Genomic DNA, 72,089 nt, shown 5'->3' on the forward strand with positions numbered 1-72,089 from the left:
CCAACCCCTTCTAGCATTTTGAAACCTGAGACCCTTGTGCCGAACTCTTCAATGCAACTTTTCCCTGTATATCCATAATTCATATATCGAGGATGATGACACAAATTCTCAATCATCCACATTTGTAGTAGCAAATTGCACCCTTCAAAAAAATCTGCTCCGGCTTTGCAGGCCATGAGAGCTCAGAATATATCAGATACTATCATAGGGGCGAGGGTGCTCTTGGAATTGGTAATCAAAACATTGATGACTCAAGCTACCTTAGTACTCCCAGCATAATCCGCTCTCTCTTCCAAAGTAGGTGTGAGTTCAAAGTCCGAGAAATGCAGAACGTTGTGATGCAAACAAATTGTCACTAGTGCTTTTATTATATCTCCTCTAGGCCTGATCTTTAGTAATCCAGTGAGCATCCCAAGTAAAGGTTGACCATGTCTCGTCCTGGATTACCCATCTTCCCACCACATGTGCAGTTCCAACGGAATCTTGGACATGACCTTTATTGGTAAATTTTGCCTCGTGCTCATTATGCACATTTAGATTACGGTGATGGGTTTAAAACAAAGTGAGTTTTTATTCAAAAGCTGAGAAAAAGGAAAGGTTCACTTTGCAAAAACTCAAATAAATCAAGGCTACTTTTGCAAATACGGCCCTTCAGCACTTCGAAAGGGAAGATTTTAGGGTTGTGTTTGCTAAGTGGCTAAAAATTGTCAAAGACAACATCGATGACTATTATTGCAAAAAGGGCCTTCGGGCATCCCGGTGGGACACTTGGCTATTCAGACAAAAAATGGCATCACCCATTTTATTTATGACAAAAATGATGACACTTCACATTTTTTCAAAATTTTCAAAAGCGGGGCTGGACCTGATGAGAGTTGCCTACGTATCCCACATCCGGTGAGAATCAAACCAGCATAGTTCGTCCAGTTTGGACACGAGGAGAAAAACATAAACCATTTTGGACTAACCCTTTGTTTTCTTTTTCAAAAATCTCTTTTTCTCTTTTTTTCTTTTCTTTTTTCAAAATTTTGGCAGAGTTTCGGGATATTTTGAACACCAGTTTTTTTTCAAAGGCAGATAATTTCCTCTCTCCTACCTCGATCTTGGTTTTTCTTTGATTTTTCTTACCTAATCTAGAAGCCGGTCAACATGCAAGCCAAAACAAATGAATGCACAGGTAGCACGTAAAAATGCATTAGGTTGGTCTTTTTATTTTCGGGTACACGTGTCCAAGATGGACCCAACCCCTGTGATGAGTCCCCAAAGTCAAATGCACATGATGCAAACAAATGTTTCTACTACAGATCTGGCATGAGACTGTGTTATTCTAAGTCTAAAACCTGGTTGTATTGTTCTAGACCTGGCTTACCCGAGTGGACAACTCGAGCCGAGGGCAGCGTACCGGTAACCAAAAGATCATTCGGCTTTGAAACTTGTCCGAAACTCGTTCTAAATTAGGGTATGATACTAACAGAAAAGAAGTCACGCCAGCGTGTACTTCCCAGAAGATTAGAAGGGAGGGGTTTTGTAGTAGTTTATATACAGTTTAGATAATATCAAAGCGATAAAAAGCGGCATTTAGCACATTATGCCCAAGCATGCACTAAAAATAAGATAATAAATAAAATCCAAATATACAATTATTCTAAGCTCAAATTCTTGAACCCTGAACCAATGATTCTAGGTTCTTATATCCAGCAGAGTCGCCAGAGCTGTCACACCTCCTTTTTCTACCCGAAAAGGGTATATAAGGGAGTTATTCCAATTAAAGTGACAATAATCGAAACGGGATTATTTATTCAAATTTAGAGTCGCCACTTGTGATAATTTATGGTGTCCCAAGTCACTGGTTTAAAATCCCGAATCGAGGAAGTTTGACTCTATTTTACAGTTCGCGAAACACAGAAATCTGAGTAAGGAATTCTGTTAACCCGAGAGAAGGTGTTAGGCATTCCCGGGTTCCAAGGTTTCAGCATGGTCGCTCAACTATTATTATTGGCCTAATTATCTAATTAATTACATATTTTATACCTATGGTGCATTTTTAACCTTTGACCACTTTTAATTATTTATGGAATTGTTCTGGAACAAGTTACGATTGTCGTACACTTGTTTGTTTGGTACACATTATGAACCGTATCACGAGAACCGCACCCATGATCTTTAACTCATTTAATTTATTAAAGTTATTAGAAGTTGTGGCCGGGTCACATAAATGTACCTCCGAATTTGGAAATTAGGTTTCATAACTACGTCACGAAAACTGTACCCGTAGCTATGATGATTTTTATTATAAACACACCTAAAGCAAACTATGAATGTTCAAAATATTCTCTACACTAAGTTATATTATCAATATGAGGGTCATGGATTAGGTGATTCGGGTGCGAATTACACGCCTCGATTTATTTTAAAAGATTTGTATTTCATTATGTATCACAACTACGCCACGGGAAACGTGCCCTTAGTTGTGATGATTTAATTACGTGCCTAAAGCAAACTACAAAAATTCATATTTACTTCCTAAATTAATTCGAGGTTTATTGACATGCCATAGATTATAGCTAAGGCATTAGAAGTTGATGCACGCTTTTAACCATTGAAATATTGGTCCATCTGGAGGCCTATTGTCTAAGGAGAATCTTTGCAGGAGATACGATTGTGGACTGGGCTTGAAATCGAGCCCAAGGTTGAAGGTGAAGGCCTCGAGCTTGCCTGATTTTGGATGGGCAACTTTGATTGGGCCAAACCAGGCCTAGCTTTCGATGAAAGGCTCTCAACGTTAGAACCTTTTTTTATTGAATAAGAAAGACTTAATGACTAAAAGAATGCTGGAGACAATTTTGTTTGGAAATTAAACCCAAAAGTTGAAGAAATCAAGAACCAAAACCCATTGAGCCTGGTTCCAAACACTGTTTCATCTGGGCCAGAAACGGGCCCAATTGTTCCCAGCATGAGAGCCTTCGATATTAAGGACCACTAGAAACTTAACCTCCTCTAAATCACATGTACACAAAATAATACAAAATTTCTGGGAAGATTGAAGGCAGATATAACCATATCATGAGTTTAACCTATTGACATGCCATTAACAATGAAAGCTTAAACCATAAACTTATTCATGAATCAACTTAAACATACAAACACTTGAACAATGTTAGAATGTGCAATATTTCAACTAAGTACACCTATTAATCAGACATGGCCTACTTTGAATATATCCAGTAAATATACAGCATTCTCAGATAATGTACAAATGAACTGAGAGGCTATTAACCATTTTTGAGACTGTCAAACCTCATATAGAACAACTATACTCATCTAAATATCTATACAAATGGATAAGTCATACACTAGCACCTCAGATTTATAATATTTAAACACTAAAATAGAAATGATGAACTTGATGACTTGCAAATAGCATACATGAAGACAAAACTGGGATTTCAACATTTGAACATCCAACTTTATTACATTAAAGACTAATATATGTCTTAAGCTTCACCTTGCCATTCAAAGTTCATAGAGGTACGTGGATACAAGGAACAAAATAAGGTAGTGAGCTGAAATGGACAGTGAAGCAGCCAAACAAAAGATGCAGTCAGCAGCAGAGACACAACAGGTAACACAACTTTAAATTAAACCATGTTTGGACCTTGGACAACTAGAAATTCCCAGAGAAAAATTTGTTCTATCTCCCTTTTTGAAATCATAATTTTAGTCGAAACTCCAATTGAACAGTAGCACTCAACTTTTCTGTATTTTTTAGGATTTGAAAATATGTATCAACATCTAAAATAAATGAAGAGAGGGTCCTCTTTATAGGCCTAAATGCCATGTGCTAGAAAAACTATTTTGGGAAATATTCCCTATCAGCCTGAAAAGGCATCTTGTAACAGCCTGGGATAACTTGCTGTCCTTTACTGGTCCTGCATTTTGTGCTAACCAAATAGGGACAGCTGCCCCCTATTCTAGAACATTCTTAAAGTAGCCTTATCCTATTTCATACTTACCCACCCTTCAAACAACCCCCTTAATTTTTTTTGTTCAAATAAGCCCTTACAAGCTATAATGATGCCCAGACCAAACAAACATGGACTTGGCTGATAATTAACAAAACAATGATCAAAACAATAACCAAGCAATAAAGAAAAATGCAATTGAGTTCTACAACAGAAAACCTAGACTAAACTAATCAGTAAATAAAAGTTTTTATCTAATTGAACCTAAACAAAACTAGATTTAAATGACTAAAGCATCTACACAGTAATCAAACCAAAATTATCAGAAAACCGCAAAGAAATCCTAGAAATTGAACTACTCAGTTTATAAATCAAAACAACTTAATTAACTTAATTTATATTTGGAAATCTACTTGTAGAATACATGAGAGGAACAATCAAACATACAATGGAAGCAAAAACAGAAGAATCGATTTATCAAAAAAAAAAACCTAATTAGGCTAACCTATGCAAAATTGAAATTAACTTCGGATGAATAAATTCCAACATGATTTGATTAGTCTAATGAACAAAATGTAAGCAAACAACTAATGTTTAAAAAAAGAAGAGAAAAACCCTAAATCATGTGGCTAAACACGAAACAGGACCATAAAGAGGGAAAAGAAAATCAAAGCAAAAAATAACAGAAAAGTAAGAGGAAATACCTATGCTCGTTACAAGAATGGACTAGCTATGAATCTGACCAAATCTAACGGGGGAAAGTAGACTTGGACGACCATTAATCAACTATTCTTAACAAGAATCAGTTGACTAATGAAAGTTTTAGGTTCACAAATCCCAGAAACTAGCCGAAAAAATCAAAAGGGGAAATATGAGGTTTTCTCTGAAACTTAGATCTAAGATTCGAGGAGATTGAGAAAGATTTAGGGAAAACGGTTTGGATATTTGGAAAGGGGATGGGAAGGTAATTGTATGGTGTTATTTTGGTAGGTTTTGGAGCACCAGAGCCGCTGTGATGCGATATTCGATGGGTGGTCAACGGCGCAGGCATCGTGGGAATAGAGGCGACTAGGGTTTGGCTTATTCAGATGCGGGAGATGAAATGAGGGGTGTATGGGGGGTTTAGCTCTCGTTCAAACACTTTTATCGTAAATAGATGGCCAGTTCGGGGTCGTTGGATCAAACGAATCCAACGGCTGAGATGAGGGATGGGGTAAACCAGGTCGTTTTGGTTTTATCAGGGGTGGACCGGGTAGGCTGGGTTTTGGGCATGGGTTTGGGGACGGACATGGGTATAAAAATCAGCCCAAGTTCAAATTAAAACCTTTTGTTCAATTCCCTTTTTTTATTTCCTTTTTCTTTTTTTTCTTTTTTTCTTTTTTTAGTTAAAAATCCTAAATTAATATGAATTGTAAAATTAAGCTAATTATATAATTATAACAGTTATAACAATTAGTTTATCCTAAATTTAAAGAGAAAAATCACTAGTCTAAAATTAAAAACTAAAATGTAAAAATGAGCCATTTTTTGTGATTTTCATTTTAATAAAATAATTAATTAACTAATGAATCCTAAAAATCTAAAAACAAAATATAAATGCAATGCATAGTATTTTTGACATTTTTGGGGCATTTCCATTATTTTTTATAAAAATTAAACATACACAAATGCAACCAATTAAAAAAATCCTACAAAAATCCTATAAAATGCCAAATAATTGGAAAAAATCTATTTCTTTGACTTTATAAGAGTTTTTTTTAATAGGAAAAAAGTCACATGCTCAAACTTCTATTATTCTATTCTCTCACAGATGGTGAGGACACGTGCTACCGGTCATGATGGACGACCACCAGTACCACCATCTCTGGGCCACTAGAGGCCGAGGACACGGTCGAGGTTGTGGTAGGGGCAGGCGTGTAGCCCGCACATCAGCTAGGGCAGCTCCTGCAGATCCACTAGCCGCCCCAGTTCAGGATTAGGATCTAGTTATGGACGCTCCAGCAGCACCAGCTCAGGCACTAGTTGTGCCCATTGTAATTTCGGGTCTTCAGGAGGCCCTGGCTCAGATTCTATCAGTATGCACTGGCCTAGCTCAGGCAGTCTCAGTTACTATAGCCGCAGCCTTCTGAGGCCAGGGGAGGAACTCAGACTCCCGCCGCTCGCACACCTGAGCAGGTCGTGCAGGGACTTCAGACACCGGGGGACTTCGCACACTCAAACTCAGTCAGTTGCAGTTGTTCAGGACTATTTAGCTCCTGCTATGATAGAGGACGAGCAGCGCAGATTGGTGAGGTTTGGTAGACTTCAGCCTCCGACTTTCGGTGGTGCAGAGGGCAAGGATGCCTAGGGTTTTTTGGACAAGTGTCAGAGGATTCTTTGTACAACGGGTATTTTGGAGACCAGCATGGTCACTTTCATTACTTTTCAGTTTTCTAGAGGTTCCTTCACTTGGTGGGAGGCTTATGAGAGGCACAAGCCTATTGGTGCGGCACCTCTTACCTGGCAGCAGTTCTCCATTCTCTTTTAGGAGAAGTATGTATCATAGTCTCACAGGGAGGAGCTACGCATGCAGTTTGGGTGGTTGCGTCAATGAGATATGACTATGACGCAGTATGAGATAAGGTTCTCAGAGTTAGCTCGTCATGTTGTTTTGTTGGTTTCTATGGAGAGAGAAAGGATTAGGAGGTTCGTTGATGTCCTCGTGTATTAGCTTCGTATTCTCATGACCAGGGAGAGGGTGTCTGGTGCTACTTTTGAGGAGGTTGTTGACATTGCTCGCGAGATTAAGTCAGTTCTTCGCTAGGAGCGAGATTTGAGGGAGGCCAAGAGGCCTCGAGGATCTGGTAGTTATGGTGGTGCTCGTTCGAGAGGTCAGTTACAGCATGGCAGAGGCCCTTTCATTCAGACATGCTCAGTCAGCTTGCCCAGGTTATCGTGGGGCATCACTGGGTCATGGTTCTCACAGTTGTCATCAGGGCTAGTCATCACTCAGTGCCCTTCCAGCCTAGAGTTCATCCCGTGCTACATCAGTTCAGGGATCTTCTATGCCAGGTGCATCTACTAGTCATACCGGTGCTAGGGGTTCCCTTTAGTCCCCGTCTCCAGCACCAGGGAGTTTCTATGAGTGTGGAGAGTTGGATCATATGTCGAGGCAGTGTCCTCGTCCTCTTGGGGGTTCATCTTAGTAGAGGAGTTAGCCATCGGCTTCAGCACCAGTTACTTCGCCACCACCCACCCACCTAGCTAGGGGTGGAGGTCAGTCAGCTAGGGGTTGCCCTAGAGGGGGAGGTCGATCAGGTGGTAGTGAGGCCTATTTCTATGCACACCTAGCTAGACCCGATGCTATTGCTTCAGATGTTGTGATCACAGGTATTGTCCTAGTCTGCCACAGAGATTCCTTTGTATTATTTGATCCCGATTCCACTTATTCTTATATGTCATCATACTTTGCTCATTATTTGGATACACCCCGTGAGTCTCTTGTTACATCTGTTCGTGTATCTACTCCGGTGGGTGATACTATTGTTGTAGACCGTGTGTGCCAGTCATGTGTGGTGACTATTGGGGGTCTAGAGACCCGAGTGGATCTTTTGTTGTAATGTATGGTAGACTTTAATGTTATATTAGGCATGGATTGGCTATCTTCGTGTCGTGCTATTTTGGACTGTCATGCTAAGATAGTGACATTGGCTATGCCGGGTATGCCACATATTGAGTGGCGAGGTTCGACTGATTATGTTCCCAGTAGGGTAAATTCATTCTTGAAGGCCCAGCGTATGGTTGGGAAGGGTGTAAGCACGTGATTTTTGCCCTATATGAGAAATACTCCTAAAAAATGCAAAATAAAATGATTTTTCTTGGTGTGCAATTTTGTGTATTTTTGTGATATTTTTGGATAATTATTTGTATTTGTCGGTGTTTGCTTATTTGTTAAATTAATAAAAAATACAAAAATATGTCGCATTTTGCATGTAGGATTTAATTCTACAATTGTTAGTAATTAAATTAGTTTTACAAAAATTAAAAATTACAAAAATAGGCATTTTTGCATTTTTAGCATTTAATGTCCAAATGAACAATTTTATGCTTAATTATTACTTAATTGTGCGTTAATTGTTATTGGGAGTTAATTTGCGCTTTTATAACTTAATTTAGTTCTTAATAATAATTTAAGTACTTTTATAATTTAGTTTTAGAAAATAAAAGAAGACAAGATAACAAAAATACAAATAAAAATCGGATTGGGCCATTTCTTCAAATTTCAACCTCAGGCCCAAAAATTGCCCAATCTTCTCCATGACCCAGTCCACTACAGATCGGGTCGACCCGGTCTGCCCCATTAACCCAAGACCCACTCTTCATTTTTGTCCTAACACAAAACACAAACAAAAAACCCTAAAGAAAAACCTAAAACTAACATCCGCCCCCCTTCCTTACTTTCATCTTCTCCAAACTCCAAAAACACCCCATCCATGGCTGCCCAAACCAGCTCCCTTCGTCTGCGTCCTCGTCGTCACCCCCCCCCCCCCGACGCCGAAAACCACCAGCCCGTCACCTTCCCCATCACCCTCCCATCGTGAAACCACCATCAAAAACCCATCGCCCCCCACGAACCCGTCACTGCCCTTCATCCAGTCTGGCACCCACTCGTCGACCACCACCAAACACCACCAACAAACAGACCCTTCCACCACCAAACAGGCCCGTCGACCCTACTGTTCCGTCGCCTCCTTCCACTGTTACACCCAGTCGCTTCCATGGCCAAGCTCATCGTCGACCAGCTGCTCATGTTGCTGCGTCCTTCTCCTTCGACGTCCTTAAGCCGAACATACCCATCGAGCTGCTGCTACTGCCCTCATCTTCTTCGCCGGCAAGTCGACGCCACTGTGTCACGCTGCTGCCCGCGTCCAGCTGCGACGAGCGTCCATGGCTACTCCAAGAAGTGCTGCTGCTTCTGTTTCCTTCCAAGATACAGCTTCTGCTCTTTCACGTCCATGGCTGCCCGTCGTTGCTTCTGCTCTCTCACATCTATGGCATCCAAACAGTTGTTGCGTCCAACGCCTTCTTCATCTTCTTCTCGTCGCCTTCAGTCCCAAAACAAGATTCGACCATTTCGTTTGGTCGAGTTTTAGTCGAGGACGTCAAGCGTAGTTTTGAGTTCGTCAAGGAAGGTGAGTTCATCGTTGAGTTCGTCGTTGAGTCCGGACAGATTTATTCCCATTTGAGGTTCGTCGAACCAGTCCATACAATCGAGTTCGTCGTTGTTCATCTCCGGTTAGTAGTTTTTGAGTTTTATTTTGTCCGTATTTTGTTTTGATATTTTCGAATCTAAAATCGGCAAATGTTTGTGTTGTTTATCGTTTGAATTAATTTTTAGTTCATGTTCATGTGTTGTTTGTTGAATTAATTTTCAGATTCCAAATGAAAGATTAATTAATTGTTTTTCATGTTTATTTCATGTTTGTATTGTTGTTTAAGTGAATATTTGTTAGTTTAATGTTGTTAGATTCAAATTGAAATTTAATTAATTATTTCTTCAATTTGTTTCATGTTATTATGAATTTTCCAGAAAATATTAATGTTGTTAGAGTCCGTCATGTTTGTTGCTTAAAAATAGATTTAATTCATGTTCATCTTTGTTTGAAGTTCATGTTTAAATCCAGCGATTTAATGTGAGTTTATGTTTGTTTGTGATTTGCTTGATTTAATTTGAATCATGCATATTGTAGTTTGTATTATTATCTCTTTGTTCATCTATTAATGGTCTAAATTAACCAGGATTGGTTCCCGATATGGTTAATTCATTCCGTTAATTTTGAGTTGTGTTGTTCATCGTGTTCATATGAATTGTTGTTGAAAATTGTTGAGAAATTGGTCATCTTGACTATATTTTGGTTGAGTTATGATTAATTGATTGTTTAGAGCTGAGGGGTAATTTGGTAAATTGCAATCCGTTCAGGGGTAAAATGGTAATTGCAATAAGGTCGGAGGGGTAGTTTGGTAATTGAACATTATTTTAATTCTTTATGTTAAGCATGGGGGACAAATATAATGGGGTGGGATTTTTGATGTACTTGTTTAATGTAATGGGGGACAAGACAAAACATAATGGGGAGGAATCTTGTAGTTTTTTAATATAGGCATGAGGGACAAATTGTAATGGGTTGGAATGTGTTATTTATTTAATGTAGGCATGGGGGACAAAATTTAAAATAAAGAAGACATTTAATAGTGGGACAAAGCATGCCATTGGGGGAATAATTTTGGGGTTGGGAATGGAAGACTTGTCTTGCTATATATAAAGTCATTCTTGACTTGAAAAGGACTAGAACTTGAACCTTGGGAGGATTTTTGGAGGAGAGAAAAAAAGAAGAGAGTTTTTAGAACTTGAATATTATTAAGAGAGACTTGGAGAGTTGACATACTTTGATACTTGAGAGAGTTTGTAATAGTAAAAGAGAAAGACAATTTGAACTTTCACTCGAACAATTCTGTTTGTTTTTCTTCGAGGGTTATTCAAAAATCCGAAGCTACTGCATCTCGTATCTTTTCTCTTCTCTGCTTTGATTGTGATTGCACTTTGGCACTGTTGATTTTTCAATCCGTTGTTGGGTTATTCTACTGGTTGTTACTGGTTTTGCGGTGTTGCTGAACCTGCTGTTGCCGCGTTATTACTGTTGCTGACTCCTACTTCTTTTGTTCTTGTACTGCTGTTTCCAGGTACACATTTGTACACTCTTGGATTGAAGCGAAAAAATGAAATATTAATCAGGCTCCTGTTCCTGTTGAATTCTTTTGTTTGGATCTGTATTTGAATATTAATTTTCCTCTCTTTGTATAAAAATGTAGTCGATTAATTAATGAATAATGAGGCTGCATATGTATGATTTCTTCATCTAATAATGCTAGTTTAAATTATTTGAAGAATAGTTAATCTGCTTTGATATTATTGTGTATCTCTCTCATGTTCTAGCATTAGTAAATAATAGAATATAAAAAAAATGAAAGCAGTTTTTCTTTGTACAAACTCGATCGCAATATTCCAATCGCATTAGCCGTAAACTAATAACTAATAAGTTACGTTTTCAGCATGTAAATAATTAAGAGATTTTCTTTTATTTTAGAGACGAACATAATAGAAAATATAGTCACTATAGGTTCATCCTTTAAAATAAAAATGAGACGAGCCTCGCCAAATAAATCACAAACCGCCGGGGCCCTCAATAAAATACATAACCATTGACTAGACTTTGGATTTGGCTGTTTAATGAACCTTCACGGCCTCTTCCTAAAATAACAATACGTTAGACTCTTTAGGACGCGCCTTAATAAATCTTACCTTCTTAAACTCGGGTGCACATTTATGTGACCCAAATCCAATTCTCAACGGAGTCGAAATGTGTTTCTAATCACGGGTACATTGATTGTGACGTGGTTCGAGATGCGTGTCCATGACGTTGCAAATTCATTTTAAAAAATAAGAATGAGATGAGCCTCGCCAAATAAAATACAAATTGCGGGGCCCTCAGTAAATATTTTCTTTAAAAATTGTTTAGACTTCGGGATGGACCGTTTAGTAAAATTCCACGGTCCTACCCAAAATAAATACGCTAGTCGCTTTAGGCGCACCTTTAATAATTTAATTTCCTTAAACTTGGGTGCACATTGATGTGACCCAAATCCAAATCTCAACGGAGTCAAAGTGTGTCGACGACCACGGGTACATTGATTGTAACGTGGTTCGAGATACATTTTTATAACGTTGCAATTCTTGATAAAAATAACAGTAAATGATAAAAGCGGTTGAAAGATAAAATTTGCACATAAGTTCATATTGTATTTAAAATCAGATAAATAAGCCAAATATAACAGTTGAGCGACTGTGCTAGAACCACGGAACTCGGGAATGCCTAACACCTTCTCCCGGGTTAACAGAATTCCTTATCCGATTTTCTGGTACGCAGATTGTAATATAGAGTCATTCTTTTCCTCGATTCAGGATTAAATTGGTGACTTGGGACACCCTAAATCTCCCAAGTGACGACTCTGAAATAAATAAACCAATCCCGTTTCGATTGTCCTTTAATTGGAAAAAACTCCCTTGCGCCCTCGCGGGTCGGAAAAAGGAGGTGTGACAGCTCTGGCGACTCTGCTGGGGACATGTGACCCAGAACCACTGGTTCAGGGTTAAGAATTCGAGCTTAAAATAATTGTTATTATTTGGCTTTATTTATTATCTGATTTTTTACATGTTTGAGCCTAAGGTGCTAAATGTTGCTTTTACCGCTTTGATATTGTTTGGACTGTATATATAAACTGTGCCGAAACCTCTCTCTTCTCTCTCTTGAGGAGTGCACGCTGGTCGTGGCTTCTTTCTGTTAGTGTCATATACCAAAATAGAACGAGGATTCGGTGGAGTTGCAAAATCGGATGGCCTTTTGGTTACCGGTACACAGCTCCCATCCTCGGCTCGAGTTGTCCGCTCGGGTAAGCCAGGTCTAGAACAAACACCTAGGCTTTAAAAACTTAGTATAACAAAGCCTCATGCCGGATCCCTAGTAGGAACGCTTATTTGCATCATGTGCATTTGACTTAGGGGACTCAACACAGGGGTTGGGTCCGTCTAGGACTAGCAACCTGATATGAAAAGACCATCCTGATGCATCCTATTTGTTTTCCGCGCATTTATTTTGTCTCACTGACCGGTGTATGAATATTATGAATATTGTGAAATTAAAAAAAAAAGAAATAGCGGTTAGGGAATTGATTGTTTATTGTTGAAAAAATCCAATACTCAAATACTGTCAAAACTCTGTCGAAATTTTGAGAAAAAAAAAACGTCTTATTAGTTTGTTTTATTAAAAGCAAAGGAAAAAATAGAAGGAAAAAAATCGTTGTTCTGTCTCGGTTGTTCAAAAAAAAATAGAAAAAATAAATAAAATAGTTTGTTTGCTAAAAAATATTTTGTTTTGAAAGCGGTTTTATTATTAGTTGCAAATATATATATATAAAATCCAAAAGTTTTTCTTTATTTCCAAAAATGTATATATATCTTTATTTGTTGCAAAAATATTTGTCTTGCAAAGTCTAGAAAAGTTCTTTTAGACTCCCAGTTTTCGAAACAAAAATCCAAAAATATTTTCCATTATTGACTTCTTTAGAAAGTTTTTTTGTTTAATTATTAAAAAAAACGTATATATATAATAAAAAAAACCGAAAATATTTTCCCTCTTCTTTAATTATTGAAAATAAAATTCAAAATTCAAAAAAAAATATTTTTTTAGAAAGCATTTCTTTTATTAAAGGTAAAATTTCAAAAAAAAATATTTTCTTTCTTCTTTAGAATAAGAGAAAATCAATCAAAAATCCAAGAAAAATATAATACTTCCTTTATTCTGTTAAAGCAGTTCTTTCACAAATTCAAAAAAATAATAATTAGTTTATTTACTTTATTCTTGATTGGCCCGAACTACGCGGGTTTGATTCTCACCGGATGTGAGATACGTAAGCAACCCTCATCGGGTCCAACCCCACCTTTTGCTAAAAAAGCCAAAAACGAATAAGTAATAAAATAAAAAAACATGTCATAAATAAGTCGGGTGATGTCCAACCCACCTTTTGCTAAAATAGCCAAAAACAAATTAAAAAAAAAACATGTCAAAATTTCAATTCTGTCATAAAGAGTTTGGGTGATGCTATTTTGTCATAAATAGCCGAATGTTCCCGAAAGGGACACCGGAAGGCTGACTTTGCATAAACAGCCACCTTCGGGTCATTTTTTTTAAGATTTGGTCCAGTTGACCCACACAACCTTAAAAAATCTTCGTCCCCGAGATGTTGAAAGGCCGTGTTTGCAATATTGAGTTTTCTAATTTGAAAAACGATAAAAAGAGTCATAAATAAGCCGAGTGATTCTGTTTTGTCATAAATAGCCGAATGTTCCCGAAAGGGACGCCTGAAGGCTGACTTTGCATAAACAGTCACTTTTTGGGTCATGTTTAGGATTTTTGGTCTAGTTGACCCACACAGCCCTATAAATCTTCGTCCTCGAGGCGCTGAAGGGCCGTGTTTGCAACACCAGATTTTATTGTAATTTGAAAAGAAAAAAAAACAAAGAGTCAGCGGTCAAGTGAATACCGTTTGAATTTTAGTCAAAAGAAGCCGAGCCAGCTTCGGCCGCGTCTTAAAACCGTTCTTGCCGAAATAGCCTTAGAGTATCTTTCAGTTGTCGAAAGGTTATTTTCGTAAAAGAACGGACAAGTTTGTAAAAGTGTCATAAAATAATCCTCCTCGGCCTCAAATTCATGTGGAATTTGGAAGGGGCCACGTTTGCAAAAATAACCGTTCGGTTGCATTTGTCAAACGGAGAAATGAAGCTGGTCATTTGCTTTGGAGTTTGTAAATCTTTTTATTAGAATATGGGGGTTGTTTGATTTTCGAGTTCGTAGGTCATCTTCAAACCTTTGAAACCCAATTTGTTTTAATATGGAAATTGTGAAAAAAAATGTTTATTATTGTTTATCTTTTATTGGTCCGAACTACGCAAGGTCTGATTCACGCGGGGACGTGATACGTAGGCAATCCACATAAGATTCGACCGCCATTAATAAAGAAAAAGAAAATACAAAATAGGATAAAATACAGGGGTTCCCAAAGTACTTTAAAGGGGCAAATAAGCAAGTCGGGATGACGCATGTTGTTCGAAGCAAAGCATGTTAGAAATGGTTAACTGCCTAGGAGCATTGCATCCTCAATGTGTTGTTATCAAATCTGTTAAACTCTAACGCTAACAAGTTTGTTGTTTTCCGACATCCAGACAGTTAGTTGTTAAAGAATTCTGGCAACACACCCTTACCAAACTAGATCCAAAGGACCGATAGCAACAAGCATGACTACTTCAGAGAATAGTACCGAGGAAGAAAGGCCGATGAGCCAGTTGTTAAAGGAAGCGATGGAAAAAATAGAAAGGATGGGATTAGAGATGAATGCAATGCAGCTAGCTCTAGCCAAAGCACAAAAGACCCCTGAGCCACTAGGGCATATGCCGGAATACCCTCACTCTGGCCCCTCAACTAGCCTCCCGAATCACTGTTGTCTTCAGGAGAGAAGCCCCCATGATTCCCAAGCTCCACCGCCCCATCAACCTCTCCCAATACCAAATGTTCCCACTTTTATGGGACCCACATCAGCCACCCTGCAAAGATCAAATAGCGAGCCATTGCTTCAGGCTCCCGATACGCAATACTATCCCCCTGAGCCTACATTCCATACCCCCGAACCACATGCCTACAATCCACATTTGGAGGCACCAACAGAAATTGAAAAGCCGGTTAAAGCCCCAGAACAAGATAAGGTATTGAGGAAATTCAAAAGCATGGAGCAGTCCTTCAGGAACCTGCACGGATTGGGCAACCAGGTCAGCATGGCCTACAAAGATCTATGCCCTTTCCCGGATGTCCAACTCCCGGCTGGGTTCAAGATGCCTAAGTTTGATCTATATGAAGGGCACGGCGATCCCATGGCGCATTTGCGGGGATTCTGTAGCAAAATGAGAGGGGCAGGCGGCAAGGATGAGCTGCTGATAGCTTATTTCGGCCAAAGTCTGAGCGGATCGACATTAGAATGGTATACCAGGCAGGATTCCAGCAGATGGTACACTTGGGATGATCTGGCGCAGGCTTTCGCAGGTCATTTCCAATACAATCTCGAGATAGTCCCTGACCATCTCACGTTTTTGAGGACCGGGAAGAAGCCCGGGGAAAGTTTTCGCGAGTACGGGTTCCGCTGGAGAGAGCAAGCGGCCAGAGTCGATCCTCCCATGAGAGAAGGTGAAATGGTGGACTACTTCTTACAAACCTTGGAGCCGACTTACTTTGGTCATCTAGTGACGACAGTTGGTAAATCTTTCAACGAAGTAGTAAAAATGGGCGGTATGATCGAAGAGGGACTCAGGTCCGACAAAATCGTGAGCTAATCGGCAATTAAAGCAACCACTCAAGCCATCCAGAGCGGTACTGAGGGTGTACTTGGGAAGAAGAAGAAAGAAGATGTCATGACTGTTGAGTCTGGAGCCTGGTTCGGATCTAGAGGCCCGTCACCCTACTATAGCCAACCATGACCCTACTACCAAAATTACCCCCGCACTCCATATAGCCCTCCACGACATTATTACTCACTGCCAGATCCCCATTTTTCTGTTCACCATGCACAAACCTATACCCACTCTCCAGCACACGCACAATGGCGTGCGCCGGCTCCCCAAAATACATACCCACCTTCACCAAACATATATCCACTTCCGAGGGCCTATAGAAATCCTCCAGGGTCAGGTTTCCGGGGGAATCAATCTTTTAAGAATGAGAGGAAGCAGAAATATACTCCGCTGGGAGAATCCTATACTACCGTGTTCCACAAATTGAGGCAGTTAGGCCTATTGAATCCTATTGAGCCCAAATTACCAAATCCTCTTCCAGAAAATCTTGACCCTTCAGCAAGTTGTGAATATTGTTCGGGGTCTCCCGGACACGATACTGAGAGATGTTGGAAGTTGAAAAATGCCGTGCAAGAGCTTATTGACACAAATGAGATCGAGGTTCAGGTCCCAAAGCCGCCAAACGTTAATTAGAGTCCGCTACTAGTGCACCATGAGATCCACATGATCGAACTAGGGCACAAGGAGTTTAAGCATCCCTCGCAAACGGTAATGATGATCCCGGCCGATGCTTCTGACCCAAAAGCATGCTCGACCATTGGATGGCTACTCCTCTTCCGATCCGAAGGGAGTCTTGGTAGTGGGCTCTGATTTTTCTTTCTTATTTTGGATTATTGCAGAGTTGTAATCCAGTTTTGTTTTAGTGTGAAACTCTGTTATCCTTTATTTTTATAAAGCGAAAGCTTTTCTCTTCTTATTTTGTTTTTAAGTCTGTTTTCTTCCTTTTCTCTTTCTAAACAATGCTCTTTATACTGATTCCAATGACTTGGCATGCATAACGGATCTTCAACTTAGTCTAAAAATCAATCCGATTCCGAACTGATTATACAAAAGGTCAATCACGATGACGAATCGAGATACGATGATAATAAAGCCTTCAAAGAGACAAACAGAGAGTTAAGCTAGTTGGAAGAGAAATCCAAGCCCAACTTAAATGACGCATAAGACGTCAATTTAGGGGATGCAGACGATATCAGGAAATTTGAAGAGGGACAGCAAGTGTTGAAACGGATCCTCCCACATCAGGCCAAAGCAAAATGGCAAAGTTGTCCCGAATTGGCAGTGGCCGTCTATTGTGACCAAGATGTTATCCAGTTGCGCTTTATGTCAGACAGATGTCGAGGGAAGATGCATCGACATTGCTATTAATTGTTGTTTGTTTGTTTATACTTGACATTCATCGGAGAATGAAATGACGGAGGCAATTTTTTCTTCTATCCAAACATTTTAACCTTTGCTTCCCCTTTTGAGCCTTATTTATTCTTTCATACCCCTCTTTTGGAATCTGTAATGAAAATGAGAAAAAAAAGAGAGAGAAGAAAAATATAATAAAAACAAAAGAAAAGACACAAAAAAAAAAGAAAAAAAAAGAAAAAAAAGAAAAAAGGTAGTTGTGAACTACGTTTGACCTGATTCCTCAAAGAAGGATACGTAGGCGCCTCACGGCTCGGTCATAGTGTAACCAAAGAATAAGAATCCCCAAGCGAGAAACTGGGGCAAAAGTTATGTTTGTAATGTTGGGAAAGAAGTTCGATTCCAAGAGTTGTAATGGTTTTTACCCATCAGAATTATTTTGAACCCTTTTTAATGCCCTCTTTTTCTTTTAGCCATAAACAAAAAACCCATGTTGATGTCCAAAAAGACCTCCCGATCAGAATCCGAGGAAAGCCAAGTCAAGCAAATAAAAGCAGAGAAAGTTGGCAACGAATTGATAACCTAAAGAATCCCCAGCAAAGAGTCATATCGGCACCATAAGGCGACGAGAATTGAGAGAAATGAGAGAGTCTCATAAGTGAAAACCCCTCGAAGGGCACTATGAGGCGACAAGGATATAAAGGGGGCTAGCAAGACAAGATTGGCAAAAATGATTCGCATCCAGCGAAAGTTAGGCTTCTGCGCATCCCCCGCAAAGTAAGGCCGTCGGAAAAATTGATTGATATAAATAGACTGAGTTGGTTAATCCGGAAATGCATGACATGATCATTGGGATTGATTGTACCATTCAGATAAGTTCTTTTCTTTTTCTTTCCCCAACATTTATTCAGAAAGACTTTTCCTTTTATCCTTTTAAAGTCATCACTTTTTATTTTTTGGGATTAAAAAGTGTTTTTCTCCAGTAGTTTGTTTTTAGAAGGATTTTGTTTTTCAGAGCTTACTACTAATTGCCAAAATGCTGCGAAGCAAAAGGCGAACAGGACATGCCAAAGATAATACAATGAAACGGAAAAGACATTTGTTGCAAGACCGAATGATGAGTTGGCCTAAATGTCAAGGGGGTATAGTGAAAAAGGGGTCGAGATGCAAGAGCATCCTTGGCCAATCATCGACCAAATTCCAAAAAAGGTCGGACAATGTGGAGCAAGGAAAGAAGAGAAAAACCACCCCCAACAGGAATGTGTTCACCAACAGGGACGTGATCCCCAACAGTAATATCATCCCCAATAAATAGTATCATCCCCAACAAGTTCTGATAGTGTAATGGAAGACCGAAAAAAGAAAAAAAAAGAAAAAAAGAAAAAAAAGGGAAAGAAAAAAAAAATCTTTCTTTGATTTGAAAGAACCATGTTTTTTTCTTTTAAAAACTAACAAAATCTTTCTTTGATTTGAAGCAGGGAAAAGAAATGTTACAAATGGCGGAAGAACATGCCATAAAGAAGATCATCAAACCGGGGCAGAAAATTTTCTCATCGCGAAAATTTTCTCAAAAGCCAGGCGCCCACCTGAATAACGAGAGGAATACTTTCCAGTCTTAGTTTAAACAGGCGCCCACCTGAATAACGAGAGGAATACTTTTTTGTCTGTTCATTTCAGGCGCCCACCTGTATAACAAGGGAATACATTCCATGCCTTTACCAATAGGAGATACACTTCCTAGGTCTAGTTTTGCCAATAGGAGACGCACTTCCTAAGTTTTACCCATAGGAGACGCATTTCCTCCTAAGTTTAATTTTACCTATAGGAGACGCATTTCCTCCTAAGTTTATGTTTTAACCATAGGAGAGGCATTTCCTCCTAAGTCTAGTTTTACCCGTAGGAGATGCATTTCCTCCTAAGTTTAGTTTTACCCATAGGAGACACATTTCTTCCTAAGTTTACTTTTACCCATAGGAAACGCATTTCCTCCTAAGTCTAGTTTTACCCGTAGGAGATGCATTTCCTCATAAGTTTAGTTTTACCTATAGGAGACGCATTTCCTCCTAAGTTTACTTTTACCCATAGGAGACGCATTTCCTCCTAAGTTTAGTTTTACCCATAGGAGACGCATTTCCTCATAAGTTTAGTTTTACCCAATCCTAAGTTGTTGTTGAAATCAGGAGCCCGCCTGAAGAGAGGAATGGCGTTTATTTTAAAAGTTGAAGTTGGGAGCCCGCCCAGATAACAGAGGCATACATTTCAGTCTTTTCCAGTATTGAAATTGGGAGCCCGCCCATATAACAGAGGAATACATTCAGTCTTTTCATTTCAGGTGTTGAAGTTGGGAGCCCGCCCATAATAACAGAGGCATACATTTCAGTCTTTACATTTCAAGCGTTGAAGTTGGGAGCCCGCCCAGATAACAGAGGCATACATTTCAGTCTTTTCATTTCAAGTGTTGAAGTTGGGAGCCCGCCCATATAACAGAGGAATACATTCAGTCTTTTCATTTCAGGTGTTGAAATTGGGAGGCCGCCCATAATAACAGAGGAATACATTCAGTCTTTTCATTTCAGGTGTTGAAATTGGGAGCCCGCCCAGATAACAGAGGCATACATTTCAGTCTTTATATTTCCAGAGTTGAAGTTGGGAGCCCGCCCATAATAACAGAGGAATACATTCAGTCTTTATTTTTCAAGTGTTGAAGTTGGGAGCCCGCCCATAATAACAGAGGCATACATTTCAGTCTTTACATTTCAAGCGTTGAAGTTGGGAGCCCGCCCAGATAACAGAGGCATACATTTCAGTCTTTATATTTCCAGAGTTGAAGTTGGGAGCCCGCCCATAATAACAGAGGAATACATTCAGTCTTTATATTTCCAGAGTTGAAGTTGGGAGCCCGCCCATAATAACAGAGGAATACATTCAGTCTTTATTTTCGAGCATTGAAGTTGGGAGCTCGCCCATAATAACAGAGGAATACATTTCAGTCTTTTCATTTCAAGCGTTGAAGTTGGGAGCCCGCCCATAATAACAGAGGAATACATTCAGTCTTTATTTTCAAGTGTTGAAGTTGGGAGCCCGCCCATAATAACAGAGGAATACATTCAGTCTTTATATTTCAAGTGTTGAAGTTGGGAGCCCGCCCATAATAACAGAGGAATACATTCAGTCTTTATATTTCAAGTGTTGGAGTTGGAAGCCCGCCCAGATAACAGAGGCATACATTCCAATCTTTATTTTCAAGCATTGAAGTTGGGAGCCCGCCCATACTAACAGAGGCATACATTCAGTTTTTATATTTCAAGAATTGAAGTTGGGAGCCCGCCCAGATAACAGAGGCATACATTTCAGTCTTTAATTTTCAAGTGTTGAAGTTGGGAACCCGCCCATACAACAGAGGCATACGTTTCAAGATCAAGTCAGAGGACAATAAAACAGAGGGTTACAGCAGGAATCCCCTACAGGAAACAATAAAAATCCCCAACACCGGGAAGCAGAAGATTGCAACAAGAGATCCCAGCACAAATTCAGGCGCATGAGTCAAAAGGAAGAAAAGAGGCATCTTGAAAGAAGCAGCTGGTGAACATTAAATCATGCCCAGTATAACAAGTTTGATGAAGAGAGTCGTACCCACCAGAGGAACCGCCAAAAAGCTTGATGAAGAAAGCCATGTCCCTAGCGGACCGAGCAAAATGATGAAAACTGGTATTCAGAAAAGCAAAAGGCCAGTATCATGCCCAAATTCAAGAAAGAAAAGCACCGGAGGAAACGCAAGCCGACAAAAAAGCAAGGCAACAAGAACAAATTTTAGTCTAGCCTAGCTTCTTGTTTTCTTTTAAGCACGGTGTAACAAGGAGATCGGTAAGTAGTGATAACAGCATGCAACAACAGTAACATTGCAGTCCCACGGTAGTCCCAGCTACCAAAGCTTCCCGAACTACATTAACCTGATTCACCTTTAGCCAGGGATATGTAGGAAACCTTTGAAGCAAAGGTTCGGTTAAATCTTTTTCTAAAAATGCTTCACACGGAGTACTCGGATAGGCAAAAATCGCTCGCTTTATCTTTGCACGAAAACCCTTCGTGTCTCCGGGCAAAGAGGGGCAGCTGTAAGCACGTGATTTTTGCCCTATATGAGAAATACTCCTAAAAAATGCAAAATAAAATGATTTTTCTTGGTGTGCAATTTTGTGTATTTTTGTGATATTTTTAGATAATTATTTGTATTTGTCGGTGTTTGCTTATTTGTTAAATTAATAAAAAATACAAAAATATGTCGCATTTTGCATGTAGGATTTAATTCTACAATTGTTAGTAATTAAATTAGTTTTACAAAAATTAAAAATTACAAAAATAGGCATTTTTGCATTTTTAGCATTTAATGTCCAAATGAACAATTTTATGCTTAATTATTACTTAATTGTGCGTTAATTGTTATTGGGAGTTAATTTGCGCTTTTATAACTTAATTTAGTTCTTAATAATAATTTAAGTACTTTTATAATTTAGTTTTAGAAAATAAAAGAAGAAAAGATAACAAAAATACAAATAAAAATCGGATTGGGCCATTTCTTCAAATTTCAACCTCAGGCCCAAAAATTGCCCAATCTTCTCCATGACTCAGTCCACTACAGACCGGGTCGATCCGGTCCGCCCCATTAACCCATTAACCCAAGACCCACTCTTCATTTTTGTCCTAACACAAAACAAAACAAAACACAAACAAAAAACCCTAAAGAAAAACCTAAAACTAACATCTGCCCCCCTTCCTTACTTTCATCTTCTCCAAACTCCAAAAACACCCCATCCATGGCTGCCCAAACCAGCTCCCTTCGTCTGCGTCCTCGTTGTCACCCCCCCCGACGCCGAAAACCACCAGCCCGTCACCTTCCCCATCACCCTCCCATCGTGAAAGCACTATCAAAAACCCATCGTCCCCCACGAACCCGTCACTGCCCTTCGTCCAGTCCGACACCCACTCGTCGACCACCACCAACAAACAGACCCTTCCACCACCAAACAGGCCCGTCGACCTTACTGTTCCGTCGCCTCCTTCCACTGTTACACCCAGTCGCTTCCATGGCCAAGCTCATCGTCGACCAGCTGCTCATGTTGCTGCATCCTTCTCCTTCGACGTCCTTAAGCCGAACATACCCATCGAGCTGCTGCTACTGCCCTCATCTTCTTCGCCGGCAAGTCGACGCCACTGTGTCACGCTGCTGCCCGCGTCCAGCTGCGATGAGCGTCCATGGCTACTCCAAGCAGTGTTGCTGCTTCTGTTTCCTTCCAGGATACAGCTTCTGCTCTTTCACGTCCATGGCTGCCCATCGTTGCTTCTGCTCTCTCACATCTATGGCATCCAAACAGTTGTTGCGTCCAACGCCTTCTTCATCTTCTTCTCGTCGCCTTCAGTCCCAAAACAAGATTCGACCATTTCGTTTGGTCGAGTTTTAGTCGAGGACGTCAAGCGTAGTTTTGAGTTCGTCAAGGAAGGTGAGTTCATCGTTGAGTTCGTCGTTGAGTCCGGACAGATTTATTCCCATTTGAGGTTCGTCGAAACAGTCCATACAATCGAGTTCGTCGTTGTTCATCTCCGGTTAGTAGTTTTTGAGTTTTATTTTGTCCGTATTTTGTTTTGATATTTTCGAATCTAAAATCGGCAAATGTTTGTGTTGTTTATTGTTTGAATTAATTTTTAGTTCATGTTCATGTGTTGTTTGTTGAATTAATTTTCAGATTCCAAATGAAAGATTAATTAATTGTTTTTCATGTTTATTTCATGTTTGTATTGTTGTTTAAGTGAATATTTGTTAGTTTAATGTTGCTAGATTCAAATTGAAATTTAATTAATTATTTCTTCAATTTTTTTCATGTTGTTATGAATTTTCCAGAAAATATTAATGTTGTTAGAGTCCGTCATGTTTGTTGCTTAAAAATAGATTTAATTCATGTTCATCTTTGTTTGAAGTTCATGTTTAAATCCAGCGATTTAATGTGAGTTTATGTTTGTTTGTGATTTGCTTGATTTAATTTGAATCATGCATATTGTTGTTTGTATTATTGTCTCTTTGTTCATCTATAAATGGCCTAAATTAACCAGGATTGGTTCCCGATATGGTTAATTCATTCCGTTAATTTTGAGTTGTGTTGTTCATCGTGTTCATATGAATTGTTGTTGAAGATTGTTGAGAAATTGGTCATCTTGACTATATTTTGGTTGAGTTATGATTAATTGATTGTTTAGAGCTGAGGGGTAATTTGGTAAATTGCAATCCGTTCAGGGGTAAAATGGTAATTGCAATAAGGTCGGAGGGGTAGTTTGGTAATTGAACATTATTTTAATTCTTTATGTTAAGCATGAGGGACAAATATAATGGGGTGGGATTTTTGATGTACTTGTTTAATATAATGGGGGACAAGACAAAACATAATGGGGAGGAATCTTGTACTTTTTTAATATAGGCATGGGGGACAAATTGTAATGGGTTGGGAATGTGTTATTTATTTAATGTAGGCATGGGGGACAAAATTTAAAATAAAGAAGACATTTAATAGTAGGCCAAAGCATGCCATTGGGGGAATAATTTTGGGGTTGGGAATGGAAGACTTGTCTTGCTATATATAAAGTCATTCTTGACTTGAAAAGGACTAGAACTTGAACCTTGGGAGGATTTTTGGAGGAGAGAAAAAAAGAAGAGAGTTTTTAGAACTTGAATATTATTAAGAGAGACTTGGAGAGTTGACATACTTTGATACTTGAGAGAGTTTGTGATAGTAAAAGAGAAAGACAATTTGAACTTTCACTCGAACAATTCTGTTTGTTTTTCTTCGAGGGTTATTCAAAAATCCGAAGCTACTGCATCTCGTATCTTTTCTCTTCTCTGCTTTGATTGTGATTGCACTTTGGCACTGTTGATTTTTCAATCCGTTGCTAGGTTATTCTACTGGTTGTTACTGGTTTTGCGGTGTTGCTGAACCTGCTGTTACCGCGTTATTACTGTTGCTGACTCCTACTTCTTTTGTTCTTGTACTGCTGTTTCCAGGTACACATTTGTACACTCTTGGCTTGAAGCGAAAAAATGAAATATTAATCAGGCTCCTGTTCCTGTTGAATTCTTTTGTTTGGATCTGTGTTTGAATATTAATTTTCCTCTCTTTGTATAAAAATGTAGTCGATTAATTAATGAATAATGAGGCTGCATATGTATGATTTCTTCATCTAATAATGCTAGTTTAAATTATTTGAAGAATAGTTAATCTGCTTTGATATTATTGTGTATCCCTCTCTTGTTCTAGCATTAGTAAATAATAGAATATAAAAAAAATGAAAGCAGTTTTTCTTTGTACAAACTCGATCGCAATATTCCAATCGCATTAGCCGTAAACTAATAACTAATAAGTTACGTTTTCAGCATGTAAATAATTAAGAGATTTTCTTTTATTTTAGAGACGAACATAATAGAAAATATAGTCACTATAGGTTCATCCTTTAAAATAAAAATGAGACGAGCCTCGCCAAATAAATCACAAACCGCCGGGGCCCTCAATAAAATACATAACCATTGACTAGACTTTGGATTTGGCTGTTTAATGAACCTTCACGGCCTCTTCCTAAAATAACAATACGTTAGACTCTTTAGGACGCGCCTTAATAAATCTTACCTTCTTAAACTCGGGTGCACATTTATGTGACCCAAATCCAATTCTCAACGGAGTCGAAATGTGTTTCTAATCACGGGTACATTGATTGTGACGTGGTTCGAGATGCGTGTCCATGACGTTGCAAATTTATTTTAAAAAATAAGAATGAGATGAGCCTCGCCAAATAAAATACAAATTGCGGGGCCCTCAGTAAATATTTTCTTTAAAAATTGTTTAGACTTCGGGATGGACCGTTTAGTAAAATTCCACGGTCCTACCCAAAATAAATACGCTAGTCGCTTTAGGCGCGCCTTTAATAATTTAATTTCCTTAAACTCGGGTGCACATTGATGTGACCCAAATCCAAATCTCAACGGAGTCAAAGTGTGTCGACGACCACGGGTACATTGATTGTAACGTGGTTCGAGATACATTTTTATAACGTTGCAATTCTTGATAAAAATAACAGTAAATGATAAAAGCGGTTGAAAGATAAAATTTGCACATAAGTTCATATTGTATTTAAAATCAGATAAATAAGCCAAATATATCAGTTGAGCGATCGTGCTAGAACCACGGAACTCGGGAATGCCTAACACCTTCTCCCGGGTTAACAGAATTCCTTATCCAGATTTCTGGTACGCAGACTGTAATATAGAGTCATTCTTTTCCTCGATTCGGGATTAAATTGGTGACTTGGGACACCCTAAATCTCCCAAGTGGCGACTCTGAAATAAATAAACCAATCCCGTTTCTATTGTTCTTTAATTGGAAAAAACTCCCTTGCGCCCTCGCGGGTCGAAAAAAGGAGGTGTGAAAAAGGGTTGTCTTTCTTACTTAGCCTTTGTGAGGGATGTCGGTGCAGAGACTCCTAGTATTGATTCTATTCCTGTTGTGAGGGATTTTCCCGATGTGTTTCCTACATACCTATTGGGCATGCCATCGGATAGGGATATTGATTTTGGTATCGATCTGGTGTCGGGCACTCAGCCCATTTATGTTCCACTGTATCGTATGGCACCAGCGGAGTTGAGGAAGTTAAAGGAGCAGCTTCAGGAACTCCTTGATAAGAGGTTTATTAGGCTTAGTGTGTCACCTTGGGGTGCGCCTATTCTATTTGTGAAGAAGAAGGATGACACGATGAGAATGTGCATTGATTACAGGTAGTTGAACAAAGTAACAACCAAGAACAAGTATCACTTGCATCGGATCGATGATTTGTTTGACCAGCTTCAGGGAGAGAGAGTGTTCTCCAAGATTGATCTCTGTTCAGGTTATCACTAGTTGAAGATCAGGGACTCAAATATTCTTAAGACAGCTTTCAGGACCCGATATGGCCATTATGAGTTCTTGGTGATGTCTTTTGGGCTGACCAATGCCCCATTAGCATTCATGCATTTGATGAACAGTGTGTTTCGGCCTTATATTGACTCATTTGTCATTGTTTTCATTGATAATATTGTGGTGTATTGGTGTAGTCAGGAGGAGCACGCAGAGCATTTGAGAGTTGTGTTGGAGAGATTGAGGGAGGATAAGCTTTATGCAAAGTTCTCCAAGTATGAGTTTTGGCTCAGTTCAGTGGCTTTCTTGGGGCACGTGGTGTCTAGTGAAGGTATTCAGGTTGATCCGAAGAATATAGAGGCAGTTCAGAGTTGGCCCAAACCATGCTCAACTACAGAGATTCGCAGCTTTCTTGGTTTTGTGGGTTATTACCGCCAGTTTGTTTAGGGATTCTCATCTATCACATCGCCCTTGACCAAGTTAACTCAAAAGGGTGCTTCATTCCTGTGGTCGGATGAGTGTGAGGAGAGCTTTCAGAAGCTTAAGACTACCTTGACCACAACTACAGTTTTAGTTTTGCCATCAGCTTCAGGTTCATATACCGTGTATTGTGATGTTTCGAGACTTAGTATTGGGTGTGTGTTCATGCAGGAGGGTAGAGTTATTGCTTATGCTTCTCATCAGTTGAAGCCCCATGAGAAGAACTACCATGTTCATGATTTGGAGTTGGCTGCCATTGTTCACGTGTTGAAGATTTGGAGGCATTATTTGTATGGTGTGCCTTGTGAGGTGTTTACTGATCATCGTAGCCTCCAACACTTGTGAAAGCAGAAGGATCTCAATTTGAGGTAGCGGAGATGGTTGGAGTTGCTAAAGGATTATGATATTACTATTCTGTACCATCCGGGGAAGGCCAATGTGGTGGCCGGTGCTTCGAGCTGGAAGGCGGTGAGTATGGGGAGTTTGGCATATATTCCTGTTGGGGAGAGAACTTTTGTAGTTGACGTTCAGGACTTGGCCAATCGGTTTGTGATTGGCTTCGGAGCCTAGTCGGAGCCCAATTGGGTATTGGCTTATGTGATTTCTCGGTATTCCTTATTTGATACTATTAGAGAGCGCCAGTATGATGATCCTCATTTGCTTGTCCTTAAGGACAGAGTTTAGCACGATGATGCCAGAAATGTGACTATTGGTGATGATGGGGTGTTGAGGATGTAGGGCCGGATATGTGTGCCTAATGTAGATAGGCTTCGGGAGTTGATTCTGGAGGAGGGCCATAGATCATGGTATTCCATTCAACCAGGTGCCACGAAGATGTATCAGGATCTGAGACAACATTATTGGTGGAAGAGAATGAAGAAGGACATTGTGGGATTTGTAGCTCGGTGTCTCAATTGTCTGCAGGTGAAGTATGAGAATCAGAGACCAGGTGGCTTGCTTCAGCAGATGGATATTCCAGAGTGGAAGTGGTAGCGGATCACCATGGACTTTGTAGTTGGGCTCCCACAGACTTTGAAGAAGTTCGATGTTATTTGGGTGATTGTAGATCGGCTGACCAAGTCTGCGCACTTCATTCCTGTGTGTACTACTTATTCTTCAGAGCGGTTGGCAGAGATATATATCAGAGAGATTGTTCGTTTGATGGTGTCCCAGTTTCCATCATTTTAGATAGGGGAACTCAGTTTACTTCACAGTTTTAGAGGTCTATACAGCGAGAGTTAGATACTTAGGTTGAGTTGAGAACAACTTTTCACCCTTTGACGGACGGGCAGTCCGAACGCACTATTCAGATATTGGAGGACATGTTGCGCGCTTGTGTCATTGATTTTGAAGGGTCATGGGATCAGTTTCAACCGCTCGCAGAGTTTGCTTATAACAACAGTTACCAGTCGAGTATTCAGATGGCTCCATATGAGGCTTTGTATGGGAGATTGTGTAGATCTCCTGTCGGTTGGTTTGAGTCGAGTGAGGCTAGGCTATTGGGTACAAACTTTGTGCATTATGCTTTAGACAAGGTGAAGGTGATTTAGGAGAGGCTTTGTATAGCGCAGTCGAGACAAAAGAGTTATGCTGACAGGAAGGTTCGGGATGTCTCCTATATGGTTGGTGAGAAGGTTCTATTGAAGGTTTCAGCCATGAAGGGTGTTATGAGATTTGGGAAGAAAGGTAAATTGAGTCCTCAGTTCATTGGGCCTTTTGAGGTACTTCGGAGGATTGGGGAGGTGGCTTATGAGCTTGCTTTGCCACCCAGCTTATCGAGTGTGCATCCGGTATTTCATGTTTCTATGCTCTGGAAGTATATTGGCGATCCGTCTCATGTTTTAGACTTTAGCACGGTTTAGTTAGATGATGATTTGACTTATGATGTGGAGCCAATAGCTATTTTGGAAAGTCAGGTTCAAAGTTAAGGTCAAAGGATATAACTTCAGTGAAAGTGCAGTGGAGAGGTCGGCCCGTGGAGGCGGCTACCTGGGTGATCGAGCAGGAGATGCGGAGCATATATCCTCACCTATTTGAGGCTTCAGATATATTTCTTGACTCGTTCGAGGACGAACGTTTGTTTAAGAGGGGGAGGATGTAACGACCCGGCCGGTCGCTTCATGAGTTACGGCTCCATTTTCCCCATTTCTATTTCTTATTGTCTTGTTCAGCTGTATTATGTGTTATCGGGTTGACTGGCTCGGGTTCGGAGAGGTTTTGGTAAGGTTTGAGATACTTAGTCTCTTTTTGAGTAAGCTTAAGTTGGAAAAGTCAACCGAATATTGACTTATGTGAAAAAGGGCTCAGATGTGAGTTCCAATGGTTCAGATAGCTTCGGGAAGTGATTTGGGACTTAGGAGAATGATCATAATGTGTTTTTGAGGTCCGAGGTAGATTTAGGCTTGAATTGGCGAAATTGGAATTTTGGCGTTTTCCGGTTGATAGGTGAGATTTTGATATAGGGGTCGGAATGGAATTCCGGAAGTTGGAGTAGGTCCGTTGTGTCTTTTTGTGATGTGTGTGCAAAATTTTAGGTCATTCAGACAAGGTTTGATAGACCTTTTGATCGAAAGAGGAATTTGGAAGTTTTTGGAATTTTAATCCGATACAAATTTGGTGTTTTGATGTTGTTTTGAGCGTTCCGAAGATTGGACCAAGTTTCAATGATGTTACGGGATAGGTTGACATGTTGGTTGAGGTCCCGAGGGCCTCGGGTGAGTTTTGGGTGGTTGAACGGATCATTTTATGTTGAATGAAAATGCAGAAAAACTGCTATTAGTGTTGCAGGTTTTTGACCTTTGCGTTCGCGAAGGATATCCCATGTTTACGAAGGGCTGAGGTCAGTGGTCATTGCGTTCGTGTAGAGGAAAGGCGAGCATCTGGGTCTAGGTCAGTTTATTCTTCACGTTCGTGAGTGGGTAGCCGCATTCATGATGAGTTGTGAAGCTATGTCTTCGCGTCCGCGTGCATGGGGTCGCGTCCGCGATGAAGGGAAAATGGTCAACTTATGTTTGTGCTTCACGAACGCGAGGCGTTGACCATGTTCGGGAAGAAGGATTTTTAATAGCTGGGCAGAATGTTTTAAAAGGCCAATCCGCGATTTTGGGTCGAAGTTTCACCATTGTTGGGCGATTTTAGAGCTTTTTGAGGAAGATTGAAGCGGGAATCAAGGGGAAACACTTGGAGGTAAGATTTATGGACTTAATACTCAATCCTAATGTGATTTCTACCTAATTAATCATGGAATTTGTGGAATTTAAGCCTAAAAATTGGAAGTTAGGACTTGGAAATTGGAGACCTAAATCTAGGGATTTGAGGGGACATTTGTGGTTGGATTTTGATGTATTTGATATGTATGTACTCGTGGGAAGACAAGAACTTAATTGATGTAATTTTTATCGAATTCCTAAACGTGGGCCCGAGGGTCGGATTTGTTTAATTTCGGAATTTATGTTGTAATTTGCTTACTTTCGAGTGGGCTTTGTTCCCTTAGCATACTTTGATGGTTATGTACTGATTTTGGTTCAATTTGAAGAATCTAGAGGCCGATTCGAGAGGCAAAGACATCGCGGGCTAGAGTTTGGACCGGATAGAGGTAAGTAATGATTGTAAATGCTGTCTTGAGGGCATAAAACCCCGAATTTCACATCGTTGTGCTACAATAAGGTGATACACATGCTAGATGACGAGCGTGGGGTCGTTCACCATTGGGGATTGTGGCTTAGTCCATCCCGTATGACTGTTTAACTGTGTATTTGATTGAAACTATTTACTACCATCATATTTTGGGCTGAATGCCATATTTGGGCCTCCTGCCAACTGTTTTGGACCCTTATAGGATTTTTACTACTATTCCTCACTTTCTTGACTTTACATTTGTACTCAGTCATGCTATACTCTACTGTTTTCATAACTCGGCCATGTTTACTCTGTTTTGACATCTTAAATGATATTTTGGGCTGAGCATCATATTGTACTACGCCATAGTGGTTTTTAGAGACTTCTGACTGAGTAGGGCCAAGGGCCTGTGTTGTGAGGTTATTATGGGATCGAGTTGCGCGCTGCAATGGTATTGTGCTGATTTATGATTGTGAGGCCAAGGGCCTAAGTTTTATGCCACAAGGTGGCTTTATAAGAGATCGAGAGCCTGTTTGATTATGCCACGAGATGGCTTGTTATTGCGCTTGGGTCGTAAGGGGCCCCTCCCTGAGTCTGTACACCCCTAGTGAGCGCGGGTACCCAGTTTGTGATGTGATATAGCCCGAGGGGCTGATGTTATTCCATGTTATTGCTCGAGGGGCTAATATGAGTGATTGTGAGATAGCCCGAGGTGCTGATTCTATTGGTATTTTGCCCGAGGGGATGATTTTATGTGTCTATCTTTTCTCATAGCTTTTCTTTCAAATGTTGAAGTGCTAAAAGATATTGTAAAGAGGTTTTTACTCAACTAAGGTATTTTTACAAGTTTTCACTGTTTTATTGCATTGTATTGGTTTTATACTGCCTTTTTGTAGCATTTTGTTGTGTTTTACATGTTTTCTTATCGCTCAACTGCCTTTACTTATATTACTTACTGAGTTGGCGTACTAACATTACTCCCTGCACCTTGTGTGCAGATCCAGGAGTCTCGGGTCATGCTAGCGAGGGTTGATTGCTTCCAGCAGGCTGTTCGGAGTTCACTAGGTAGCTGCTCGGCGTTCGCAGCTCAGTGCTTCTCCTTCCTATCTTTATTTTTCCTTGTACTAGCCTTGTACTAGACTGTGTAGGCTTTTCATACTCTTAGACGAATGTTTTAGATGTTCATGACTGGTGACACCCCGATGTCGGGTTGTGTTTGTTTCCGCATTTATTCTATTTCACTCTATTTCGGGATTTACCACTTATTAATGACTTAATTATGAATTATTATAATTGCTAACTGGTTTGGGGGTTTGTGTCGGCTAGCCTTGTTTTATGATAGGCGCTACCACGACCGTGTCCAGTTTAAGGTCGTGACACCAGCACCCATTAGTTGGTTACAATATCGTTTCAGATGAGCGACCGGGTCTCCGTGCCCGCCGTACTTTTCAAATTTTGGCATCTTGAAGCAAGCTGGTAAGCGGACATGGGGAAACATATAGAGGTTAGAGTATGAGACACTCTTTTGGCCAGTCAGACCTTGCATGTTTTTCAGGCTTTGTTCCAGGCTCTTCATCTTCCGAGCCATTTCCTCTTGCACAGGACTTTTAACAACCTTTTCTTGCTCCACCGAGAGATCATATTGCGGAGGTTGAGTGAAAGAGTTTGGGATAACATATGCTATTTCAGATTGAAGTTGTGGACCCTGAAAGGTGAACATTGGAGGCTCAACATACGGCCGTGGTAAAGTTGGTTGTGCTCTGTGCAGACTGGTGCTGTAGAGAACAATATTGGAGGTGCCTAGGAAACTGGCGCCTAGGGGCGAACCACGGATGTCATGCCAGGATCATTGAACGGCATTGGAGGGTGCCCGCGTGGGATGAGCGGGTTGGTCACAGGGGCATTGGTAACCTCACCTGACCTCGGGATAAACTCAGGGAACTCAGGAATTACACTTGCCAGTTCCTTACCATTAGACCAGGAACCCACATTTCCAATATGCGGAGATGCAACATCCTATTTTCTTCAGCAGCTTCTGATTCTAGTTATGGAATAGCCGGTGCTTGGCTATTCTCAGGATTAATGATTTGGAGATGGCTTTCAGAGGCCATAGGAACCTTTCCTTTGGATCTTATGAAGTAAGGATGGGAAGCCAGATTACCAATAAAACCAACCACCTGAACAGAACCTGACTAATTTGCACACCCAACAACCTTGTTAGTTTTGAGACGTTAAATAAATAGAAAATTGCATATTGGGATGTAATGCACCTAGACAGTTAAACGTTTCTACTATGTGTTTCAACGAGTTGCATGTTTTATCCCGGCCTTCATTAGCCCCTTTTTTCACTATGTACCTCTTTTCAATCATTTTTGCCCCTCTTTAATCAGTCTTGATTTTTCATCTCGTTTTTGCCGCTCTTTTATTTGGGCACTCTATTTTTCTCTTTTGTTTGTCACTCTTTTATTTCTTATCGCTCTTTTTTTCACTTTTTCTTTCTTTTTCTCTCATTGTTTTTCTTTCTTTTTTTTTTGTTTTTTTTTTGTTTATTCTTCACTCAATTTATTTATTGCTATGATCGAATCCGGTGGGGATTGCATATGTATCATGACGTCGCTCGAATCAGATCTTGCGTAGATCGAGAAGATTGGGAATGGAGTAAATAAACTAACTCTTTTTCTTTTTCTTTTTTATAACACTCAGACCATGAAAAGCTTTGAGGCAATTTTTTTTTTGATTCATTGTTTTTTTGTTGTTTTAGAAAGAAATGCATTAAAAGAAGAAAGAAAATATTTTTTTTGGATTTTTGATTTTGACTCTTTTGTTTTTTGAAAGAAAGATTTCTGAAAATTCCTTTTCTTTTGATTTGAACTTTGGGAATTTCAAAAGTAAAAGAAAAATATTTTCGTTTGAATTTTCATTTGTTTTCTCTTATTCTAAAGAAGAAAGAAAATATTTTTTTTGTATATTTTGGATGTTTCCTCTTACTTTTCAAAAGAAGGACTTTTAAGAAGATATTTTGGATTTCTGAGTTTTTTTTTGTTTTTAAATTTACACAAATACTTCTAACAAAAATATTTTTGGACTTTAGTTTTTCAATTTTTATGACATTTATGAAAGAAAGACTTCTAAAAAATATTTTTGGATTTTTGTTTCTCATTTCTTTTTGAATTTTTGGGAAAAATATTTCAAAATAAAGGAAACTCGTATATTAGATTTTTGTCACTTGTTTTAGAAATGAATTATGCATTTCGAGGCCTTAAAAACTTCTTTCTGCATCACCTCAATTTGCCTGCGCAGTCCGAGCGTGTATCCGAAAAGCCATTATGTGAAAATATGTGAAAAATGATGAATTTTGACTATAAAATGGATTTAAGTTGACTTCGGTCTACATTTTGGGTAAACGGACCCAAACCCGTGATTTGACGGTCCCGGAGGGTCCGTAGGAAAATATGGGACTTGGACATATGCCCGGAATCGAATTCCGAAGTCCCAAGCCCGAGAAATAAATTTTTAAAGAAAATTATTTTCTGGAATATTTATGAGTTTTTGAAAATGAAATGTGTTTAAAATTTGATGGTATCAAGCCCGTATTATGGTTCCGATGCCCAGTACAGGTCTTATATGTGATTTAAGATAAGTCTATGAAATTTGGAAAGAAACGGACTTGAAATGACATGAATCGGATTGTATTTGAGAAAAATGGAAGATTTAAAGTTCTTAAGGAATTTCATGATTTTGATGCTAAATTCATAGTTGTTGATGTTATCTTAGTGATTTGAATGCACGAGCGATCCGTATGATGTTTTTAGGTTCGGGTGCATGTTTGGTTTGGAGCCCCGGGTGAGTTTTGGATAGGCCACGGGGTGGATTTTTGGACTTGAGGAATTGCAGGCTTCAACTGCTTTAGTGCAGGCCTGCAGGCTTCGCATTGGCTCGCAAATGCGAGTTCGCAAATGCGAGAGCCATGTCGCAAATGCGAAAGTAGCCCAGGCTAGCCTAGCTCGCAATTGCGAGGATTTTATCGCAAATGCGATGCCCCCCAGTTTTAGCCAGTCGTCGCAAATGAGACAAGTTGTTCGCAATTCCCAACTCGAAAATGCGAGAACTTCTTTGCAAATGCGAACTTAGCAGAAGTATGGGTTCGCAATTGCGAACCCTGGTCGCAATTGCGATATCTGTAATCTGCAATTTTATAACTTAGCCGAAAATTTCTCATTTTTCACACTCTTTCAAAACAAAACACTTTTGGGTGATTTTTCAAAGACAAATCTTCTTCCAAATCGATTGCAAGTCAATTTTAACTCGTTTTCTTCAATCATTAACATCTTTTCACATGATTTCAACTCAGAATCAATGATTTTCAAGGGGGAAATTGGGTGTTTTGGGTAGAACCTATGTTTTTCGAAAATTGGGGATTTGGACCTAGATTTGAGATCTGATTTCAAAACAAATTGTATATTTGGGGGATATGGGGGAATGGGTAATCGGGTTTTGGTTCAAACCTCGGGTTTTGATCATGTGGGCCCGGGGACGATTTTTGACTCTTTGTGTAAAACTTTAGAAAACTCATTTTCATGCATTAGAATTGATTCATTTAGCATTTATTGATGTAATTAAGTAGCTTATGGCTAGATACGAGCGAATTGGTGGTGGAATCAAGAGGTAAAGCGATAGTAGAGACTTGAATTATGTTTGTGGCATCGAGGTAAGTGTTTGGTCTAACCTTAGCTTGAGGGATTAGTAGTTGAGTCCTATTTGATACATGTTACTTGTTGAGTACGACGTATAGGCATGGTGACGAGTATCTATACGTTGGTGTCAATCATGACCATGAGTCTTAAATTGAAATTGTTGTGTTCTGGATAAATACTACAAATGCCTAAGCTGTTGATTCTCTAAGTTGAATAAGGATTATGATTATCCTCGTGAAAATTACTTATGATTGAGTATTGGTACTAGTTGAGGTGGTTAGATGTTGGAACAAGTTTGGTTATAGCTGATTTTCCCTTGCCGGGATGTATTTACTTATACCGTCGATTCCCTTGCTGGGATAATGTTGTTTCTTTATTGATCCCTTGCCAGGATTCTTGTTGTGATTGGTGTTGAACTGTATATGTGGATCGGTTTGCGCGTCGCAGTAATATTATATTTGGATCGGGTTACATGCCGCAACAATATTAATTTTGGATCGGGTTGCACGCTGCAATAATATTATATTTGGATCGGGTTGTACGCCGTAACAATATTATATTTTGATCGGGTTGCATGCCACAAAAATATTAAATTTGGATCGGGTTGCACACCGCAACAATATTAAATTTGGATCGGGTTGCATGCCGCAACAATAATATAATTGGATCAGGTTGCACGTCGCAACAGTGATAAATGATATGGATCGGGTTCCACACCGCAACAGAGTTATTATGTTTTGGGATCGGGTTGCGCATCGCAAAGTTGATAATACGAAGTGTTCATAGATTGGTTACGATTTCCTTATTGTTTTGCTGTAAGTTCTAAGTTGTTCTTATGTTTTTCTCTTAATTTACTGTTGGTACTGATATCCCCCCCATAGCATGTACCCCCTCCCATCCTTACTTGTTTATTCATGTTTTATTTTCCGCTGCATATTATATAACTGCACAGGTTTATTTGGTAGTTTGGTCCTAGCCTCGTCACTACTTCGCTGGGGTTAGGCCAGGCACTTACCAGCACATGAGGTCGGTTGTGCTGATACTACATTTTGCACTATGTGCAGATCCCGGAGCGACAGCTTTTGGACTGTAGCATTGGGTGGCTACCTTCAGTCCAGTTAGAGATCCCGAGGTAGTCCTGCAGGCGTCTGCAGGCCCTCCGTTCTCTTCTATCTTTATATGTATTCTGTTTTCATTACTTCCGAGATAGATTGTACTTTTCTTTTAAGACATATGTATGTAGTATTCATAGACAGTTCGTGATATTGTGACACCGGATTCCGGGTGGATACGTATGTTGGTATTTCCGTCTTGGTTTTGGCTAAGTTATCAGATTAAGTCTTTCACATGTATTTATTTATCATTGATATTTCATTGATAATCGCATGTTGATTTAAATAGTTAAAAAGGCTAAATAAAAGAGTTAGGGATTCTACATTACGCGGCTTGCCTAACTTTCATGAGTAGGTTCCATCACGACTCCCGAGGGTGGAAAATCCGTGTCGTGACAAGTTGGTATCAGAGCTCTAGAATACATAGGTCTCACAATTCACGGACAAGCTTAGTAGAGTCTGAGGGATCGGTACGGAGATGTCTATATTTATCCTAGAGGATACAGAGTTAGGAAAACCTTCACATTTATTCTTTCCTGCCGTCTGGTTTGGTTTCTCAATGCCAATTGAATTTCTAATCTGTTCTTTCGCAGTTGGTGAGAACACGCGCTTCCTCATCCATTGATCAACAGCCCGAGCCCCCATCAGCAGCTCCCACGAGGGGTAGAGGGCAAGGCCAAGGCCGTTCTAGAGGCCGAGGTAGAGGCAGAGCTCAGCCTAGAGTAGCAGCAGCAGCGGCGGAGCCTCAAGTTGACTTTGATAATGAGGTCCCGGCCCAAATAGTTCTGGTGGGCCCAGCTCAAGTCCCACAGGGGTTTATTGCTACCCTGTACTCTAGGATGCTCTAGTCCGTCTAATGGGCCTTATGGAGAGTGTCACATGCGTAGGCATGCTTCTTGTAGTACTAGCCGTCTCTCAAGATGGAGGAGGAGCCCAGCAGGCATACTTTCAGTGGTGCATCTTCTAAGGATCCCCATGATTTTCTAGACAGCTGTCATGAGGTTCTTAGGAACACGGGGATAGTGGAGACCAATAAGGTGGATTTAGCTACTTTTCGCTTATCTGAATCTGCCAAGACTTGGTGGAGAGATTATTATTTGGCTAGACCAGCCGGATTGCCAGCTTTGACTTAGGAGTAGTTTACTCAGCTATTTCTGGAGAAGTTTCTCCCTATTACTCAGAGAGAGATCTATCGGAGGCAGTTTGAGCACCTCTAGCAGGGTTCTATGACTGTTACTTAGTATGAGACCAGATTCATCGACTTGGCCCGTTATGCTCTTATCATACTTCCTACCGAGAGAGAGAGAGAGAGGAGGTTCATTGAGGGACTTATCCAGCCTATTCGACTTCAGATGGCCAAGGAGACTGGGAGTGAGATTTCTTTCCAGGAGGCAGCTAATATGGCCAGGAGAGTTGAGATGGTTCTATTGCAGGGAGGTGGTCAGGGGCTTGAGAAGAGGCCTCGTCATCCAGGCCGATTCTGTGGTACCTCGTCTCGAGGTAGAGATTCGTATGGTAGAAGCCATCCTCCTAGGCCCTTTCAGTCAGCCCTTCAGGTTTCTCACGGTGCTTCAGGTAGCCGTGGTTCTCACATGCAGTATTTTGATTAGCAGCTCTACAGTGCACCACCAGCTCCTATCAGTGCACTCCCGCTCAAAAGTTTTAAGGGTGGTCATTCAGGTCGCCAGGGTCAGTCTCAGTTTCCTCAGTCGCAGCATTCAGGTGGATGCTATGTGTGCGGTGAGTATGGTCATATCCGGAGGGTTTGTCTGAGATTAGTGGGTACTCAGTGGCAGCAGCAGGATTCCCGTGCTATGGTTCAGGCACCAGGTGTTCCACCGCCCGCTCTGCCAGCTAGGGGTGGGGGTAGAAGTGCTAGAGGTGGAGGTAGAGGTGTTAGAGGTGGAGCTCAGACCACTAGAGGTGGAGGCCAGCCAGCTGTAGGTCATCCTAGAGATGTAGGCTAGGGTGGTGGGGCCCAACCATGATGTTATGCTCTTCTAGCCAAGCCTGAGGCTGAGGCTTCCGATGTAGTTATCGCAGGTACTGTTCTGGTTTGTGGCCGAGATGCTTCAGTTTTATTTGATCCAGGGTCTACATACTCCTATGTGTCATCTTATTTTGCACCGTATCTGGTCATGCCTAGTGGTTCTTTGAGTGCTCCTGTATATGTGACTACACTGGTGGGTGATTCTATTGTGGTAAATCGAATCCATCGTTCTTTCATAGTTGTGATAGGGGGTCTTAAGACTCGTGTAGATTTGTTACTTCTAGACATAGTTGATTTTGATGTCATACTAGGGATGGATTGGTTATCACCTTACCACGATATCTTGGACTATCATGCCAAGACTGTGACCTTAGCCTTTCCGGGTTTACCTCGTCTGGAGTGGAGATGGACTCCTGGTCATTCTACCCGTAGTGTCATCTCTTATGTGAAGGCTCGGTGTATGGTCGAGAAGGGGTGCTTGGCCTATTTGGCATATGTTCGTAATTCTAGTACCGAGGTTCCTCCTATTGATTTTGTACCGGTTGTTCGTGAGTTCCCTGAGGTATTTCCTGACCTGCCGGGTATGCCACCCGATAGAGATATTGACTTTTGCATTGATTTGGCTCCGGGCACTCAGCCCATTTCTATCCCTCCGTATCATATGGCCCCGCCTAAGTTGAAAGAGTTGAAGGAGCAGTTGCAAGACTTGCTTGAAAAAGGGTTCATTAGACCTTGTGTTTAGCCTTGGGGTGCGCCAGTGTTTTTTGTTAAGAAGAAGGACGGATCGATGAGAATGTGTATTGATTACCGACAGCTGAACAAGGTTACAATAAAGAATAAGTATCCGTTGCCGAGGATTGATAATTTGTTTGATGAACTTCAGGGTGCCAAGGTATTTTCAGAGATTGACTTGAGATCTAGCTACCATCGGCTGAGGATTAGGGCATCCGATGTCCCTAAGACAGCTTTCCGCACTCGGTACGAGCATTATGAGTTCATGGTGGTGTCATTCGGGTTGACAAATGCCCCAGCAACTTTTATGGATCTAATGAACCGAGTGTTCAGGCCTTACTTGGATTCATTCGTGATAGTCTTCATTGATGATATTTTGATTTATTCCCACAGCCGGGAAGAGCACGATCAACATCTTAGAGTGGTTCTTCAAACTCTGAGGGATAGTCAGTTGTATTCTAAGTTTTCAATGTGTGAGTTCTGGTTAAGTTCAGTTGCATTCCTGGGTCATGTTGTATCATCAGAGGGTATTCAGGTTGATCCAAAGAAGATTGAGGTAGTCAAGAACTAGCCTAGACCAGCATCAGCTACAAAGATCCGGAGTTTCTTGGGATTGACAGGCTATTATCATCGGTTTGTGGAGGAGTTTTCTTCTATTGCAGCCCCGATAACTAGGTTGACCCAGAAGGGTGCCCAGTTCAGATGGTCGGACGAGTGTGAGGCGAGCTTTTAGAAACTCAAGACAGCTTTGACTACGGTACCGGTGTTAGTTTTGCCCACAGGTTCAGGGCCATATACAGTTTATTGTGATGCATCTCGTATTGGATTTGGTATGGTATTGATGCAGGATGGCAAGATCATTGCTTATGCTTCGCGGCAGTTGAAGATTCATGAGAAGAACTATCCTGTTCATGATTTGGAGTTAACAACCATTGTTCATGCATTGAAGAATTGGAGGCATTATCTGTATGGCGTGGCATGTGAGGTGTTCACAGCTCACAAGAGTCTGCAGTATTTGTTCAAGCAGAAGAAGCTAAATTGAGGCAGATGAGATGGTTGGAGCTATTAAAGGACTTTGATATCACCATCTTATATAATCCGGGAAAGGCCAATGTGGTGGCCGATGCTTTGGGTAGGAAGTCAGCCAGTATGGGTAGTCTTGCTTATATCTCAGCCGGTGAGAGACTGCTTGCTTTGGATGTTCCTTCTTGGCCAATCAGTTCGTGAGGTTGGATATTTCTGAGCCCAGCCGTGTGTTAGCTTGCACGGTCGCTCGTTATTCTTTATTGGAGCGTATCCATGATTGGCAGTATAATGATCCCCATTTGTGTATCCTTAGAGACACGGTTCAGCACGGAGGTGCCAAGCCGGTTACCTTAGTGATGACGGAGTTTTAAGATTGCAGGGTCTAGTCTGTGTGCCTAATGTGGATGGACTCCGAGAGTTGATTTTAGAGGAGGCCCATAGTTCCTGGTACTCTATTCATCCGGGTGCCGCTAAGATGTATTAGGATTTCCGGAAGTATTATTGGTGGCAGAGAATGAAGAAGGATATCGTTGCATATGTGGCTCGGTGCTTGATTTGTCAGCAGGTTCAGTACGAGCATTAGAGACCCGGTGGTTTGTTCCAGAAGATTGAGATTCCTGAGTGGAAGTGGGAGTGTATCACTATGGACTTCGTTGTTGGACTCCTACAGACTCAGAGGAGGTTCGATGCAGTGTGAATTATTGTTGATAAGCTGACCAAGTCAGCATACTTCATTCCTTTAGTAGTTTCCTATTCTTCTGAGAGGTTAGCTGAGATCTATATCCGGGAGATTGTTCGTCTTCATGGTGTGCCTGTGTCTATCATTTCGGATTGAGGTACGCAGTTTACCTCACATTTCTAGAGAGATGTTCAGTGAGAGTTGGGCACACGGGTTGAGTTAAGCACAACGTTTCATCCTCAGATGGACGGGCAGTCTGAGAGGACTATTTAGATTTTGGAGGATATGCTTCGAGCTTATGTCATTGACTTTGGAGGCTCGTGGGACCAGTTTTTGCCTTTAGTAAAGTTTGCTTACAATAACAGCTACCAGTCGAGTATCAAGATGGCTCCTTGTGAGGCTTTATATAGTAGGCGGTGTCGGTCGCCGGTTGGATGGTTCGAGCCGGGGGAGGCTCGGTTGATGGGTACAGATCTAGTTCAGGATGCTTTGGACAAGGTCAAGATTATTCAGGATAGGCTTTGTACAGTTCAGTCTAGGCAAAAGAGTTATGCCGACCGTAAGGTTTGTAATTTGGCTTTCATGGTCGATGAGCGGGTATTGCTTCGAGTGTCGCCTATGAAGGGCATGGTGAGATTTGGGAAGAAGGGAAAACATAGCCCTAGGTTCATTGGCCCGTTTGAGATTCTTGATCGAGTGGGATAGGTGGGTTTAGACTTGCGTTGCCGCCGAGCTTATTAGCCGTGCATCTAGTGTTTTATGTGTCCATGCTTCGGAAATATCACGGCGATCCATCCTACGTGTTACATTTCAGCACTGTCCAGTTGGACTAGGACTTGTCTTATGAGAAGGAGCCGGTATCTATTCTAGACCAGCAGGTTTGTCAGTTGAGATTGAAGAGTTTTCCTTCTGTTCGTGCTTAGTCGAAAGGTCAGCCTGCTGAGGCATTGACCTCGGAGACCCAGTCTGACATGCGGAGCCGTTATCCCCATCTTTTCCCCTACTCAGGTACTTCCTTATTATGTTCGTTCGAGGATGAACAGTTGTTTAAGAGGTGGATAATGTGTTAGAAGTGAATTCTGCATTTCGAGGCCTTAAAAATCTCTTTCGGCATCACCTCGATTTGTGTGCACAGTCCGGGCGCGTATCTGGAAAGCCATTATGTGAAAATCTGTGAAAAATGATGAATTTTGATTGTAAAATGAATTTAAGTTGACTTCGGTCCACATTTTAGGTAAATAGACCCAGACCCGTGATTTGACGGTCCCGGAGGGTCCATAGGAAAATATGGGACTTGGGCGTATACCCGAAATAGAATTCCAAGGTCCCAAGCCCGAGAAATGAATTTTTAAAGAAAATTATTTTCTGGAATATTTATTAGTTTTTGAAAATGAAATGTGTTTTAAACTTGATGGTATCGGGCTGGTATTATGGTTCTGGCGCTCAGTATAGGTCTCATATGTGATTTAAGATAAGTCTGTGAAATTTGGTAAGAAATAGACTTGAAATGACGTGAATCGGATCATATTTGAGAAAAATGGAAGATTTGAAGTTCTTAAGGAATTTCATGATTTTGATGCTAAATTCATAGTTGTTGATGTTATTTTAGTTATTTGAATGCACGCACGAGTCCGTATGATTGTTTTATGTTGGAGTGCATGTTTGGTTTGGAGCCTCGAGGGCTCGGGTGAGTTTTGGATAGACCACGGGGTGAATTTTTGGACTTGAGGAATTGCAAGCTTCAGCTGTTTCAGTCAGGCCTGCAGGCTTCGCATTTGCGAGGCCTGGCTCGCAAATGCGAGGTCCATGTCGCAAATGCGAAAGTAGCCTAGGCCAGCCTACCTCGCAATTGCGAGGATTTTATCGTAAATGCGATCCCCCCTAGTTTTACCCAGTCGTCGCAAATGGGACAAGTTGTTCGCAATTCCCAACTTGCAAATGCGATAACTTCTTCGCAATTGCGAACCCTGGTCGCAATTGCGACATCTGCAACCTGCAATTTTATAACTTCGCTGAAAATCTCTCATTTTTCACTCTTTCAAAACCAAAACACTCTTGGGCGATTTTTCAAAGACAACTCTTCGTCCAACTCGATTGTAAGTCAGTTTTAACTCGTTTTCTTCAAACATTAACATCTTTTTACATGATTTCAACTCAAAATCAATGATTTTCATGGGGAAAATTGGATGTTTTAGGTAAAACCTAGGTTTTCTCGAAAATTAGGGATTTGGACCTCGATTTGAGGTCTGATTTCAAAAGAAATTATATATTTGGGTTCGTAGGGGAATGGGTAATTATGTTTTGGTTTGAACCTCCAGTTTTGACCATTTGGGCACGGGGGCAATTTTTGACTTTTTGGGTAAAACTTTAGAAAATTCATTTTCATGCATTAAAATTGATTCATTGAGCATTTATTGATGTAATTAAGTAACTTGTGGCTAGATACAAGCGAATTGGTGGTGGAATCAAGAGGTAAAGCGATAGTAGAGACTTGAATTGTGTTCGTGGCATCGAGGTAAGTGTTTGGTCTAACCTTAGCTTGAGGGATTAGGAGTTGAGTCTGATTTCCTACATGTTACTTGTTGAGTACGACATATAGGCATGGTGACGAGTATCTATACGTTGGTGTCAAGCATGACCGTGAGTCTTAAATAGAAATTGTTGTGTTCTGAATAAATGCTATGAATGCCTAAGTTGTTGATTCTCTAAGTTGAACAAGCATTATGATTATCCTCATGGAAATTACTTATGATTGAGTATTGGTTCTAGTTGAGGTAGTTAGTTGTTGGAACAAGTTTGGTTACAGCTGATTTTCCGTTGCCGGGATGTATTTACTTATAAAATCGATTCCCTTGCCGGGACAGTGTTGTTTCTTTATTGATCCCTTGCCGGGACTTTTGTTGTGATTGGTGTTGAACTGTATATATGGATCGGGTTGTGCGCCGCAACAATATTATATTTGGATCGGGTTGCACGCCGCAACAATATTAAATTTGGATCGGGTTGCACGCCGCAATAATATTATATTTGGATCGGGTTACATGCCACAACAATATTATATTTTGATCGGGTTGCACGCCGCAACAATATTCAATTTGGATCGGGTTGCATGCCACAACAATATTAAATTTGGTTATGGTTGCACGCCGTAACAATAATATAATTGGATCGGGTTGCACCCCGCAGCAGTGTTAAATGATGTGGATCGGGATGCTCGCCGCAACAAAGTTATTATGTTTTGGGATCAGGTCGCACCACAACAATTTATAAAACGAAGTGTTCATAGATTGGTTAACGAGTTCCTTATTCTTTTTCTGTAAATTCTAAATAGTTCTTATGTTTTTCTCTTAATTTACTGGTGGTAATGATATCCCCCCACAGCATGTATCCCTTCCCATCTTTACTTGTTTATTCCTGTTTTATTTTCCGCTGCATATTATATAACTGCACAGGTTTATTTGGTAGTTTGGTCCTAGCCTCGTCACTACTTCGCTGGGGTTAGGCCAGGCACTTACCAGCACATGGGGTCGGTTGTGCTGATACTACACTCTGCACTATGTGCAGATCCCGGAGCGGCAGCTTTTGGACTCTAGCATTGGGTGGCTGCCTTCAGTCCAGTTAGAGATCCCGAGGTAGTCCTGCAGGAGTCTGCAGGCCCGGCGTTCTCTTCTATCATTTTATGTATTTTGTTTTCATTACTTCTGAGACAGATTGTACTTTACTTTTCAGACATTTGTATGTAGTATTCGTAGACAGTATGTGATATTGTGACACCGGATTTCGGGTAGAGACGTATGTTAGTATTTCCGTACTGGTTTTGGCTAAGTTATCATATTAAGTCTTCTACATGTATTTATTTATCATTGATATTTCATTGATAATCACATGTTAATTTAAATTGTTAAAAAGGCTAAATAAAAGAGTTATGGATTCTACATTACGCGGCTTGCCTAGCTTTCACGCGTAGGCGCCATCACGACTCCCGAGGGTGGGAAATTCGGGTCGTGATAAGTTGGTATCAAAGCTCTAGGTTACATAGGTCTCACAATTCACGGACAAGCATAGTAGAGTCTGAGGGATTGGTATGGAGACGTTTGTATTTATCCCTAGAGGCTACAGAGTTAGGAAAAACTTCACATTTATTCTTTTCTGTCGTGCGGTTTGGTTTCTCAATGTTAATTGAATTTCTAATCTATTCTTTTGCAGATGGCGAGAACACGCACTTCCTCATCCACCGATCAACAGCCCAAGCCCCCAGCAGCAGCTCCTACGAGGAGCAGAGGGCGAGGCTGAGGTCGTGCTAGAGGCCGAGTTAGGGGCAGAGCTTAGCCCAGAGCAGCAACATCAGTGGCGGAGCCTCAGGTTGACTTTGATGATGAGGTCCCGGCCGAGACAGTTTTGGTGGGCCCAGCTCAGGTCCCATAGGGGTTTATTGCTACCCCAGTACTCCAGGATGCTCTGGTTCATCTAGTAGGCCTTATGGAGAGTGTCACCCGGGCAGGCTCGCTTCCTGTAGCACCAGCTATCTCTCAGGCTGGAGGAGGAGCCCAGACCCCTACTACTCGCACTCCGGAACAGGTAGCTCCCCAGTTTTAGACTCCAGTAGCTCAGCCAGTTGGAGCAGTTCAGCCGGGTATGGTAGCTCAGACCGGTGAGGGAGCAGCTATGTCTGCCGATGCTTTGTGGAGGTTGGACAGGTTCACCAAGCTCCTCCCTACTACTTTCAGTGGTGCATCTTCTAAGGATCCCTAGGATTTTCTAGACAATTGTTATGAGGTTCTCAGGAACATGGGGATAGTGGAGACCAATGGGTCCATTTTGCTACTTTTTTCTTATCTGGATTCACCAAGACTTGGTGGAGAGATTATTGTTTGGCTAGACCAGCCGTATCGCTAGCTGTGACTTGGGAGCAGTTTACTCAGCTATTTCTAGAGAAGTTTCTCCCTATTACTCAGTGAGAGATCTATCGGGGGCAGTTTGAGCACCTCTAGTAGGGTTCTATGACTGTTACTCAGTATGAGACCAGATTCATCGACTTGGCTCGTCATGCTCTTATCATACTTCCTACCGAGAGAGAGAGGGTGAGGAGGTTCATTGAGGGACTTATCCATCCTATTCGACTTCAGATGGACAAGGAGATTGGAGTGAGATTTCATTCCAGGAGGCGGCCACTGTGGCCACGAGAGTTGAGATGGTTCTATCGTAAGGAGGTGGTCAGGGGCCTGACAAGAGGCCTCGTCATTCAGGCTGATTCAGTGGTACCTCATCTGGAGTCAGAGATTCGTATAGTAGAGGGCATCCTCCTAGGCCCTTTCAGTCAGCTCTTCAAGTTTCTCATGGTGCTTCAGGTGGCCTTGGTCCTCACATACAATATTCTAATTAGCAGCTCTATAGTGCACCACCAGCTCCAGAGTTTTTGGGGTGGTCATTCAGGTTGCCACGGTCAGTCTTAGTTTCCTCAATCGTAGCATTCAAGTGGATGCTATGAGTGCGATGAGTATGGTCATATCTGGAGGGTTTATCCGAGATTAGTGGGTACTTAGTCGCAGCAGCAGGGTTCCCGTGCTATGGTTCAGACACCAAGTGTTCTACTTCCCATTCCACCAGCTAGGGGTTGGGGTAGAGGTGCTAGAGGTGGAGGTAGAGGTGTTAGAGGTGGAGGCTAGCCAGCTGTAGGCCGTCCCAAAGATGTAGTCCAGGGTGGTGGGGCCCAGCCCCGATGTTATGCTCTTCCAGCCAGGCCTGAGGCTGAGGCTTTCGATGTAGTTATCATAGGTATTGTTCTGGTTTGTGGCCGAGATGCTTCAGTTTTATTTGATCTGGGGTCTACATACTCCTATGTGTCGTCTTATTTTGCACTGTATCTAGTCATGCCTAGTGGTTCATTGAGTGCTCCTGTATATGTGTCTACACCAGTGGGTTATTTTATTATGGTAGATCGAGTCCATCGTTCTTGTATAGTTGTGATTGGGGGTCTTGAGTCTCTTGTAGATTTGTTACTTCTGGACATAGTTGATTTTGATGTCATACTGGGGATGGACTGGTTATCACCTTACCATGCTATCTTGGACTGTAATGCCAAGACTGTGAACTTCGCCTTGCTGGGTTTACCTCGTTTGGAGTGGAGAGGGACTCCTGGTCATTCTACCCGTAGTGTCATCTCTTATGTGAAGGCTCAGCGTATGGTCGAGAAGGGGTGTTTGGCCTATTTGGCATATGTTCGTGATTCTAGTGTCGAAGTTACTCCTATTGATTCTGTGCCGGTTGTTCGTGAGTTTTCTGAGGTATTTCTTTCAAACCTGCAGGGTATGCCACTCGACGGAGATATTGACTTTTGCATTGATTTAGCTCCGGGCACTCAGCCCATTTCTATCCTGCCGTATCATATGGCCCCGCCTAAGTCGAAAGACTTCAAGAAGCAGTTGTAGGACTTTCTTGAAAAAGGGTTCATTAGACCTAGTGTTTCGTCTTGGGGTGCGCCCGTGTTGTTTGTTAAGAAGGACGGATCGATGAGAATGTGTATTGATTATCGACAGTTGAACAAGGTTACACTCAAGAATAAGTATCCGTTGCTGAGGATTGATAATTTGTTTGATCAGCTTCAGGGTTCCAAGGTATTTTCGAAGATTGACTTGAGATCACGCTACCATCAGTTGAGGATTAGGGCATCCGATTTCCCTAAGATAGCTTTCCGTACTCGGTATGGGCATTATGAGTTCTTGGTGATGTCATTCGGGATGACAAATGCCCCAACAGCTTTTATGGATCTGATGAACCAACTGTTCAGGATATACTTGGATTCGTTTGTGATAGCCTTCATTGATGATATTTTGATATATTCCCGTAGCCAGGAGGAGCACGAGCAGCATCTTGAGTGGTTCTTCGGACCTTGAGGGATAGTCAGTTGTATGCTATGTTTTCAAAGTGTGAGTTCTGGTTGAGTTCAATTGCATTCTTGGGTCATGTTGTATCGGCAAAGGGTATTCAGGTTAATCCGAAGAAGATTGAGGCAGTCAAGAACTGGCCTAGACCAGTATCAGCTATAGAGATTCGGAGTTTCTTGGGATTGGCACGCTATTATCATCGGTTTATGGAGATTTTTCATCTATTGCAGCCCCGATGACCAGGTTGACCCAGAAGGGTGCCCAGTTCAGATGGTTGGACGAGTGTGAGGCGAGCTTTCAGAAGCTCAAGACAGTTTTGACTACGGCACCGGTGTTGGTTTTCCCTACAGGTTTAGGGCCATTAACAGTTTATTGTGATGCATCTCGTATTGGACTTGGTACGGTGTTGATGCAGGATGGCAAGGTCATAGCTTATGCTTCGCGGCAGTTGAAGATTCATGATAAGAACTATCCGGTTTATGATTTGGAGTTAACAGCCATTATTCACGCGTTGAAGATTTTGAGGCATTATCTATATGGCGTGGCATGTGAGGTGTTCATGGATCACAAAAGTCTGCAGTATTTGTTCAAGCACAAGGAGCTAAATTTGAGGCAGAGGCGGTGGTTGGGGCTATTAAAGGATTATGATATCACCATCTTATATCATCCAGGAAAGGACAATGTGGTGGCCGATGCTTTGAGTAGGAAGTCAGCAATTCTAAATTGTTCTTATGTTTTTCTCTTAATTTACTGTTGCTATTGATATCCCCCAACAGCATGTACCCCCTCCCATCTTTATTTGTTTATTCCTGTTTTATTTTTCATTGCATATTATATAACTGCACAGGTTTATTTGGTAATCTGGTCCTTGCCTCTTCACTACTTCGCTGGGGTTAGGCCAGACACTTACCAGCACATAGGATCGGTCGTACTGATACTACACTCTGAACTATGTGCAGATCCCGGAGCAGCAGCTTTTGGACCGTAGCATTGGGTGGATGCCTTCAGTCCAGTTAGAGATTCTGAGGTAGTCCTGCAGGCATCCGCAAGCCCTGCGTTCTCTTCTATCTTTATATGTATTCTATTTTCATTACTTCCGAGGCAGATTGTACTTTTCTTTTTAGACATTTGTATGTAGTATTCATAGACAGTTTATGATATTGTGACATCGGATTTCGGGTAGAGACGTATGTTGGTATTTCCATACTGGTTTTGGCTAAGTTATCAGATTAAGTCTTCCGCATATATTTATTTATCGTTGATATTTCATTGATAATCGCATGTTGATTTAAATTGTTAAAATGGCTAATTAAAAGAGTTAGGGATTTTACATTACGCGGCTTGCCAAGTTTTCACGAGTAGGCGCTATCACGACTCCCGAAGGTGGAAAATCCGGGTCGTGACAATTTTTATTATTGTTTTTGTTTTTTTCATTTTATTTTTTTTCCGTGTGAAAGACTTCAGAAGAAGGAAACTACTTTTTTTTCAGTTTTAAAAACTTTTTTTTTGAAATTTCTAAGGAAAGATTTCTAAATAAGGATTTAAAGAAAAATATTTTTGGATTTTAAAAAATTGGGGTCGGAACCGATGAGGTTTGCCTACGTATCTCACATCCGATGAGAATCAGACCCACGTAGTTCGATCAGTTTTGATGGAACAAGGGAAACATGGCACTTGAAAATTTTGTCTCATTTTGAAATGACTTTTCCTTTTCTTTTTTTTTGTTCTTTTAGAACTTCGACAAAGTTTCAGGATTTTCAAATACCAACCTCACTCTCCAACCTCACTGTTTTTTTTCTCTTTCTTTTTTGATTTTCTTTCCCTATTCTAGAAGCTGGTCAACATGCAAGCCGAAACAAACAGATGCGCAAGTAGCACGTAGGATGCATCGGGATTGTCTTTTAGATTTTGGTACACCTGTGCTAAACGGACCCAACCCCTATATTAAGTCCCCAAAGTCAAATGCACATGATGCAAATAAGCGTTCTTACTAGGGACCGGCATGAGGCTATATTATTTTAGGTTTAAAAACCTAGGTGTATTGTTCTAGACCTGGCTTACCCGAGCGAACAGCTCGAGCCGGGAGGGGGGGGGCAGTGTACCGGTAACCAAAAGATCATCCGGCTTTGCAACTTGTCCGAACCTTGTTCTAAATTAGGGCATGGCACTAACAGAAAAGAAGTCACGCCAGCATGCAATTCCCAGAAGATTAAAAGAGAAGGGTTTCGCAGCAGTTTATATACAGTTCACATAATATCAAAGCGGTAAAAGCAGCATTTAGCATATTAGGCCCAAACATGTACTCCCTCTGTTTCATATTAAATGAGGTACTTTCCTTTTCAGTCTATTTCAAAACAAATGACACATTTCTAAATTTAAAAATAATTCAACTTTAAACTCTTTCATTTTACCCATTTACCCTTAATGAGAAGTTTTTATAGCCACACAAATGTCTTGGCCCCACAAACTTTTTACCCCTTAAGCTTTTAAGACCACAAGTTTCAAAAGTCTTCTTCTTTTTTCTTAAACTCCGTGCCGAGTCAAACTACCTCATAGAATATAAAACGGAGAGAGTAATAAAAATCAGATAATAAATAAAAGCCAATTATAAAAGTTATTCTAAGCTCGAATTCTTGAACCCTAAACCGGAAGTTCTGGGTTTTTGTCCCCAGCAGAGTCGCCAGAGTTGTGACACCTCCTTTTTTACCCAAGGGGGACATAAGGGAGTTTTTCCAATTAAAGTGACATTATTCGATATGAGATTATTTTATTTATTTCAGAGTCGCCACTTGGAATAGTTTAGGGTGTCCCAAGTCACCGACTTATTTTAAATTCCAAATCGAGGAAAATTTTGACTTTATTTAAAAGTTTGCGAAACCAGAAAACTAGATAAGGAATTCTGTTAACCCGGAAGAAGGTGTTAGGCATTTCGGGGTTCTGTAGTTCTACCACGGTTGCTTCACTATTAATAATTGGCCTAATTATCTGATTTATTATATGTCGTTCAACCTATTGTGCATTTTTAAACTTTATAACCGCTTTTAATTATTTAAAACGCTTTTAGGATTTATGGAACTATTTCTTGAACAAGTTACGATTGTCGTACACTTGCCATTTTTGAACACACCGCAAACCACGCTACATCAAATACACCCATGATTCGCGATATGTTTATTTTTATTATTATTCGAAGTTATTAGGATCGGGTCACATGAAATGTACACCCGAATTTGGGAATTAGGTATCATGACTATGCCACGGGAACCGTACCCATAGTCACGATGATTTATTATTAATCGTGCCTAAAGCATTCTCTACGAATATTTATTTATTTTTCTAAACTTTGAGATTATTGTGAGACCATGGCTTATGGAAATTATTGTAGAAAAAGGTTAGTATTTATTTTACATGACAAGGCCAATGGTACATCTAAGTTATGCAAAATGTTCATTAAATAAGACGAATTAGCTTAAAGAAAATTGAAATCGTCAAAAATCGTACTCCTACGACCTAAAGGTCCTAAACATATAGACAAAGAAAAACTTTTCTCTAATGCTTTAATGAATTCATCCAAATATTCCTTCATGGTCTACCTATCAGACTATTTGAAACTTAAAACTTCAATATATGGAAAGCAAAAGGAAATTAACTTCATACTTCATCTTCAGATTTCATCAAACCAACTCAAGAAGAAGAAGCCTAATCAAATAAAAAAGTAAATCTAAACAATGAGATATCGTTTAGGCAAGCATACAAATATAACTTAAAACTAATAACCGATAACTAGAGTTAATCTAAAAGGAGCAACAACCAACTTGAAACAAAAGATGATAACACAGAGGGAGCGATTTCATGCATTTTTTCATAAATGGAGTAGAAATTTCATCTAAAGATTATGCCAAGACATAAAATTCATGTATTAACTTAAAAAAATAAAAAATGAGATAAAGATGGGACCTTTAAATTTTCTTAGTATATCACCAACATGAATTTCCAAGCTATTACACCAAAGAAGACAACCACAAACTTGGTGACTAACTGGAGACAATAATTCGGCAACTTGAACGAAAAACTCTCCGACAACCTCAAACTCGACGGCAACTTTAGCGGTGATGTTTGGAGGTGGAAGGCTGCTGAAATTTCATGAGTTTGGCTGGTTGTTTGGGTCTGATTTGGGAGCTTTGATGTGGTAGTGTTAATGGAAGAGAACGGGCAGGGAGCTATGGTTGTTTGGTTGTATTTGTGGGTGTCCAAAAGAAGAAGCTTAGGTCTTCAAAAATGAAGAAGAAGAAGAGAGGTCTAGGTCTAAACGGCCGATCCCCTCTTTTTGGAATTAGGAATTCTTTTATAGGGAGTAGGAACTAGGTTAGGTCAAATGGGGAATGGATATGGGCTTGGATTTAGGAAATTGGGTTGGACCATGTCTTATTGGGTTTTAACTTTGGGTAGGAAGACTAAATAACATAATGTATCTATAAAATATAATAACCAATCTTAATAAAAATAAGTTACTAAAATAAAAATAAATACTAGAAGTGAAACAATTTGTATTTTTTTTATATTTTATGAATGGTAGATAAATTAAAAGTAACTAAATATAATATCAATTAGCTAAATAAAGAAACTATTTTTTTAATTTTTTTTTGTGATAAAAATAAAGTAAAAGAGTCAAAATTAGTTGAAATAACTATACTAAAACTAAACTAAATATTTGCACTTAAAATGTGTAAAAAATCTTGGGGAGGGTCAAACATTACATGTCTACACCCATGTTTTCATACGTGAAAGTACACCATAAATAAATTGATATAAGATCGCAAATGAGATGTTACGTCCCGCATTTTCATATGTTAAGTTTCATGGTAAGTTAATTGATGTAAGTTCAGGAATGAGATTTATTTTGGGATTATAAGTATTACGCTATTTCAAACAAGTGATAAGTTAATTTTTGAAGGTGAAAGGGTAAGCGAATCGAATAAAATGAATTTCATCGAAATTTGATATTTTGGATAAAATACGGCCCAAGCTAAAATACTCAGTATTTATGGACTAGTGCCATAAAAAGTACTACATGACCATGATAGTACCGTATATACAATGTATTAAAAGTGAGTAATATTTTAAGCAAATTGAGATAATTCTTAATTATGCGGGTAATTGATAACTATTCAAAATATTTTGAATAAGACATAACATGGCAGATTTGCCTTGAAAAGCATTGTGACTCATGCATTATTAATATATGTGGCATGCTTAAATGGACCTGGGGAAAGGGATAGTTGGCAACAACGTGTAAAGAATGAAAACATAAGAACATCATCACATTACTATCCAAACCCAAATCACGTTATCATCTGAGTCTTATGACTCTTAAAGAACATCATCACATCATTTGGTTCATTTAATATTCGTATGCATATATCATATAAGCAACGCAATACCTTCAACAAATCAAATCAAAGTGATATTTTGCAATTATAATGGAGTATGGTGCAATCTTTCTCAAGAATATCATACGGATTTTTCTCCTATTCTGATCTGTCGTTACGTGTTGTCGCAGTTGACGTGTGTTAGAAGGATTGTCAAGAAAATCAACTTAAATATGTTAAGATTATCTCTTATTTCTTTTGGCATGATCTATATGTCACAAACGAAACGACCAAATGCACAATTTTCATAAATGACTCTATTCATAGAAATACTAGGGGTGTCTATATTCTTGATTCCCCATGTGAATTATTATTATATCTTCTGTTCATGAGTCTCAGAAAAATACATATTTGATAAAGTTTATCCGAAAGGCATATTGAATTTTATGGCATTCCGAGAAAATCTTATTAACGTATTTCTTATGCATTTCATGCATTTATTATACATGTACATTGACCTACGACCAGATGGTGTTATATACGTGTATATATGTATATTATAGTTATATGGGATATGGACAAAGGTTACGACATTATATACGCACTACCACCTGATCAGCTGGTATAAGTTGATGATTTTGCCCACAGTGGCCGAGATGATATGATGTGATGACCCAAAAGGTCATCACTCATTTTGAAAGTAAATTCTGTGTTTCGAGACCTTAAAAACCTCTTTTTGTATCACCTCGATTTGCGTGTGCAGTCCGAACGTGTTTCCGGAAAGCTTTTATGTGAAATTTAAGTAAAATAAGGAAATTGGCTTTCAAAATTGATTAAAGTTGACTTTGTTCAATATTCTAGGTAAACGGACCCGAACCCGTGATCTGACGGTTTCATAAGGTACGTAGTAAAATTTGGGATTTGGGCGTATGCCCGGAATCAAATTTCGAGGTCCCAAGACCGAGAATGAATTTTAAAGAAAATTATTTGCTGGAAAATATAAAGGTTTTTAGAAATGAATTGATGTATTTTCTTGATGGTATCGGGCTCGTATTTTGGTTCAGGAGACCGATACAAGTTTAAAATAATAATTAAGTTGAATCTGTGTAGTTTGGTAAGAATCTGAGTTCGTTTAGTATAGTTGTTGGTGTTATTTTGATAATTTGATTGCACGAGCAAGTCCGTATGATATTTTTAGACTTGTGTGCATGTTTCGTTTGGAGCCTCGAGGGCTCGGATGAGTTTTGGATAGGCCATGGAGTGAATTTGGACTTAGAGAAATGGCTGTTGTAGGTTTAGCTGTGTTGCAGGCTCTGATCTCGCAATTGCGAGGTCAGGCTTCACAATTGCGAGCCCAACAGGCTTGGCAATTGCGAGGGCTTGATCGCATTTGTGAAGAAAGCCCAGCCTTCCAGTGTTCGCAATTGCGAACCTTCCTTCGAAAATGCGAAGTCATCAGGGGAGGCCCAGTATTGCAATTGCGAGGTTAGCAGACAATGCCCAGGTTTTCAAATACAAGGCCTTGTTCGCATTTGAGAGCTTCGCAATTGCGACATCTGCGACTAGTTAATTGGGACTTAGACGGATTTTTCTTTGTTTTTCAAACTATCTCAAACCCAAGTGTTTACCGTGAAAATAGTAATAACAATTAAATTTGGTTATGGGACTCTAAAAATACGTGATCTATTTATATGCTAGTTGTTAAGCAGTTGACGCTATGTGTGAGGCTTAGAAACGAGATAAGAGTAAGGAGTAAGGTGATAATCAAACAGATAGGTTAACAATCGGGGCCTCGAGCTTGTCGATTTGGGGGTCTCGAGGTCGATTTCGGAGCTCGACTGTGAGCTATCAAAGGTAATCAGAGTATGTTTAACAGTTATAATAAAATCAACGAAGGCTCTTTATGGCCAATGATAAGCAATAAATGATGAACAATAATGATGATAATAAATGGAAGCAATAATATCAAGAGAATGTGTTAGAGAGCAGAGAGAATGTTCTTGTTTATTTAGTATGGAGCAATCAATCCTTACAATGTGGCAAGGACCCCCTTTATATAGAAATGGGGGATCCCATCATAGCACAAACACATTTATTACAATGATATGGAGATGGGACAGCTAGTCGAGGCCATGATACGGGCTCATACTAGCCTGACAGACTTTGTCGGCTCTAGCCGCACCCCTTGGGAATTCCGCACTTTTCCAATATAGACGTTGGTATGCATTGCCCCGAGGTCAAGCATCGACAGCTCTCGAGGGTGAACCTCGACCCCAGTCTCGAGCCTTGGGAAGTATATTCGTGGGGCATCATAATAACAGGGAAATTGGGCCCTTCGATTCTACTGTGCACACCTAGGCTCTCTTAGGCGATTTTCTAAAGAAACGTTCTTCTCCAAATCAATTGTAAGTCGTTTCTAACTCATTTTCTCCAATCTATAACATCTATTTACATGATTTCAACTCAAAATCAAGGGTTTTCATGGGGGTATTGAGTGTTTTGGGTAGAACTTAGGATTTTTAATTTTTGGGGATTTGGACCTTGATTTGAGATCTGATTTCAAAACAAATTATATATTTGAGTTCTTGGGTGAATAGGTCATCGGGTTTTGGTTTGAACCTCGAGTTTTGACCATGTGAGCCCGGGATCGATTTTTGACTTTTTGGGAAAATCATTATAAAACCTATTTTCATGCATTAGAGTTGACTCATTTATCATTTATTGATATCGTTAAGTAAATTGTGGCTAGATACAAGCGAATCGGTGATGAAATCAAGAGGTAAAGCGGTAGTTGAGGCTTGAATTGTGTTTGTGGCATTGAGGTAAGTGTTTGGTCTAACCTTAGCTTGAGGGATTAGGAGTTGTGTCTTATTTTCTATGTGTTAATTGTTGAGTACGATGTATAGGTGTGGTGACGAGTATATATACGTCGGTGTCAAGCATGCCCGTGAGTCTTATACTATAATTGATGTGACTCCGTTCATTATTGTCCATGCTTAATATGATGATTTCTAATGTTGAACAAGGCTTATAGAAGTATTCTTGGTAATTGACCATTGTGGAGCATTGGCTCAAGTTGAGAACTGAGTTGTGAAGTAATTTGTGAAAAAGAGAAGAGGTTTATGACATTGTCTCCCTTGGTGGGATGTTATTATTGTACGCGATGAAATCAGAGGACTTGATTTCTCGCTATCAAGTCATTTCGGAAGAACTCTTTGAGACCCTGAGGATGGGAAGCCACGACCGAGTTCCCTACCTCGGGGTACGTCGAGGCCCGATTCAGAGAAGATGGAAATCGAAGCCAGAACAAGAAGGGGATACTCCCAAGGCATGCGGCTAGGTTTGGCAAAGACGGCCTATCCAGGGCCAACGTGGAAACGTCGCATCTAGCCGTACTATCTCCATACTTAACAATTAATGCTTGTTGTACTATAGCCGAGTTCCCCTTCTATATAAAGGGAACTCGCATTACCTTGTAAAAGGGTGATGTTGCTCTATTTCTCCACAAGTGCAATAATATATCTCTCTCTCTTCTTTCCAACTTTCTCGTTCTCACTGGACCGAGGCAACTTTAATATTTATCACTTTCTTACTTGTTCTTCATTTTATCAATTGGTATTGGCCATAAAGAGCTTTATTTAATCATATCTTAACTGTTATCCCATTCCCGGTCGCCCCCGATAACTCGAGCTCGATCCTGATATCGACCCCGAGGTCCCCCATCGACAAGTCTTACATCCGAGTAGCAAGTGTCTCAGTTCATCCAATCCCATGTTTTAGCCCGTATCTCCACGGTAAAATGCGCCCGGATAGTAAGCCTTTAGTTTTGGTTATTGCCCCATTCCTAGCTTGCATTTCATCATTAAACTTCATATTCTTAGCATCAACTGCTCTAACAACTAGCTCGAGAATAGATCACGTATTTTTAGAATCCCATTTACAAATTTAATTATTGTTACCATTTTTACAGTAACCAATTGGTTTTATATTATCTCTCTTGTCGGGATGTTACTACTCATGATATTGTTTCCCTTGCCGGGATATTATTGATGCACTATTGTTTCCTTGCCGGAATTCTATTGTGATTCTATTGATTCCCTTGTCCGTATTGCTTTGTGATTGTAGCTTGGGTAAGCAAGAGTGTAAAAGCACGAAGGGTAATGCCGTGCATGATATTGGTGAGAGAGTGTTAATGCACGAAGGGTTATACCGTGCCGATATTGTAAATGTAAAAGCACGAAGGTTGATGTCGTGCCATGATATGAGTAATGAAGCACAAAGGATAATGCCGTGCCATGATTATGTGAGGTAAAAGCACAAAGGGTGATGTCATGCCGATTATATTGATTCTTATGGTGAGGACGAGAGTAAAAGCACGAAGGGTGATGTCGTGCACTTGTCTTTGTTTTCTTTATTCTTGCTTATAGTCGCATTTTGGTGTTCCGTATGTTTCTTTACTGAATTTCGGTTTGTACATGATATTTCCTCGAGCATGTTTCCACTTCCGATATTTAACTGCTAGTTTCTGTCATTATTACTTGCTGTATATGATATAACTGCACAGGTTTATTTGGTAGTCTTGTCCTAGCCTCATCACTACTTCGCCGAGGTTAGGCTAGGTACTTACCAGCACATGGGGTCGGTTGTGCTGATACTACAATCTGCACTGTGTGCAGATCTTGGTGCTGCAGCTTTTGGACCATAGTGAGGTTACTGCCTTCAGTCCAGTGGCGAGGACCCGAGGTAGTCCTGTAGGCATCCGCAGGCCTTGGCGTCTCCTTCTATCTTTCCATTCTGTTTCTTTTATGTGTTTCAGAGACATCTTTATATTTATCTTTCAGATCACTGTTTGTAGTATTCATAGATAGTCCGTGACATTGTGACACCAAATTTTGGGTAGAGTTGTATGTTGGATTCTACACTATTATATGGCTAAACTATTAGTTTTTGTTTTTCACATTTCTGTTTATTATAATTCTTCCATTGTTGATCACCTATTATATTGAACTGTTAAAAAGGCTAAGTAAAAAGGGTAATGAATCTATAATACTCAGCTTGCCTAGGTTTCATGAGATGGCGCCATCATGACTCCCGAGGATGGAAAATTCGGGTCGTGACATATGATGGGATGCCCTTAGAGGCCTGATGATGTTATGAAACATGAACCTATGCACGACATGACATTCATACATATATGCATGACACTATAATTATTTCATGATTTACAAAGTTATCCAGACTTACAGGTTGAGTCATTTACTCTATATTTCTTTCATGCCTGTTATGTACTTATTTACGTGCCTTACATACTCGGTACATTATTTGTACTGAAGTCCCATTTGCCTGGGACGTTACGCTTCATGCCCGCATGTCCCGATAGACAGGTCGAGAGCCCTCAAAGTAGGCTATCAGCTCAGCGGGAGATGTTGGAGCGCTCCATTTGCTTCGGAGTTGATTGTTTGGTTAGTATTATTTAGACGTGTATTGTTTGGTATGTTGGGACTCTATCCTGACCTTTATGATATTATGTATTCTTAGAGGCTTGTAGACAGATATCATATATACAAGATATTTGTATGGCCTTGTCGGCCTATGTTTTGAGTATAAAAATGATCATGCCGGCCTTATAGGCATGTACGTCATATGTATAAGTTTGGATTACATGTTGGATCATCCAATGACAAGTATTTCTCCATGTTTTATTGTACTTATCTCACGATAGCCTCTCTGGCTCATTACCTATGATATTATGATACGAAAGATACGTTACGTAGGTACTCGTTTGAGTAAGGTACCGGGTGCCCGTTACGGCCCATCGGTTTGGGCCGTGACAGAAGTGGTATCAGAGTAGTTTTGTCCTAGGGAGTCTACAGTCGTGTCTAGTAGAGTCTTGTTTATGGGTTTGTCGTACACCACACTTATAAGCAGGAGGCTACAGAGTATTTAGGACTTTAACTCTTTATTCATACTCTAGATCGTGTGGTAGAGCTTATAAGAATTCAAATTCCGAAATTCTATTTTATTCATAATAAGACGATACCTACATCCAAAAATATGGTCTGAAAGAGAGATAGATGTGGAAGAGCTAAGTTAGAGGAATTCAATTTTTGTATGATGCCTAAGATAAGTAAATGTGACGTCTTTAGCAGATCATGGGTGTACTGAAAGGTGTAAGCTTCTTGATAAGAAGCCTTAAGGCAAGAATACCTATCCACCTTTATGGTGAAAGACAATGAGAGATTCAGAAAATAAATACAAGTTTTAACAAGCAAAAGAAGCAAGATGAAGAAGGGTACGAGGAGCCCAGTTAATGAAGGTTAACAATGTTTATAATTCAGGCAGAGGAATATAAGCTTTTTGAGTTATATTCAACAGTAACAGAGGTATGTACAATTGGTCACACCCATTTCAGCTATGCCCTATAGGGGCTAACAGATATAGTTTAGAGAAGGATGGGATATCAAGATCCGGCTGGGGTTAGGGTAACCCAAATTGGTGAATGGATTACTTGCATTAGTTGACATTTTCGAAGGATATTGTAGATGTGATAGTAGATCTCCTTGTGAGACACCCATATGGTGCACTCTAAAATAGTACAACTAGATATGGGTACTACAAACATAGGCACTGGAATCCTGGAAGGGATAAATATTATCTTAGTATGGCTCCCATACCTAGTAAAGCGACAATGTTAGGCAACCTAAAGAGCCAATGGATGGAGCAAAGGGGAGCTAAAAGTAAAAGAATATCATGTTGAAGTTTTCAGAATCAAGTGATAGACAGAAATGTTAGCAGGAAATAAGAAGAGAGTTAATGAAGCATTATGAGTAAGATGTGATACATGGATGACAACGGCAGATAAAAAAATTGACAGTATTACAGAGTCTATAGTCAAATGAAGGGAAATACGAGAGGTGACAAGCCTTGAGACAACAAAAGAGCATAGGCCATAAAATCATATCCTTACTTTGAGAAAAAAGTTCGTGACTCTAACACGACTACCAGAAGGAAAAGTTAGACCTCAGAAAAATAGCAGTCAGTATGGGCTGGTGAACAAGATAAACTAAACATGAATGAGGGGCTGAGTGATTTGATAGTGGTCGACATCATGAGAATTTCAAATTTCGTTTCGGCGATAGCAGAATAGACAACACAAGAAGATTCATGAGAAATTCAGAGAAAGGTCATTCAGGAAGACACTTCCCTAGAGGCAAACAATGTGAGCAAAGATAAGCTTAAGGGCCCCTTTGTGCTAGTTACACTAAGTGTTACCCTCGTGAATAAGGAATTTCGTTATCCTTGGTATAGAAGGATTTCCGCAAGGTGAGTAATGGTCATCAATGATGTGAAAGAAGTGAAAGATAAATACGTAGATCATCGTAGCACTAAATCTTAATACTCCCCTAAAGGGGGGAATATGGAGTGATAATGGCATTAAGTCAGAGTTAAGCAGTTCTAGAAATTATGGAATGATAAAAGAAGAATGCGGTAAAAATGAGGAAGGGATGAGATTGCAGTTATTCAAAGCCTACAAATATGCTACGATTCCAGAACATTATGCAAGCACGATGTCAAGGAAAGGAAGTAAGGGTTCCTACTTGGGATGTTATTGATAGATAGCGAGCCAATGCGGGACGTAGGTTAAGACAAAGGAAATGACCCAAGAAAGATTACGTGGAATATTGACATGAGAATGGGCCAACGAGTAGTTAGTAGTTGATTTAGGAAGAACCTCGTTATGTCTAGACAAGAGGATACAGACAAATCAACAAATCATACAAGATAAACATAGTGAACCCCAAGATGGGGAATTCAGTCTCGCATATATGACATTGCAATCCTTGAGAAATATTCAGATAGGAGCTGGGATAGTTAAAGGTACCGTATGAGTATTACGGAAATAAAAGACCACTAGGAAGAGAGTCAAAATATCAAATTTAGAAGCAACCCTATAAGCACAAGTGCGTGGAGGTAAGTAACCAAAGATAATTATATGCCAGAAAAGACATCAAAAATTCCGTCAAGTATAAGAACGAATTGAGCCCAGATCATAGACAAAGGAATGAATTGTTAGAAGATTATATCATGGATATTCCATAGCGTCCATGAAGGGCTAATATAATAACTAATACCATGAGCCGCAAATTGGAAGATAGTTTAAGCCTAAATAAAGGCTGATCAGAAGAAGGAGAAAACTAAAGAGTTACATCAATGAAGTAAATCAGGAATCTGATTATTGGACCCAGAAAAATTATAGAAATCATGATTGAGAACATTACAAAATCACTCTTAATATCATAGGTACCAAAGGGATAGTACAACAAGCATATTTTATAACGGCTCTACGATAAATCCATTAGAAAAATACTAGCCTCATAAGATATCAGTATGGATCTCCCACCGAATTGTATAGGCACCAGAGGTGCAAGTATTATAATAGAGCTTCAAGTTATGGACGTGAATTATACCTATATGGAAGGGAGGTTATGAAAGAGATAGAAGATGTGATGCGATATTTTAAGGTAAGTAAGGTAAAGGTGAACAACGTACAAGGTACTCAAAGGCAGAAGATTGTGAATAGTCCATGCTTCGGATAGAAGGATAGAAGCACTAGGATTCAATACCCAGGAATGATAGAAACATCGTCAATGGCATACCTTCCAGCCTATGGTTTCTAAGTACCGAGAGATCTAGTCAATAGATTAAAGAAGAGTTAGAAACAATGTAATGTTTCGCTTGATGTTCCAGAATAACATAAGGAAATCTATGGTGCAAGCAAGTTAAAGTAAGGTTACGAACAAGTATAAATAGATATGTGTAGGTCGCAAACTAAAGTATGGTAGAGCGACAAGGTTTTAGGAAAATATGAGTAAGAATAAGAAAATGTGAGTGAAAAGGAGACAAGAATGGATAAGTCCTTGGGATTAAGCTGATGAAAATAAGAGAGGTGATGGGTTCTCTAAGTTATAGAAGGCTCAATATAGCGAGAATGAACTCAAAGGAGTCTAAGACTAGTATCAATTAGAAGAGATGGAATGCTGCCCTAGTAGTGGAATAAGGGCGTAATTGTGATAGATAATGAATGACGTTTGGGCCTTCGATTGAGTAATGACTTGAAGAGGATTTCACGAATTGTATGGGATTAAAATACTTATGTAAGGTGAATCACGTTGGGATGCTATAAAATACGATTATTGAAGTACAATATCGCCCCTAAGTGGATCATGAAAATTACTTCAAATGTTCCACGATGCAACGTAAGCCCTAGTGGCAATATATTACGTAAGAATTTCAAGTTATCAATGGATAATTGTATATCAACGTTGAGGTTAATCAACAATGGATGGGTAAAAGTTGCAAAGTACGAGATGAGATTGGGCCATCAGTCTTAAGATGGACATTAATGAAGAAGCATTAAAGGACTTAGCTTTATACATATAGGATAAGCAACGATAGTAACCTAGAGTTCGGTAGCAGACCTCAGTAATGATAAATCAAAGTAAGAATTATGGTAAAGCATGGCCTACGTAGATGTAGTAATTGACATAATTTTGTATATGTTCAGAAAGTGAAGCCTAGGGATTGGCTAAAAGCTGGAGGAAAGAGAAGAGAAGAGAAGAGTCGCATAGGCTTATATACAAAGTTAGAGTCGTAAAGGCTGCATGATAGAAGGTAGCAACAGTTACGAGATTAGAAGGATTTCGACCACAAGTCGTGGTGTGAGAAAGAGGCTTAAAGGGGGAAATGCCCTAGCCTTTGGGATTCATTCACAGAACAGTCACCTAGATGGTAAGAGAAGTACTAAAGTATTCGCAAAAGCTATGGGTTATAAGAATGATAAGTGCATCAGTCCACATTCGAGGACGAATATTCCAAAGGGGGGAATGATGTTACACCCCATGTATTTGTATGTGGAAGTATGCCATAAGTAAATTGTTATAAGATCGGAAATGAGATGTTACGTCCCGCATTGTCGTACATTGAAGTTTCATTGTAAGTTAATCGACAAAAGTTCGGGAATGAGATTTATTTTGATATTATAAGTATTATGCTATTTCAAACAAGGGATAAGTTAATTCGTGAAGGTGAAAGGGTAAGGGAATCGAAGAAAATAAATTTCGTCGAAATTTGACATTTTCGGATAAAATACAGCCCGAGATAAAATGCCCGATATTTATGGACTAGTGCCATAGAAGGTACTACATGACCATGATAGTACGATGTATAAAGTGTGTTAAAAGTGAGTAGTATTTTAAGCAAGTTGAGATAATTCTTAATTATGCAGGTAATTGGTAATTATCCAAAATATTTTAGATAAGACATAACGTGGCAGATTTTGCCTTGAAAAACATTGTGACTCATGCATTATTAATATATGTGGCATGGTTGGCAGATTTTGCCTTGAAAAACATTGTGACTCATGCATTATTAATATATGTGGCATGGTTAAATGGACCTGGAGAAAGGGATAGTTGGCAACAATGTGTACAGAATGAAAACATAAGAATTATTTTACTCCTTTCCATTCAATGTTTCACTTTAGAGTCTTATAACTCACATTACTATCCAAATCCAAATCATGTTATCATCTGAGTCTTATGACTCTTAAAGAACCTCATCACATTAGTTGGTTCATTTAATATTATCATGACCCTAAAATTGACCCGGTCGTGATGGCGCCTATTGTGAAATTAGGCCAGCTGACACAAACCGCAACACCAACTAGAAATGCATAATAAGTCATTTAAAGCCAGTAATTAGCAAAAATCCCATAGTATAAGTAAAATAAACAGTGCGGAAACACAACACAACCCGACATCGGGGAGTCACCAGTCATGAGCAACTACAACTCATCTAGGAATATGGAAAGATAACATAGTCTGAAACAAAGCTAATACAAAGTTGAATGAGATAGGAAGGAGAAGCACTAGGCTGCGAACGCCAAGCACCTACCTAGTCAACACCAGAGACATGCTGGGAAGCTGATCAACACTCGCTATCGCGACCCTAGACTCCTGGATCTTCACACAGGGTGCACGGAGTAATGTGAGTACGCCAACTCAGTAAGTAATAAAAGTAATGGTAGTTGAGCAATAAGAAAACATGTAAACCACAGCATAACGCTACAGCAAAACAGTATAAGTCCAGAACAATGCAGTAAGCAATAAAACTCGTAAAAACATCTCAATTCAGTAGAACCTTTTTAAAACATCTTTCAGTAGTTTCAAAAAGAGTGATAACAGTAAGAAAAGGGATAAAAATATAAACAGCCCTTCGGGCAATACATGTACCACAACCGCTCATTGCGCTACCTCACCATCACTCGTATTAGCCCCCTGGGGAATAACATGAAACAACAACAGCCCCTCGGGCAATATCATATCTCACACTGGGTACCAGCACTGATTGGGGGTGTTCAGGCTCCGGAGGGGCTCCTACAGCCCAAACGCTATAACATGCCATCTCGTGGCATAACAAATTAAGCCTTTGACCTCTTATATATCACAATAACTACACATGTTGTGGCGTGCAGCCCGATCCCATGATATCCTCACAATACAGTCCCTCGGCCTCTCTTAGTCAGAAATCTCTCAAGCCCTTCGGGCAATAGTAAAAAATGATGCTCAGCCCAAAATATCATTTAAAATATCAAAACAATGGAGTAAACATGGCTAAGTTATTAAAATAGTAGAATACAGCATGACTGAGTACAATTATGAAGTCAAACCAGTGAGGAATAGCAGTAAAAAGCCCCTAAGGGTCCAAAACAGTTGGCACGAGGCCCAAAACATGGTAATAATTTGCAAAACACAATGATATCAAACAATTTTCAATCAAATATGCGACTTAACAGTCATACGAGACAGACCAAGTCACAATCCCCAACGGTGCATGACCCCACACTCGTCATCTAGCGTGTGTGTCACCTCAAAGTAGCACAACAATGTAAAATCCGGGGTTTCATACCCTCAGGACAATATTTACAATCATTACTTACCTTAAACCGACCAAACTCTAGACCGCGATGTCTTTACCTCCTGACTCAGCCTTCGAATGCTCCAAATATAACCAAAATCAGATTCATACCATCAAAATATGCTAAGGGAACGAAGCCCACTCGAAAAAAAAACAATTTACATCAAAAATCCCGAAATTGGCCAAACCTGACCCCTGGGCCCACGTCTCGGATTCAAATAAAAATCATAAAACTAGAATCCTTACACTCCCACGAGTTCATACATATAAATACATCAAAATCTGACCACAAACGACCCCTCGAATCCTCAAATCAAAGTCTCTCATTTCCAAGCCCAATTCCCCAATTTTAGGCTTTAAATCCCATAAATTTCATGCCTAATTAGGTGGAAATCACAATAGAATCGAGTATTGAGTCCAAAAATCTTACATCCTAGTGTTTCCCTTTGACCCCCTCTTCAATCCTTCTCAAAAAGCTCCAAAATTGCTCAAAAATGGTGAAAGATAGACCAAAAATCGCGAAGATGGCTATTTAAACATTCTGCCTAGGTAAATTTCATTAATCGTGATCGCGGGAAGACTATTGCGATCGCGAAGCATAAACTTTGCTGACTCAGAATTAAACCTACGCGAACGTGTTGCTTCCCACGTGAACGCGATACCTAGCAGCTTTACTCCTACGTGATCGCGAACCGTTCGCGATGAACAAACGCGTGGTCAAACTCTTGTCCACTTAACCTTACGCGAACACGAATTAACCCACGTGTTCGCGATGCTTAACCTGAACATCTCTCGTGATTGCAGCTCAAAATATGCGACCACGAAGAACAACTTGGACTACCTCTACAAATGCTCTACGCGATTGCGAGCCTCCTCACGCGATCGCGAAGAAGGAACTTCTGCAATAGAACTGAAGGAAAATCTACAACTTTCAAAACAAGGATTTGATCCGTTTAACCAGCCGAAACTCACCTAAGGCCCTCGAGACCTCAACCAAACATGCCAACATCTCCCATAACATCATTCAAACTTGTTCCAACCTCCGTAACACTCAAAACAACATCAAAACATCAAATCATCATCGGATTCAAGCCTAAGAAATTCCAAAACTTTCAAATTCCGCTTTATATCAAAATGTCTATTAAACCTCGTCCGAATGACCTAAAATTTTGCACACACGTCACAAATGACACAATGAACCTACTCCAACTTCCAAAATTCCATTCCGACCCCTATATCAAAATCTTCGCTACCAACCAAAAAATGCCAAAATTTCAATTTTGCCAATTCAAGCCTAAATCTACTCCGGACCTCCAAAACCCATTCCGATCATGCTCCTAAGTCGCAAATCACCTCCTGAAGCTATCCGAATCATAAAAGCAAAATTCCGAGATCGTTTACTCGCAAGTCAACTTCTAGTTGACATTTCCAACTAAAGGTCAACTTAAGAGACTAAGTGTCTCCTTTCTCTACAACCCCACTCTGAACCCAAACTAACCAACACAATGCAATGAAATACAGCTGAACAACATATAAGAAAGCATAAATGGGGGAAATGGAACGGTAATTCATGAAACGACCGGTCGGGTCGTTACATCCTCCACCTCCTAAACAAACGTTCGTCCTCGAACGAGTCAAGAAACATACCTGAAGCCTCCAATAGGTGAGAATATCTGCTCCGCATCTCCCACTCGATCTCCCAGGTAGCCTCCTCCACAGACCGACCTCTCCACTGCACTTTCACTGAAGCTATATTTTTTTATCTCAACTTTCGAACCTAACGCTCCAAAATAGCCACTGGTTCCACATCATAAGTCAAATCATCATCTAACTGATCTGTTCTGAAATCTAAAATATGAGATGTATCACCAGTATACTTGTTGAGAATAGAAGCATGAAAAACCAGATGCCCACTCGATAAGCTGGGTGTCAAAACAAGCTCATAAGCCACCTCCCCAATCCTCTGAAGCACCTCAAAAGGCCCAATGAACCGAGGACTAAATTTACCCTTCTTCCCAAATCTCATAACACCCTTCATGGGTGAAACCTTCAATAGAACCTTCTCACCAACCATGTAGGACACATCACGAACCTTCCTGTCTGCATAAGTCTTTTGTCTCGATTGCACTGTACGAAGCCGCTCCTGAATCACCTTCACCTTGTCTAAAGCATCCTGCACCAAGTCTATACCCAATGGCCTAGCCTCGCCCAGCTCAAACCAACCAACTAGAGATCCACACCGTCTCCCATACAAAGCCTCATATGGAGCCATCTGAATACTCGACTGATAACTGTTGTTATAAGAAAACTCCGCGAGCGGTAAAAACAGATCACATGACCCTCCAAAATCAATGACACAAGCACGCAACATGTCCTTCAATATCTGAATAGTGCGCTCGGACTACCCGTCCGTTTGAGGGTGAAAAGTTGTGCTCAACTCAACTTGAGTACCCAACTCTCTCTGCCCGGCTCTCCAAAATTGTAAAGTAAACTGAGTACCTCTATCTGAAATGATGGAAAATGGGACACCATGCAAATGAACAATCTCCCATATATAGATCTCTGCCAACCGCTCTGAAGAATAGGCAGTACATACAGGAATGAAGTGCGCGAACTTTGTCAGCCGATCCACAATCACCCAAATAGCATCGAACTTCTTCAAAGTCTGTGGGAGCCCAACTACGAAGTCTATGGTGATCCGCTCCCACTTCCACTCTGGAATATCCATCTGCTGAAGCAAGCCACCCGGTCTCTAATGCTTATATTTCACATGCTGATAATTGAGACATCGAGATACATATCCCACAATGTCCTTTTTCATTCTCCTCCACCAATAATGATGTCTCAGATCCTGATACATCTTTGCGGCACTCGGATGGATGGAATACCGCGAGCTATGGGCCTCCTCTAGAATCAACTCCCGAAGCCCATCTGCATTAGGCATGCATATCCGACCATGCATCCTCAATACCCCATCATCACTAATAGTCACATCTCTGACATCTTCGTGCTGAACTCTATCTTTAAGGACAAGCAAATGAAGATCATCATACTGGCGCTCTCTGATGCGAGCAAATAAGAAAGACCGAGAAATCACACAATCCAATACCTGATTAGGCTCCAAAATATCCAACCTCACAAACCGATTGGCCAAGGCTAGAAAATCAATTGCAAGAGGTCTCTCCCCAACAGGAATAAATGCAAGACTTCCCATACTCACCGCCATCCTACTCAAAGCATTGGCCACTACATTGGCCTTCCTCGGATGGTACAAAATAGTGATATCATAGTCCTTTAGCATCTCCAACCATCTTCGCTGCCTCAAATTGAGATCCTTCTGCTTGAACAAGTGCTGGAGTCTTCGATGATCAGTAAACACCTCACAAGACACACCATTAAGATAATGCCTCCAAATCTTCAATGCGTGAACAATGGCAGCCAACTCCAAATCATGAATAGGGCAGTTCTTCTCATGGAGCTTCAACTGACGAGAAGCATAAGCAATAACTCTACCCTCATAAATCAACACACACCCAATACCAACTCTCGAAGCATCACCATACACTGTATATGAACTTGAAGCTGATGACAAAAATAACACTGGAGTTGTAGTCAAGGCAGTTTTGAGCTTCTAAAAGCTCTCCTCACACCCATCCGACCACCTGAATAGAGCACCCTTTTGAGTCAATTTGGTTAAAGGTGATGCTATAGATGAAAATCCCTGAATGAATCAACGAAAATAACTCCCCAACCAAGAAAGCTGCGAATCTTTGTGGCCGAGGATGGTCTGGGCCAACTCTGAACTGCCTATATCTTCTTCGGATCAACCTAAATACCTTCACTGGACACCATGCCCCAAGAAAGCCACTAAACTGAGCCAAAACTCACACTTGAAGAACTTTGCATAAAGCTTCTCCTCCTTCAACCTCTGCAACACAACACTCAAATGCTCCGCGTGCTCCTCCTGACTACGCGAGTATACCAGAATATCATCAATTAAAATAATCACGAATTAGTCAAAATAAGGCCGAAACACGTTGTTCATCAAATGTAAGAATGTTGTTGGGGCATTGATCAGCCCAAAAGACATCACAAGGAACTCATAATGACCATATCGGGTCCTGAAAGCTATCTTAAGAATATGCGAGTCCCTGATCTTGAACTGGTGATACCCTGAATGGAAATCAATCTTGGAGAACACTCTCGCTTTGTGAAGCTAGTCAAATAAATCATCAATACGAGGCAAATGATACTTGTTCTTGATTGTAACTTTATTCAACTGCCTGTAACCAATGCACATCCTCATCGTGTCATCCTTCTTCTTCATAAATAGAATAGGCACACCCCAATGCGACAAACTAGAGAATAAACCCCTTATCAAGGAGCTCCTGAAGCAGCTCCTTCAACTCCTTCAACTCTTCTGGTGCCATACGATATAGTAGAATAGAAATGGGCTAAGTGACCGGTACCAGATCAATACCAAAATCAATATCCTTGTCCCGTGGCATGCCCGACAGGTCTGTAGGAAACACATCGGGAAAATCCCTCACTAGAGAAACAAAATCAATACTAGGAGTCTCTGCACTGAAATCCCTCACAAAGGCTATGTCTGAAAGACAACCTTTCCCAACCATCCGCTGGGCCTTCAAGAACTAAATCACCTTACTGGGGATAAAATCAGTCAAACCTCGCCACTTATTCAGTGGCACACCTTGTCGCGCCCCCTTTTTCCCTCTATTTTTTGATAGGGAAGTGGTCCGGGTTTCGACATTTATGGGGTGTAATGACTCATTTCCTTTGGGAATTGGGTATTTAAAGAGTCGCCACCTAACGGGTTATGGTGCATTAGGGCACCTAGAGCGATTAACTCTTAGTTGGTTTGCATTACCAGAGATTAGGGTAAAGGCTCGAAGTAACCTCGAGGGGAAGGTGTTAGGAACCTCTCTTGGTCCACAACTGTGGGTCCCGATCGAACTTATATATACAAATTAGTCCATATAAACAGTTGAATCAAATAAGTTGCAAGTAAAGCACGTTAGATAACTCAAGTGGCAAGATAAAGGTTTGTACAAGCTTAAATAGAGAGAGAGGATTTGGTAAAGAGGGGTCCTAGGTTGTTTATCCTATAGGATTACCCCACGCAATGTCCGGTAAACACTCCTCAATGAGGGGCTACACGTGACATTAACGCGTAGTCATCATATCTCATGTCTACCCTTCCCATACCCTTATTGGTCATGCAAAGCGAGTGTTTGGTCACTGATTCCTATTGTGTGTTGCTACCCGTCCCTTCTTAATGGTCTCGGAGGGGGTTAGGACCTCTACCTATAGGTAGTTCTAGATGTACCCCTAAGGTTCAGAAATGCGAAAACTCTAAAGCGATAGTCAAAACATTTAGGACTTTCACACATAATGGGAGCAAATAAGAGGCTCACAGTTTCCTCCTCAAGTAAACATACAAGCAGCACGACTCAAACACAATTAAGGTATTTATTAATTAATGTCCTAAAACAAGATATCAAAGTGAATATGCAAAAATAAACAAAAACATTTTTACCCAGAAGTTATAACCTAGTAGTTACCTAGGGATTCCTTTTTTTTAAGCGTATTACGATCAAAAATATTAAACGACAAAAACAGCTTCAGGGAAATGCAGCTTTTTTTGAACATGCCCTAAGGCTTTCCTACATGCAGTACTGGCATCTATGTTAATGCAGAAACAAACAGGTTTTTTGAAATAGACTCCTTTAATACCTATAGGCATGATATCTAATGAGATTGAGCCAATTGTGAAAGAGCTTGTTTCAGGAAATGTTTAACACTTAATAAGACCAGTTTTTTTTAAAAAAATGAACGAGGTGTAGTGAAGTTGATTTATTAGGACGAATTAAATTATCAGACAGTATTGCGAGTAGAATCCCTATAGGTATGATGTCTAGGTGGATTACTAATTTTAATCGATTTGCAGCAACAACATACAGGAATGCTCATTAAAACTGAATTGGAATTGAGTCATATAGGCATGGCATCTACTGATTTAAGACATGATTGTTTGGAACCTATAAACATGGTTTCTAACATGACAAAATGCAGAACCTTAGGAACATGATTTCTACTTGATGCAAACGAAATTGGAAATGAGACCCTATAGGCATGATTTCTATTAGGCAAAGCAATCAGTTTTAAAATAGTTAAACCCTATGAGCATGTTTTTATTGAGTAAAGCAGGCAAATTTTAAAAATAAGATCCTAAGAGCAGGATTTCTATCCATATTACCCCATAAAGTATACATCTAACCGCTCTTTTACTAAATACCCCCAAATATCTGTTTACAAATTATTACATGCCAATAAATGAATTACATAAGTAAAATAGATAATCAAGAAGTTATTCTATAAGGAGCCTACAATTAGTCCCAAGTTTCCCCAAAGCCTCCAATGGTCTCATATGCCTCAATTCTATAGACAAATCAGAGTCTAGGTGCATCAAAGTTCCCTAAGGGTTTGAAGGTCCCCAGGCAATGCTTACACCTAGACTTAGCAACCATGAATTGAACCAGTGTAGTATGGAAAGGCTAGCCTTAGTATGCTAGTGTTCAGAGGGCTCTTAAGAGGATCCCAAGGCAGTACACATACTAGAGGGGGTAGAACTTATTGACTAAGAGTAAAGTGGAAGTGCATGACACAAGTTGAAAAAAAGGTTTATTAAGGACTAGATCAGAAAGTCTATTTTTGAAAGCAATTAGTAAAGCAACAGAGATTGTTTGAAAAGAAGTTGGAGTAGTGAGCAAAGCTCAAACACTTTAAGATAGGATTACACACAGCTAGTCTAAATAATCCAAATGAATTCAGTAGTTACACAGGGGTCAAGAGGTTTGGGACACATAGACATTTGACTGCAAATTCATAACCTAGCAAGGGTCTTAGGACTGGTTTGGACATGCTTTGAAATAGTTGACACTGCCATAATCACAAACCAGTCAGGACGAACACAAACACATGGAGGGGGATAGGGATTTGGGGATTCATAAGATGGTAATTACATAGTAAGTAAAAGACAACTTACAAGGCATTCTTTGAAACACACATAAGGGAATACATTAATCAAAAAGGAAACGGGAGACATAACAATATGCTGATAATGTAACTTAACTACAAGTTTCACAATAGAACCACAAGTAGAAGCAGACTAGAAATAATAGAAACTGAAACAAGAGAAGCATGTTGTTGTTGAGGCTTTAAATTAGAACTAGGACATACCAGTGAAGAGAGAAGTAAGCAGAATGAAAGAACAAGAG

This window comes from Nicotiana tabacum, chromosome 1 (genome assembly GCF_000715075.1).
Source record: "Nicotiana tabacum cultivar K326 chromosome 1, ASM71507v2, whole genome shotgun sequence".
Lineage (NCBI taxonomy): Eukaryota > Viridiplantae > Streptophyta > Magnoliopsida > Solanales > Solanaceae > Nicotiana > Nicotiana tabacum.